The following is a 71,656-nucleotide window of genomic DNA, read 5'->3' as shown; positions in this document are numbered from 1 at the left end:
AACTGAGAGGTCAGTGGTTCAAACTCACCAGTGGCTCTGTGGGAGAAAGATGTGGCAGTCTATTCCCATAAATATTACAGTCTTGGGAACCCTATGGGGCAGTTCTACTCTGTCCTACAGGGTCGCTATGAGTCGAAATTGACTTGACAACAATGGGTTTGTTTTTTTGTTTTTAGACCTGTTTTGTATAGTCCTGTGATAGTAGATCTATGACTCCATGCATTTGTCAAAATACAAAGAAATGTACACCACCAAGAGTGACATTTTCTGAATTAAAGCTTAAAAAAAAATTAGCCATAATGTCAGAGGGACCCAGGATAGAATGCAGACTGTGACAGATGAATCTACCTGCTTTATAAATGTATGTATGACACAATGTCGCTGAAAGCGGTGGGAGGAAATGAGCTGACGTAAGTCACTTTCGAAACCAGTGTTTTGACTGGATATTATAAGGCTGAAAACATACAACCTGTACACAAATACTTCAATCTAGTTGGAAGATCTGTATCTCAAAGGAGTAGGGTTAGCAATTCTGAGACCACTTTACACATATACTAACTCATTGCTATAGAGTCAATTCCGACTCATAGCAACCCTATAGGACAGAGTAGAACCGCCCCATAGAGTTTCCAAGAAGTGGCTGGTAGATTCGAACTGCCGACCGTTTGGTTAGCAGACGAGCTCTTAACCAGTGCACCACGAGGGCTCCACACATATACTAAGGTTGAACCAATAGGTAAATATATTGTAGGTAACCGCAGCCAGGTTTCTCACTGTCAGAGAAAGAAGTTACAAATAAGCAAGTGAGAAAGGCTAGAAGGAATGCTGTGATGCTGGATTAGAGCTGGGGATACAATATGAACTCAGGTTTGTTTTAATACATATACAAATAGATCGTTACAGAAATAAATACAGATTTGTGTGCACACACATGCATATATTTTCTATCTCTGTGCACCGAGGGCACCTGGGGGCAGTGACACCCCATAGCAACAAGCACACCTAGCACTTGGATCTTGGTTTCAAAATACTATTCTTCAATAAAAGGAATCAGGGCTCCTTGGAGAAATGGCTGGTTCTAGGGCTGGGGCAGGGAAAATACAACATGAGCCTGGAGCATCTTATAGGGCCCCAAGGTAAGGAAGTACCAAAAGAAAAGAAAAAAATATGAGGGCATGTCAAAAACAGCCAGCTGAAAGAGCTTCTAATGGCAAGGTTGGAACAAGCTGAGCAATAAAAATAAATAGTTAAAATATTGATTGATTACCCAAAGAATAAAATAAATATCCATGATTCCATACCAATATAAATAAATGATTGAATAAATCAGTCAATTGGAGGAAAGGGATAAATCTTCCTTACAGATGAATTTCAAATAACAAATGTAGAAGGAATGAGGGAAGTAGAAAAATATCACCATTAGGGAATACTTCTCAGCCATAAAGAGAAATGAAGTTCTGATACATGCTATAACATGGACGAACCTTGAAAACATTATGCTAAACGAAATGTCAGACACAAAAGAACAAATATTGTATGACCCCACTTACATGAAATATCTAGAATAGACAAATGCATAGAAACAAAGTTTGTCAGTGGTTACCAGGGACGGATGGGAGAAGGAAATGGGGATTTATTGCTGAAGGCACACTGAGTTTCTGTTAAGGGCAACGAAAAAATTTGGGAACGGATATTGGTGACGGTGGCACAAAATGATGATTGTAATTAACATCACTGAATTGTACCTGTAAAAAATGTTGACATGGCAAACGTTTTGTTATACATATTTGTATCACAATTTAAAAAAAAAGAAAAAAATCACCATTAGGACACCACAGTAATAATTGCTATAGGTAAGTCCGCTGATGAAAGCTAAAATTAGTGGGTAACACTTTAAGGAGAGACAAGACAGATACATAGCCTTGAGGACGCTCCCCCTGTCACGGTTTGAATTATGTCCCCCAAAAAATGTGTATATCAGTTTGGCCGGGCCATGATTCCTGGTACTTGTGATTTTCCTATATGTTGTAAATCCTGCCTCTATGATGTTAATGAGGGAGGATGGGTGGCAGTTGTGTTAGTAAGGCAGGACCTGATCTGCAAGACTGGATTGTGTCATGAGGCAATCTCCTGAGATATAAAAGACAGAAGTGAGCAGTGAGACAGGGGGACCTCATACCATCAAGATAGCAGTGCCGGGAGCAGAGCGCGTCCTTTGGACCAGGGTCTCTGCGCCGAGAAGCTCCTAGTCCAGGGGAACACTGACGAGAAGGCTGACAGAGAGATAAAGACATCCCCTGGAGCTGACGCCCTGAATTTGGACTTTTAGCCTACTTTGCCTGTGAGGAAATAAACTTCTCTTCGTTAAAACCATCCACTTGTGGTATTTCTGTTATGGCAGCACTAGATGACTAAGACACCCCCTAAATATTTATTCACGACTGTGGTGGTTTTAACCCATGTCTATAAATTCTTTGAAACTGCCCCTCCAGGAGGTGGAGCTTAATTCCCTTTCCCCTGAGTGTGGCTGGATGTAGTGGCTCATTTTTAATGAGTAGAGTATGGAAAGGGAAAAACAGTAACTACACAGTGGAGAAACTTGGCAGACATCACCTCTACCAAGTGGTCAAGGTTAACATCACCAGTAACAAGTCAATGTTACTATCACTTCACCTCTGTGGTATTCTTCCTCAAAATCCATAGCCCAGTCTAATCATGAAAAAAAGTCAGAAAACCCACAGTAAATGACGTTCTGCAAAATACCTGACCAGAACTCTTCAAACGTGTCAAGGTCATGAAAGACAAAGACAGACTGAGAAACTATCACAGACTGGAGGAATGCTTGGACAGGATAAAGGCAGATTGTTGCAGGAGCTAGCTCTTCCATGTCTGGTAACTGTGCCATTGTATAGGCCTCTAAAGTTCACAAGTAACCAGCATTTAAATACCTGCCACACAGATGACACTGTGCCAGTTGGGCATTGATGGCCAGTCAGGGCTAGCCAGGGAAGCAGCGACAAGCAGAGAGAGGGGACAGCAGCCTCACCTAGGCAAGTAAGGAGAGATTTGTATCAACTGTGAGAATGAAGTTTACAACAGAACCAAATCTCAAAGGCTGAAATGAAAGAATTCTCACAACCAAGAGTGGCTGGAATTTCATAGAATCGGAATAAAAAGTTGTTAAAAGAACTACCACCCAGTGGGAAAGAGAGGTCCAACATTCCACAGTTGAGGGGCAGGTCCCAGAAAAAATAAAGCCAACTCATGTTCATATCCCGAGTTGGATACCTTAATAAACCAGTTATACTTACATACATTCTCTCAAACTGAGAATGATTGATAAATTGTAGATTGTCTTACATTAGATAGGTTAACTTGTTTATTTTTCATTCTAAGAATTTTTACAAACAAATTGATGCAAGACTTTTTAAAAAATAATGTAATTCTTTCTTTCTCCTTATGGTTTTATTTTCTCATTTTACTTATCAGGAAATTTTGAATTAAATGGAATACCCATTGCAGTCATTGTCTCATCTCAATTGCCTGATAACACTAAACGTGAGGAAAGTTTTTCAAGATCAGGAATGAGAAGTAGATGTAAAGATAACTAATTCATTGTGATTCTTCGATTAGTTAAATATACTCAATTAATTACTCAAACGTGTATTATAGTGATGTGTTCTCATTCAGAATTCTGTTTGGTATGAAATGCAGAGGTTTGCTAGGTCTCCTGCATCCTTCTATAAAGACCCTGTCCTCGAAGGGTAAGCAGAAGACATAACTTGATGTCTTTCTTGGATCTGCCCTCTCTGAACCTCTCTTAGTTACCTTGGGCTGGATCATCATTCCTGGGTTTCCCGTGGGCTGAGGGCCTGTACTGACTTGCAAATACTTCCAGGAACTCTGAGTCTTAAAACAGTCAATAAGTGGATGCCCTACCTCCCTGGAGTTAGGGGGAAATGGAAATAAACACTTCCTCTTGCCAACCTTTTTCTTCAGCTTTCCCATCCCCAGACTGGAAAGGTGGCTGTACATTTCTACCCTGAAGGGTTAGGACCATTTCAGAAGAATAGGACAACATAACCCGAACTTTAACCATTTCCTCCTATCTCAGACACTCTTTCGACTCGCCAGGAACAAGGCAAGGTGCCTCAAACCCTTCACAAGCAAGCAGTTTCCCAGGCAAGGCTGGCTTCATGGGCACACGTGTGCAGTTGCCCAGGGACAGCTCAGCTGTCGCCATCTTGAAATTCTTAACTTTGAAAGAAATTCTTCTTTATGAGCTTATGTTTGTAAATAAAATCTGCTGGGACAATGCAGGCTGCATGTGGGCAGAGGAGATGCACATAATATGCATATCCACCACTCCTTGTGGCTCTATTTGCATATAGCTTTGATGATGCCCCATAAGTACTGAATTCTGTTGGACCCACAATTCGCATGTCTCAAAGTAAGTACAAGAAAAGTGTGTGATGTCCACAACTGAGTAAGCAGGGGCTCTGACAGTCCTGAGAGACCACAATTTCTGTTCAAACCAGAGCTTGCTTTAAATCCAGAAAGAGGCAATAGTGTTCTAAGAAGCACAAATGACTGAGGAACCCTATTATATCCTTTCTTACTTGTATTACTTTGCTGTAATACTTAACCACTTACACTGAAAATAATGACACAGAAGGAAAGGGACAGTTAGGGCAGCTCCTCATAGTTCCTTTTCCTTTGATTTTCTACCTTTGATTTACTGATGTAGTCTTTCCTTATTCATCAGTTAATCAAAGGTAGAGAGTATTGGTAGGATGTGTGTATATCAAGAAGCAAAATAAAAACAGTTGAGTTAGTTTTGTGCAGTGTTTCCACTGTTGTGGTAAGAATTAAATAGATACATATGTACAAGCTGCAAAATAAAATTAGTATAGTTTTGGTGACTCCACAGACAAGTTAAACACTCATGTTTGCATTTAAAACAGGCATTGCACAACGTAAAGATGAATGGTAAAATTCATGCTAACAATTTAAAATTTTTATGTTTTTTATTTAAAGAATGCATTAAGAAGTATCTTAGTCTGGGTTCTCCAGAGAAGCAAAACCAGTGAAGTGTATAAATATATATATAGAGAGATTTATATCAAGGAAATGGCTCACATGGTTGTAGAGGCTGGAAAGTCCCAAGTCTGTGGGTTACGCTGGAGGCTTCTCCTGGTTCACGTAGCTGCAGGGGCTGGCGAGCCCAAGATCAGCAGGTCAGACAGCAGGCCTCTGGCTCACAGGCTGTGGAGGCCAATGAATCCCAAGATGGGCAGGTAAGATGGCAGGCCACTGGCACACAAGCTCCAGAGGCTGATGAATCCCAAGATTAGCAGGTAAGGTGCTAGTTCAAGTCTCAAGAACCAGAGGTCAGCTGAACAGGAGCCAGCTGCAGGATCCAGGGCAAGCAAAATCCAGCAAGCTTGGCCAGAAAATCCATCCATATTGGATGCAGGCCACACCCCCCAAGGAAATTCCCTTTCAACTGATTACTCATAGCAGATCTCATCATGGAAGTGATTACATTACATCAGATCTCATCATGGAGGTAATTACATCACTATACGACTGCCAAACCACATCATAACTGCCAAAGCACTGTGAATCATGGCCCAGCCAAGTTGACACACAACCTTAACCATCACAAGTAGTAAATAAAAGACACTATGACAAATCAAGAGAGAAACCATAGAAGAAAGGAAAAAGCTTTATATTTTAGCACCTTTAATGATATTTTTTCCTTTTTTTTTTTTTTTTTTTTAGCAAGAAGCCCCACAAATTATGTAGCCAGCCCTGCTCTCATGGGTCTGCCTTCCATGGTCACGTTTATGTGCTTACTTGAGTCCCTCCACAGGATTATGGAGTATTTCACTTTCCCCTTTGTTACAGACTGAATTGTCCCCAAAAAATATGTATTGCAAATCCTAACCCCTGTATCTGTGGATGTTATCCCACGAGAACAGAGTTTTCTTTGTTATGTTCATGAGGCTATATCAGTGTAGGGTATATTTTAAGACAATCACTTTTGAGATATACAAGGAGCAGATGAGGCACAAAAGCAAGCAAGCACGAATGGAGGAAAGATAGATGGAGATCTCCAAGAAATACCCGGAAGAACGCTAGAGAAGCTGAGATAAGAATTGTCCCCCCGAGTAGGCTGAAAAAGCCTTCCCCTAGAGTCAGTGCCCTGAATTCAGACTCCTAGCTTCCTATCTGTGAGAAAATAAATTTCTGTTCATTAAATCCATTCACTTGTGTTATTTCTGTTATAGCAGCACTAGATTACTAAGACACATCTCCAGCCCAAATCAAATACGATCCTTCTCACAAGAAGAGTAATTGCTCCCTCAGTCCTTCACTCTCACCCAGCATGCTATGCCTGCAGTCTTGAATTTCAGCTGGATAGACAGAAATGGCCACCCCCACCTGTGCCGGCAGATCCCTGTATGGAAAAACAGACCCCAGCCCAAGGGGTCAAATGGATAGGATTTTTCCATCTAAGTTTCCTTTTTGTGATTGCATCAAAGCAAGATGTAGACCTCTGGCTGTTTCCTTCAATTAGGAAAGCTATTAAAGTAATAAATCTTAAAACCATGGAAGTTCCATAAAGAGGCATGGGAAAAAGTTTCATAATCTCAGAGTGGGAAAGGTCTTTCTAAACATGAATGCAAACCTAGAAAGCTATAAAAAGATTGACAAATTTGACTACTGTATTGGTTTTCTATTGCTGCTGTAACAGATCACCACAAACTCAGTGGCTTTAAACAACTCAAATTATCTTACAGTCCTGGAGGTCAGAAGTTTGAAATGAATCTCACAGGGCTAAAATCAAGACGTCAGCAAGGCTGCATTCCTTTGGGAGGCTCCAGAAGAGAATCTGTTTCTTTGCCTTTTCCAGGTTTTAGAGACAGTCTGCATTCCTTGCCTTGTGGCCACTTCCTCCATCTTCAGAGCACATCATTCCAACCTATGTTTCTGCCATCATACCTTCTCTCTGACTCTGACTCTCGTCTCCCTCTTATAACAACCCTTGTGATTATATTGGGCCTACCCCAATAATCCAGGATAATCTTTCCATCCTAAGATCCTTAACTTAATCACATCTGCAAAGTTCCTTTGCCTTGAAAGTAACAAATTCACAGGTTCTGGGGAGTAGGACAGCTTTGGGGGGCTTTTTTCTAAATCGTACTGTAAATGAAGGTTTACAGAACAAACTAGTTTCTCACTAAACAGTACACATATTGTTTTGTGACACTGGTTACCAGCTCCACGACATGTTATCACTCTCCCTTCTTGATCTTGAGTTCCCTATTACCACCTTTCCTTCTCCCTCCTGCCTTCTAGTCCTTGCCTCTGGAATGGTGTGCCCCGTTAGTCTCATTTTGTTTTATGGGCCATCTCATCTAAGGCTGTAAGAGTGAACCTCAGGAGTGACTTTATTACTGAGTTAAAAGATGTCCAGGGGCCATACTCTCGGGGGTTTTCCCCTCTGTCAGGCCAGTAAGTCTGGTCTTTTTTTGTGAGTTAGAATTTTGTTCTACATCCTTCTCCAGCTCTGTCCAGAACCCTCTGTTGTGATCCTGGTCAGAGCAGTCAGTGGTGGTAGCCAGGGCACCATCTAGCTGTCCTGGACTCAGTCCGGTGGAGGCCTTGGTAGCCGTGGTCCATTAGTCCTTCGGACTAATCTTTCCCTTGTATCTTTTCTTCATTCTCCCTTGCTCCCGAAGGGGTTAGACCAGTGGAGTATCTTAGATGGCTGCTCACAGGCTTTTAAGGCCCCAGACGCTACTCACCAAGGTAGAATGTAGAACATTTTCTTTATAAACTATGCTATGCCAATAGAGCTAGATGTTCCCCGAGACCATGGTCCCCACAGCCTGGGGGGCCATTATTTTGTCTACTATAACCGTATAACAGTTTGGTATCTCTGGTGATAGGAGAATGTGATAATACTGAAGCCCTGGTGTAAGATTCAGAAAAGTAAAAAGATGCAAGCACACACAGGCACATACACATCTGGGCTTCAAAAGAAGAAATGAGAAAGTAGGAAGTAGGCTGCTAGGCCTAGCACGTTTGCTGGTTAACTGATAAACTGATTTAGATTATGTACTAGATATTAATTTAGGGGAAGTGCTTATCACAGCAAACATGAAAGAAGCAGCCACCAATGACCTGGGAGACACCAGGCAGACACACCAGGGGAGGCCTCCTGTTGGCTACATTAATGCAAGATCCGTAGGTAACTTGCACTCAGAAGATGAGAATCTCCGACAAAAACTCAGTTTTGTCTCAGGTGTGCTGGAGGACTCTCTATAAAAGAGAAAGCCCATTCTTGACAATTCCAGATCAAGCTAAGGACTCACGGCATGATTCTCTAAAAGTGTTTTAATGTTGTGGGATTTCACACACAAAAAATGTGTATTCAACTGTTATTGGGTGGAATGCTCTAAAAATGTCAATTAGGTCAAGTAGATTGATGGTGTTGTTCAGGTCATCTAAGTCCTTCCTGCTTTTCCATCTGCTTGTTCTATCAATTACTCAGAGACGAGTGAGTCTTGGAGTCTCCAAGTATTGTTGTGGATTTGTCTATTTCTTTTTTCAGTTCTACTAGCTTTGCCTTCATGGATTTTGAAGCTCTGTTGTTAGCTGCATGCCCATTTAGGATTGCTATGTCTTTTTGGTGAACTGATTCTTTTATCATTGTATAATGTCCCCCTTTGTCACTGGTAATATTCCTTGTGATGAAGTCTACTTGGTCTGACATTAATGCAGCCACTCTACTTCCTCTTTTTTCCAGTTTAATTTTTTTTTAACGTTTATTTTGAAGTGATTTTAAACTTACAGAATAGTTGCAAAAATGATATACAGAGTTCCCATAGGTCTGTCTCATATAAGAACAGCTAAGGTGCGCCCAGGACATGTACAGGTTCATACACAGGATAGATGATGCCCCCTCCAGTTCTCTCCTCCTCAGGATTCCTCCCATACTCTCTGGCCTTCAGAGCCCCTTTTTCTGGTTCCTCTCGCCAGAAAGCTGGGGTTTCAATTGGAATTTTAGTCGCCTGCACTACCACCAAAGTGCAGCTCCAGAACTAGGGTCCACCTTCAGAAACAAAAGCTGGAGAGGGAAAAAAAAAAAAAATTGAGGATTTCACAAACATACACACACGCTTAAGTCCCCTTTTCCTGGTTCTCCTTTCCAGAAAGATGGGGTTTCTATCACAGTTTTAGCCTCCTGTGCCCCTACCACACAATTCTGCAACTGGAGTCCGCTCTCAGGTCAAAGCTATAAGAGAAAAGAGGGGAAAAAACCAGGAAACTCACTCCTGTATGGATCACTTCTCCAAGTTTTGACTCCCCTCCACAATTCACCTTCTTCTGTTTGCCCTTCAAGGTCCTCATGCAGTTGTTTTTGTATTTTGTCCAGGGTCTTTAATGCTAATCCACAGGAGAGAAAAGCTGTAGTGGGCTTATTCTGTCTTATATAGAACTGGAAGCCTCACTTTTTCTGTGTTTGAAATATTTTATCCAAAAAAAAATGTTATGGCTTATTCAGCCTAATGCAGAGTCCATACTGGTAGACTATGTTGGTTAAGAGTCTTTGAAATGTGATGGTTGGAATGTTACACAGCAAGGTTGAGAACCACTGATTTGGCAAAGCTATGGTTTATCTGCAGTTAGTTCTGGCCACTCTGAGCCTTAGTCTGTCAGCCAAAGGTCAGAGGAAACTGGTTCAGCTGGCCCCTCCCTGAGACTTAGCCCATTGTTTTTTTTTTTTGTTTGTTTGTTTGTTTTAATGCTTTTCTCAACGGGCTTAGGCTCCTAATTCATTCATTTTTGCTTTCCTCTGCTTTCTAGATCTTAAGCCCTCTCAGGTTGTTTTGTCTGTGTGCTTGGGGAGACCTAAGCAGTTCTTAAAACCAGAGGACCAAATTAATCCTTAACTGCCTCCAGGAAGCCCAGGTAAGGAAGGGACTCTGCTTTATGCCTTTGTAAAGTTCTTATCCTATGGCCAGCTCTAGATTCTTTACCTGCTCAGATGTAAGAAAGGAAGGCGGACAATGGGGGAAGAGAAGATTCTCTATGTATCAGTCAGTCCATCAAATTCAATCAGCAGATGTAAAATAGTATAAACACAGTAGAAAACAGTACTACTCTTCCTTAAAAAGCTAGAAATAGAAATACCATATGATCCAGCAATCCCACTTCTAGGTATATATCCTAGAGAAATAAGAGCCGTGACACGAATAGACATATGCATACCCATGTTCTTTGCAGCATTATTCATAATAGCAAAAAATGGAAAGAACTTAAGTGCCCATAAACAGATGAATGGATAAACAAACTGGTACACACACACAAAGGAATACTATGCAATGTTAATGAATAACAATGAATCTGCAAAACATCTCACAACATGGATGAATCTGGAGGATATTATGCAGAGTAAAATGAATCAATCACAAAAGGACAAATACTGTATGATACCACTATTATAAAATTCAATAAAAGGTTTACACACAGAAAGAAACATTCTTTGATGGTTACCAGGGATAGGGAAAGGGAGGGAGGGAAAATCACTAACTAGGTAGTAGACATTTATTAACTTTGGTGAAGGGAAAGACAATATACAATGTGGAGGAAGTCAGCACAACATGACCAAAGCAAAGGAAGATGCTAAGGAGTACACAGGGGTAAAAGGCAACAAAGGTAAATACTACTGCGTATACAATCCTGAAATACCAGTAATAAAAACAATAAATTACATGTGGTTACATAGGTTAATATGTAAGCTGAACAAGTGTGACATGGTGTATGGGAGTACACCCACTAGCATACATAAGTTTGGCAGTGGATATTACTACATATATATGTACATGGTGCAAATACATCCATCTATGTAACACACAAGGGGCACAGTTATGAAAACTTCTTAGCCAAAACCAGACACCTCGTGAGACCAAGTCACTGAGCTTGAGAGCTCAGGACCATAGTCTCGGGGGACATCTAGGTCAATTGGCATAACACAGTCCGTAAAGACGTACTCTACATCCTACTTTAGTGAGCAGCAACTGGGATCTTAAAAACTTGTAAGTGGCCATCTAAGATACAACTATTGGCGTCTTCCTGTTGGAGCAAAGAAGAGTGAAGAAAAAGATCCAAGGAAATGATTAGTCCATAGGACTAATGGACCACGTGAACCACAACCTCCACTAGCCTGAGACCAGAAGAACAAGATGGTGCCCAGCTACTACTACTGACCACTCTGACCAGAATTACAACAGGAAGTCTTGGACAGAGTGGGAGAAAAATGTAGAACTACATTCAAATTCATAAAAAGATCAGACTTACTGGGCTGATAGAGACTGGTGGAACCCCCGAAACAATGGCCCTTAGATACCCTTCCAACCTGAAATTGAAACTACTGCCAGAGATCACCTGTCAGCCAAACCACAGACAGGCCTATAAAAGTGAACAATAACACCCATGAGGAACATGCTTCCCAGAACAATCAGCGATAGGAGATTAAAAGAGCAGTATTTTCTCAAAAGCAAAGTTCAGAAGGCAGGAAGGGGAGGGAAAACTGGGCTAATGGAAACACAGACCCCAGGGAGGAAGTGGGGAGAGTGTTGACACATTGAGGGAATAGCAGCCAGTATCATGAAACAAACCGTGTATAAATTGTTGAATGAGAAACTAATTTTCTCTGTAAAGTATCACCTAAATCACAATAAAATGTTAAAAAAAAAAAATTCAATCAGCAGACCCTACCAACACTGGATAAGACAACCAGTGCTCTCTCTCACATACGACTTTGGCCACTTTGGACAGATCTGAATGCTTTGGGAGCCAGCTCCTGATGGATGCCTGCTGAAGGCTTAGGGGATAACTGAGCAGTGTCAAGCTTCCTCTACATATTCATCCCCATAACACGGCCCCAAGCACTGTGGCACTTCACAAATATTATATCACTTCAAGGGGAAAGACGTGTCTGGATGCCAATCTCAGGGGCCCTGAATGCCTTGGGCTACCACGCAGTTGAAAAATCTGTTTGGTCTAAAATGAAAGTTGACCACCAGCATGTGGAGTGATCTAAGAGCATTGTTTTTAACCAGTCTTTTCACCAAATATCTTCAAATTTCTTAGTTATGAGAAAAGGCTCCACCTTCAGCTCAAGGCTCTCCAGGAAGCCCAGCCTTTGGTAGAGTCTACATTCTTCACAGCCTTTCCAGTATCCTAATGTGCTGCTCCACAACGAAGGACCTAAAATCCAAAGTCCACAGTACAGAGGACTTTTATATTTATTCCATACTGTTATCAAGTCCCATCTTCCATGCCTCAGAATAAGGCCTCCCATCACAGATGCTCAGGGCTCCTTTCCTTCTCCCCCATAGCTGATATCTTCACAACATGGGGAATTGAGGCATGAGGTTGAGGCACAGGAGTTACTTAACCTTTCCTTCATTAAGCAAATATTTACAGAGTGCCTACTCTAGATACTCTTCCAGGCTCTGGGGATAAAATTGTGAATCAGACAGAAAATAACCCTGCCCTTATAGATCATACAGTCCAGTGGGGAGGGAAATACTAACCAAACAAATAAGCAAACAAGCAGGGTAATTACAGATCGCATTCAGTGCTGTAGCGCTATAAAAGAAATGAACACAATCATGAGCCACTTTAGATGGGGGGTCAGAGAAGGTCTCTCTGAGTAGGTGAACTTTGAGCTGAGGCCTAAAGGATGAAATGGAGCTAGCCAAGTGAACTGCTGGAGAAGAACATTCCAGAAGGAATCACAAGGCTCAGAGGCAGAAAGGTTCATAATGTGTTTGAGGAAGAGAAAGGAGGCCAGTGTGCTGGAGTATAGCGAGTAGAGAAAGAGTAGTGGGAAAGGAGGATGAAGAGGGGTCCAGATCAAGCAGCACCTGTTGGCCACAAAAAGACATCTGGGTTTGGGTTTTATTCGAAATATAGTAGGAAGTCATTTAAGGATTTTAAGAAGGAGAGTGACTTCTGATTTAAAAATTATGGTACAGAGAATGGACTGAACAGTGGCAAGGGTAGAAGGAAGCAGGGAATCTAGTTTAAAGCCGTACAGGAGAGACAAGATGGTGGTTTAGACTAGGGTGGAGGCTGTGGATGTGGAGAGAAGTGGATGGATTTAAGCTATATTTTGGAGGTAGAACTGACTGGCCTTAGAGGAATCAAGGATGTCTCCTGAGTCTGAGGCCTAAGAAAGTAGATGAGTAGATGATGTGTCATTTACTGGGATAGGGAAGATTAGGGAGAAACAGATTTGGGAGTGAGGAATTAAGAGCTCTCCTTTGGATATATTGAGATACTATTATATATAGCCCAGTAGAGGTATCAAGGAGGTAGGTTAAAAGTATGGAGTTTAGGGCAGTCATGAGCTCATGTTGTTGTTGTTATTAGTTGCCATTGAGTTGATCTGACTCATGGCAACCTCACATGTACAGAGTAGAACTGTGCTCCATAGGGTTTTCTTGCTGTAATCTTAACAGAAGCAGATCGCCAGGACTTTCTTCTGCAGCACCGCTGGGTGGGTCTGAACTGCCAACCTTTAGATTAGCAGCTGACCTCAAACAGTTCGTGGCACCTATAACCTAAAGGTTGGTGGTTTAAACCCAGCCAGCAGTGCCGCAAAAGAAAGGCCTCATGACCTGCTTCTGTAAAGACTATAGCCAAGAAAATCCTATGGAGCCGTTCTACTCTGTAATACATGGGGTGGCCATGAGTCAGAATCAACTCAACGGCAATGGACATAAGCTCCTAGATGGTATTTGAAGTCATGGAACTGGAAGTGGTCCTCCAGGGAGAGAATCAGGACGGTAGAAAGAAGGCCTCAGCCCTGGGGCTCCAAAGTTTGGAAGATGGAGAGATGAACAGCTAGCAAAGGAGACTGTATGACTGATGCTGTAGGATGAAGACCAAGAGAGTATGTTGTCACAGAGATATATGAAGATGGTGTTTCAGAGGGATGGCCATCTGTGGCCAACGATGCTGGGAGGCTAAGTGAGAAAGGGCAGGAACGTGTCCTTTGGATTTAGCAACAGGAAAGTCGCGGTGATTTCAGTTTCTCCACCATGAAACTGGACTATTATGAGGATTATGAGGTATACCCTCATTAGCCTGAGTTCAAATGACTTTACTTTTGCTGATACTGTGTCAGTGGTTCTCAAACTTTCATGTGTACTACAATCATCCAGAGAACTTGTTAAAAGAGGATTTTTCTAATTCAGTAAGTCTGAGGTGGGGTCTGAGAATATACATTTCTAACAAGGTTCCAGGTACTGCTGAGCTCCCACCTGTTTGACTAACAGGAAGTTACAGTCTTTTCCAGGGGTTACTTTCTGCTCTTGTTTTTGAGATTACGCCCATTACTGCTTGCTGATTTAGCCCACTGGTGAAAAGGACGCTAAAACACCCCTAGAGGCTGGCCCTGCAATTCCTGGTCCCTAGCAGCCCCTCCGAGCCCTGGTGGTGCAGTGGTTAAGAGCTACCGCTGCTAACCAAAAGGCTGGCAGTTCGAATCCACCAGCTGCTCCTGAGAAACCCTATGGGGCAGTTCTACTCTGTCCTATAGGGTCGCTATGAGTCAGAATCGACTCTGCAGCAACAGGTTTGGTTTTGGTTTGGTTTTAGCAGTCCCTCAGAGATGCCACTCTGAGCAAGTCCCCCTTACCTGCTGGCCCCTGCTTCAGCCAGTGGGCAGCCAGGCACCTGTTGCCACTGCTAATAATGGAACCACAGATCCACCACTCAGCAGAGCCAGAAATCTGTCAACAGAACTGGTGTCTATTTCTTGGCTCAAACCCCAGAAGTCCTGAAGGAATAAAACTCTGGTTTACTCACACATAAAGGCCTTAGTGTAGGCCTCTGTAGGTTTCCCCAGACAGTAAAACTTCTGTGAAATGAAAGGCAACATATTCCATCTCCACTAAACCCAGTCAACGGTTCTCCCACAGCAAAGCTGCCTGGCCCACAAAGTGGTAGACTTTATTCAGTTCACACACATACCCTCCAGAGTTTGCCTCCTTTCATGTTCCACCTCAACTCCACTCTCTGGGCACAAGCTAACACTGTTAAAAGGGCCTTTCAGTTGAGTCTGGTTCACTGACCCAAATCCATATTCCCTTATAGGGATTTTCCTTTTTGGAATCCAGTTGTCCTTACCTAAAATCTAACTTTGGCTGGGCCTTCCCAGTGCATTGGATGTGTTTTTGTAGCCTAAAAATCTCAGTGGAGTCCGAGTTCCTGGCTGATGGGCCAGTTTCTAAATAAATTTGTGGCTACACAAAGATAGAAGGGATTCCACCAAAATCCACTAACCACAGCTACCATGCCCCAAAAGCAAACAGATGCATTGAGGGAGGGACGGGGACATTGTTCCCCCACCCCATCCCATTTCTTAATCACAATCTCCTGGTTTTTTGTTGGGTTTTTTTTTTTTTTCCTTTTTATTGTGCTCTAGGTGAAAATTTACAGAGCAAATTAGTTTCTCATTAAGCAATTAATACACATATTGTTTTGTGACATTAGTTGTCAATCCCGTGACATGTCAACACTCTCAACTTCTTGAACTTGGGTTCCCCTTTTTCATTCATCCAGCTTTCCTGTGCCCTCCTGCTTTCTTATCCTTCCCCCGGGCTGGTATGTCCATTTAGTCTCGTATATACGTGGTTGAACTACATGTGTTATTGTTTGTTTTATAGGCCTGTCTAATCTTTGGCTAAAGGTGAACCTCAGGAGTGACTTCAGTACTGAGTTAAAAGGGTGTCTGGGGGACATACTCTCGGGGTTTCTCCAGTCTCTGTAAGACGACTAAGTCTGGTCTTTTTTCGTGGGTTAGAATTTTGTTCTACATTTTTCTCCAGCTCTGTCCGGGACCCTCTGTTGTGATCTGTGTCAGAGTAGTCAGTGATGGTAGCCAGGCACCATCTAATTGTGTTGGATTCAGTCTGGGAGGTGGGGAGGGGCACTGTTAAATTTCTTTCAGCAAGGGCTCAAGGTCCTGCCCAGCCAAAACTTCCTGCTACAACTGTAAAACACTTAGCATATACACAGTGCAGAGGTTCAATAAATGATAGCTGTTATTGTTATTGCCTGCTTTTCCCCTACAAACTCATCCTTCTTCCCAAACCAGTTCTCCCTCAGGCTTTTCCTACCCATCCAGGGCCACAACCCTAATCTTAGCCCTTATCTCTTCACACTCAGATGACTTCCAACATCTGATTACCTCTCTCTCTTCCTCCAGCATCTCTCCCCTGTCCACGTTGCCATGCTGTTCCCTTGCACAAGAAACAGCGGTTCCCTATTTGTAATCACCCAAACTCCTCTCCCTGGCCTTTAAATCACGCTCCCTTATTGACCCAATCTTAGCATTTACTGTTGTGTGCCGTTGAGTCGGTTCCAAATCATAGCGACCCCACGTGACAGAGTAGAACTGCCCATAGGGTTTTCTTGGCTATAAATCTTTACAGGAGCAGATTGTCAGATCTTTTCTCCAGTGGAGCTGCTGGTGGGTTTGAACCACTGACCTTCCAGTTAGCAGCCGAGCATTTAACCACTGTGCCACCAGGGCTCCTCATTTACTACTTCCCCAAATTCACTCAAACACATATTGAATGTCTTCAAAACGCCACACACTGTTTTAGACACTGGAGATATGAAGGTGAGCAAGACATCAACACTGCTCTCAATGCTTAGATTTTAGCCTAAAGGCAATGAGCAATATCTGAAGGACTTTCAATGCGGGAATATGTTTTCATTTTAACTTGGAAGTTTGGAATTGCTTTGATTCATAGATAACTTCAAATTAAGGGACATGTCTATCATGTGTTTTAAAAATCCTGCAATACAAAGAAATCATGTGTTGGTGAACATGGCAGAAAAGCTATGAGGAGCGACCAGGATAGTTTCCTATTACACCATGTGTATCAAGGTTCTAGCCTATATAAAAGAGCCCACCAGGAAATGCAAAACTAAACCATTACTAGCGTAACCTCCCTTCATTTTGTATAACAGCAGGTTATCTGCAAAGGATCAGGACTAACTCATTCATTACAATGATAAATATGTTTGAGGAAGCAAGATAGCTTCCAGTCAACACAGGACAATCCAAGTGAACGTTGCCTTTTCTCATGAGATGGTTTATATTAACATGTGCACTGAAAACTTTGTGAATAGATACATGTATTAACACAGTACAAAATTCAAGCTCTATAAACCAATATGTAATGAAAAGTAAGCTCTCTCCCATCCCATCTACTAGCCTCCCCATACCCCACCCAACTTGTCCCTCTCCAGAAGCCACCACTGTTCAGATCTCTTATGAAACCTTCCAGAGAGCTTCTATGATATATAAATGATAACATTTTATACATACTCTTTCTCATGTTGGTACACATTAATACATAAAGGTACACAGTACAAACACATTACTCTAATGACAAAGTAGAATTTCATTGTATGACAGTACTACATTGTATTAAGCCATTATGCTATTGATTTAGGTCATTTCATATCCTTGCATATGTCAGTTTTGCTCATATTCAAGTATAACTTTAGGATAAACTTACACATATGGAATTTCTGGGTCAAAGTGTAGAGATTTTTATTTTAAAACTAGTTTTATATAATAAAAGTAACACATAGATAGGAAAATAAAAATTTGAATGAGTATAAAAAATATAAAAGGAAAAGTAAGTTTTCTTTTCATCTCAGACACCCAGCCCCACTCTCCAAAGCTAACCACTGTTAATAGATTCCTCCAGAAAATTTCCTATGCATAAGCAAGTGTATGGGTGTGGTACGTCTTTATATTACATTTGCATTTTAGAAATATCAATTCTGTAGCAGACTGAAGAGAGATTAAAGAGAGGGCAAAAGCAATTAAGAGGCTATGGTAGTAATCTGGAAAATAAGCAACAAGTGATAAAGACCTAAAAAAAAGAAGAAAAGAAAATGTAGATTCAAGAGATATTTAGGAGGTAAAGTCAATAGGATTTCATAACCATTTGGATGTGGGAGGTGAGGAAAAAGGTCCTGTACAACTGCCAGATTCCTGGCCTCAGGAACTGTGTGGATGGTGGTGCCATTCACTAAGACAAAGGCTTCAGGAGAAGGAAGACTTGATAGGGACAAAGTGATGATTTCAGTTTCTGGTATGTCGAATTTAAAGTACCTCTGAAGCATCTATCTGGAGAGTCCCGTAGGCAGTTAGTCAGAGATCTGGGTCAGAGATACAGATCCGAGCGTCAACATATATAATTAATTGATAGTTGAAACCATGGAAATGGATGAGATAACCCAGGGAGAGGATGTAGAATAAGAAAAGATGAGGGCTGAGGACTGAATCCTGGGGAACATCACCGACTGAGTGAAGGATAGAGAAAGAAGAACCTGCAAAAGAACTAGAGACTGAGTAGCCAGAGTTCTGAAGGGAACCAGAAAAGAATTTTGTCCTGTAAACCACAGGAAAACGGGTTTAAAGAAAGAGAAAATGGTGAACAAGGTCAAAGGATTGCATAATGATTTGAAATTGGACAGACCCGGATTTGAATCCTGGCTTTGCCACTTACCAGCCAGCAATGACACCTTGGAGAAGTCACTAGAACTTTATAACTATTTGTAAAAAGGGTAAATAATAGTACCTATCTTACAGAATTATTGTGAGGATTAAACTGGATAATGTACATAAAGCTGTTAGCACAGTGCCTGGCACATAATACACTATTAAAACATGCTCGCTAAAGGACCCTACGTGGTGCCAACAGTTTGCGCTTGACTGCTAACATAAAGGTTGGCAGTTTGAACCCACCCAACAGTACCATGGAAAAAAAGTCCTGACAATCTGTTTCCATTAAGATTACAGCCAAAAAAACCTAAAGCAGTTTTACTCTGTAACACATGGGGTCGCCATTGGTCAGAAATGATTCGACGGCAACTAACAAGAAGAAGAAAAAGCAGCACTGTAAAGAATTGTGAGGGCCATGAACATACAAGATGGGCCCTACCCTCAAAGGACCCTGGGAAAGAACCAGAGTACTTTACTGAGCAGTGATCTGGGCCAGGAAAAAACACACCAACACCTGACTTCATGGTAACATTAGTTGGAACCCATTAACTAGTACAAAAACAACCCCATCCATCATAGATTAGACATGTTTTTTTCCTGGTTCCCCTGTACGTAACATTGCTCGTAAGCACTAGGCGTATAACTAGGTATATAAATCCACGCCCTACACTGCCCTGCACAGACCTCTACCCAGGTGACTGTATGCTTCACTGTCTGTCACAAGAATCTTGGCTCCAACCTCTGTATGTAAGTTCCCTAATAAAGCTATAAAGCTAGATCTGATCAAGCTGGCTTTCTCTGCCTCATTTTTTTTTTTTTTTTTTTGAATTCAACCTGTGTCCCTTGGAGCCACTCCTGCCACTGGTCCAGCAGGGTGCAACAAGAATCCATTCAATTTGAAGCTAATGACTCTATCACAGCACTTTCAGAGAAGCAATGAGGACGTAAGTCCAAATGCAGTAGATTACAGTAGATATGAGACGTGAAAAAGCACCCAAGGAACTTGGCAATGAGGATAAGATGAGAAATTAGGTGAGTGCCAGAGGGAAGCAAAGAATTGAGGAGTGTGGTTCCCCAACCCCAACTTCTCCACTCCACCTTTTTTAATAGATGGGGAAGTCGTGTAGTATATGTTACTAGACTTTGGGGAACAAGTAGAGAGGGACAGATTAAAGACATGGGAGACGGAGAGGATAATGAATGGGATCAAGAGGGGACCATGAAGGTTGTAGGATCCAAAGTTCAAAGAAGAGCTCTTCTTGGACAATGAGATGGCTACTTTCCCAACCCCGATCACTTTTAGATGCTTCCAGGGACTCTCTTTACTGCAGTCACGCCTGCCGAACATCACCACTTGTTTTGCCTTTCTGAAACACATCTCTGCAAATGTCACATACTCTACCTTTTGCTCATGCTCCAAAGCCTTCAAGGAATTCCCATTATCAATGGATTATGATTCAAACACCTTCCCAACATTCAAGGCCCTCTATAATCTGGTTTCCACCTACCTTTAAATGTTGTGTCTTCCTATAACCTGTGAAGTCTTCTCCAGCTGAATTTCTCTCCTTATCCCTTGGGGTGGGGTGGGGGGGTCTCCCTAACATAGCCTCTTTCCTTTTTCTCACTTACCTCTGGCTTTTGTCCTACTTTAAGATAAAGCTCAAGTTCCACCCTCTCCATAAAGTGTTTTCTGAAATACTACACTTTCCAATGACCACTTCCTGCTTTCTAACTTTCCTAGAACTAAAGTAGAGGTTGCAGTCCAACCCATGATGTGATTTTTTGTTTTATTTGAAGTAGCTGCCCAATTTACAAATCAGAAAATCTCACATAAAAAATCTGAATTTCTAGCTTCTCTTGAAGAATCAGAAGATATGGCAACGCTAGGTCTGCATTCCCACTTGGCAAGAGCAAATACAGTTACCCCATCCCAAAGTTAAACACTAGGGAAGAAAAATTTTAAATGAGAAAACAGCGTAAGAAAACATTGGGAGTGAGAAGGGGAAAGCAGATATAGAAGGGCTGATTTCAGTGATACCAGCCCAGGTCTTGCAGCTAGAGCAAGAAGTTTGAAATTTATCAACTGTAGTTAGCAGATATTTATGAATCCTTGCTAGAAGGCTTCTTGCTGGAAGGCTCTGTTGGTCCCTATTCCACCCCCACACCCCTCATGTCATCCAGCTGAGACTCAAAGGTAGGAAGAAAAAGAGGCAGGATGATGGATAGTGGTGATGGTCCCTGGGTTGGGGAAAGCACAAGTTACCCACTTGGAAGTTACCCTCACACTCTGTTCTCTAATGTAGGGGAGTAAGAATAGAGATGGTTAAAGCTTCAGGGTGAGGGGCAGGCCAGGATTTGAATCCAGACCATATGACTCCACAGTGAACACACCTTACCACTACACAAAGAGGAGGATTTACCATGAAGCTAATGAAGCTTAACCTTCAGGTCCCTTACTTGCAAAGCCTCCTTCAAGGCTCTGGGCAGGGTCTTAATAATGTGTTCATGCGGTCGTGGTAACATTTAGAAAAGCAAGATATTTTAATAGCAATAGTTAAGAACCCAGTTGCTTTTCACTCAGACTCTCCCTCTAATACCTTCCCCTTGTTGAAAATTTTTGAGATTTAGCAAAGAGGAAGTTGACGTGGGATACAATTATTCTGGGTTATGTTTATGTGGTTTACATTATAGTTATTGATAGCCACGTGGGTTTAGAAATGGCTTCCAAGAATACCATTATTACCCATTGTGCTGAACAAAAGTTGTGGGGCCACAGGTCATATCTTGATATAAACCTGCCCTACATCATCCGGCCCCAAAAAGAATGTGGACTGTGGAGGAGACACAAGGTTTGAAATGTTGGAAACCAGAATCTAGTCTGGAAAACTCTTCCAGTCATCACACATGTAAAATATTAAGCAGAGGATTCAGTTCACTCTGGTTCAAATCCCTTCAAGAATTTGCATTTCTAACAAGTTCCCAGGAAATAATACTTAAGAATCACCTGCGGATCTTGTTAAACTGTAGATTCTGCATTAGTATTCTGGGATGGAAACAACTCTTCTCAGCAGGGGTTTGAACTGGAAGGAACTGGTTCGAAGCCCTGGTTATCACTAACACCTGATGTGGCAGTCAGCATCCAAGACAGACCCCAATGATTCCTGCCTCCTGCTATTCATGCCCTTGTTTAGTCTGCTCCCACACTGTATCAGGGTAATCTATGTGACCAATAGATCATGGATATGGTGGTGTGTCATTTCCAAGAGTACGTCATAAAAGGCATTGCAGCTTCTGCCTTGGTCTCTCTCACTCTCTCTTATCATTCACTCTGGAGGAAGTCAGCTGCCCGTGTCCTGAGCAGCCCTACAGAGTGGACCCCATGGTGAAAAACTGAGGTCTCCTGTCAACAGCTATACGAATTATGAACTTGGAAACAGATCCTCTAGCCCCAGACAAACATTCAGAGGAATGCAGACATGGCCAACAACTTGACGGCAACCTCATGTGAGATCCTGGATGGTTAGCCAGAACCACCCAGCTAAACTCCTCCCAAATTCTTGACCCACAGAAACTGTAAGATAATAACTGTTTGATGTTGTAAGCTACTAAATTTTGGACGTAATTTGTTATGCAGCAATAGATGACTAATACACCTAGTAAAAACGGTAGGTCTCTCCTGGTCAAGAATATATTCAATAATTCAATAAAGTCTTAGTGCTTATATATGTCAGAAATATGACAGGGAAAAAAAAAAAAGACTCATAGTGACCCTATAGGACAGAGGAGAACTGCCCCATGGGGTTTCCAAGGAGCAGCTGGTGGATTTGAACTGCCAACCTTTTGGTCAGCAGCCAAGCTCTTAACCACTGTGCCACCAGGACTCCAATACGATAGAAGTACTCCCAAATTTGACAACAATCCTATAATTTTCATGACATTACCAATAATAAATTGTGAAGTTGAAAGAAACTTTTCTAAACTATCATAAACAAAATTATTCTCATTAAAGATGCTGGGGAAAGACTGATTAATCTTTTTATTCTCTTTACAGATATTATAAAATTGTTGTATGAAAAGGCAATCAAAGATTATGCAGTCAGATTTCCTTCCTTAGTCTAAATAATTATTCACTTTTGTACCTAATTTTATCTCAAAAATCTTGCATTCTTTCTCTTAAAGGGCTCTATAAAACTTCTGCTTTCAAAGCCAAAACACACTTGACATCCTAAAAGGTTCTGGCAATTATTTACTAGAGACTGAAAATCATTTAGAATTCAAGCTGGAGTGTGGGTAAGGGGAATCTGGCATTGTGCCTCGGTCTAGATACTTTAACCAGTTGCTGTCAAGTCGATTCCAACTCATGGCAACCTCATGTGTGTCAGAACAGAACTGTACTCCATAGGGTTTTTAATGGCCGATTTTTTCGAAGTAGATCGCCAGGCCTTTCTTCTGAGATGCCTCTGGGTGGACTCGAACTGCAACCTTTTGGTTAGCAACAGAGCATGTTAATCATTTGCACCACCCAGGGACTCCTTCTAGATACTTTATCTCCTTGTAACAAAGAACGGACAAGATTCCCCCCTCCCACCCCCCACACAGAATTCTGTGTATATGTGAGGAAGGGGATCCCAATGCGGACTCTTGCCTGGCTTTCACAGGGTATTCTAATTAGTTGTCCCTCCTTTCAAAGCCCTAGGCTTTTAACTTCTGCCCTCCTCAATGTCCCTATCACCTTGTTACTTTTCTCTTCTCCCTTGGGAGAGACTAATGGAAACTGAGATATGATTATTTCTATCAATAACAGACTAGTTGAACAAATGGGAAAACAGCTTTGCAATGGGATGGGAGCTGCTAAAAAGAATTTGTAGGCCTATAAGCACCGTAAGGAGCCCTGGTGGTGCAGTGGTTAAGCACTCAGCTGCTAACCAAAAGGTCAGCAGTTCCAACCCACTAGCCACTCCTCAACAGAAAGACATGGCTGTCTGCTTCCATAGACATTACAGCCTTGGAAACCCTGTAGGGGGCAGTTCTACTCTGTCCTGTAGGGTCACTATGGGTCAGAATTGACTCAACTGTAATAGGTTTACAAGCATTGTATTTCAAAGATTCACATCTGTCTTAATTATCTAGTGCTGCTATAACAAAAATACCACAAGTAGGTGGCCTTAACAAACAAATTGATTTTCTCACAGTTTAGGAGGCTAGAAGTCTGAATTCAGGGTGCCAGCTCTAGGAGAAGGCTTTCTCTCTGTGTCCGCTCTGGAGGAAGGTCCTTGTCTGAGCTTCTTCTGCTCCTGAGCAATCTTCATGTGGCTTGGCATCTCTCTTTCCCCACCTCTGCTTCTCTTAGGTTTGTTTAATCTCTTTTATATCTCAAAAGAGATTGACTCAAGACACACCCTACACTAATCCTGTCTCATTCACATAGCAAAGGCAACCCATTCCCAAATGAGATTATAACCACAGGCATAAACGTTAGAATTTACAACTCATATTTTGGGGGGCCACAATTCAATCCATAACGTCCTTTCAAATTTTAACAATTCTGATCAATGACCTGTCAGTGTTTAACTGGCAGCTTTTTTTCTCTTTTAAGAGCCATAAAATAATAGTGCATCTTACAGTCAATGATAACTTAGATTTGATGAAATACAATGTAAGTATAAACTACATATAGCATGACTGTCACACCAGGACTGCAGTTTAGAAAACCCTAGGCTGGAAACTTCTTAAGCTATCTGGAAAGCCCTCTGTTAAAGTGGAAAACCTTAGGTGTTGTGGCACAGACAGAAACTGGTTGCCAGGAGCCTACTTGTTAGCTCTGGTTGACATGGCAATCACAGGGTATTGTCATGTAAGTCAGGAATGGGACAAGGATTCTAATGTTGTGGCTTCTCACACTGAAAGGAGATTAAAAGCCGAAGTGTGAGGTAGGACCGTTCTGACTTGATAGATCCCCAGTCATGCCCTGGCTGGGACTCCCACACCTAGGTGACAGCTGGCTGCACAAGCCCAAGAGGGAATAAAAGGTGCCTGGAGTCCTATAGGCTCGCTATGAGTCGGAATCCTCTCATAGCAATGAGTTTGGTTTGTCTGGTTTATCGTCAAGGGTGTCCTTTCTTAGTAGCTGAACTGTATCCTTTATCTAAGTTAGGCAAAATGTTGCCACCTAAGCAAGTCCTGGGAGCCACTAACCCAAGGGGATCTTGGGCTTCTACTGTATCAGCATAATATGCTTATTTGCATACAACAAAATTAGGATATATGCTAAATTAATAAGAGATTATTTCTTAGGGGTGGGATTAATGGAAATTGTAACTTTCTACTCTACATATTTCTGTATTACTTTAATTTTTAAAGAAACCACTTACATGTATTATTTCCATAATCATAAAAAAAGGTAAAAAAAATTTTAATTAAACAATACAGGACAATGTTAAAAATAAAGTGAGGAGGCGACTGCTGATTTTTTTTTACTCCCCCTCCCCACCCTTCATTAAATTTTTATTGAGCATGAATTACTATTCCAGTACAAATATTTGTCTTAAGAAATAAAAGAAACTATCCAAAGTCCAATTTTATTTCCTCAAATAAAAGTAAACGTACAAATCCTTCAAAATCGTGTGGGAAAAGTACAGTTTGTTTCTAAATTAAATTGATAGACGGTTTGGACATTTTATTCATTAAGCAAACACTTTGGTATAAATAAACTCAGCACCTACCGTTTGGTAGATACAATTCTGGCGGCTTTCAGGTTTGTTACCTCGTTTGATTCAAGACTATCAAAAGATGGTTTCAAGAAACCGGTAACGTTCTAAAAACGCATTCCCTGCGCAGGAAGGAACCCCACACCTTAGCGTCTCCTTTATCACGTGACCCTGTGATTGGAGGAAACCATCTTAAGCGCTTCTTAGAGAGAAAACTACATCTCCCAGAATTCTTGCGCTTTGCGTCGTGCTGGCACTTTTACTGGCCGGGTCTTAGGGCTGAGCCTGTAGCCGGGCGCCATCTTTGAGGCTGGCAGTCTTGGATTTCTGCTGGTGTTGCTGCTGCGAGGACGGCGGGTGGCAGCGGCTAAGAAAGAAGAAAGACGTGGCAGCAAGCGGGAGTCGGGGGTAGTGTCGCCGGTTCGGTAAAGTTCTGTTCTCTGGTAACTAGACCCGTTTTTTAATTCCCGAGTGGCTTGGGGCCGGGGAGGTGGGGAGAGGGCGAGGGGAGTGGCAGCGGCCTCCCCTCGCCCCTGGGTCGGGGCCTAGCCCGGGAAGTCAGAGTGGGTCTTTCGGCCCCGCAGTAACGACCCCATCTCCCCACCTCCCGGCTGCTGCCCTCGCCGGGGCAGGCTGAGAACCCCGGGCTCCCGCTCACTTTTCTCACCTACCCTGCCCCCACCCACACTACCCCACTTCCACCCCACCCCAGTCCCACGGCGCCTGCTCTTTTCCCAACCAACCAACCTCCCTCCCCTCCCCCACATCCGGCCGCTGTTAGCGAAACTTGTAGGAGACCCGAGCAGCGCCAGAAGACAGACTGCTCCCCTGACTCCCGGAGAGATAACTGACATTAGGTTGCTTTGTTCGGGATAACAGTTTCTCTAGTTTAGCAGACCCCCACTGCCTAAGTCAGACTGAGTGCCAGGAGCTGAATTTACTTACTCTCATTCCTCTCCAGGATCCCACTACTTTGGAGGTTTTTCTCAAACTCCACATACAGAAAGCCACCGACCTTACTCCGGTATTCTACACCCCTTCCCTACCCTAATTACACTCCCACCCCCAGCCCTCACCATCGGAGTCAAGAGCAACAGGGACACTTCCGTTCTCCTTGTAGGATTGATGAAACCGTAATGAAGAACACCCCCCAAACTCCCATAATCGGTGCGGAATCCTATGGGGGAAGGCTTGTATTGTTCGCATTTTCCAGGTTTTGGTTCAGGACCTTGAGAAGGAGGCTGTGGAACTAGTGATAGCGATGCTTTTTAGGGTAAATGTATGTAGGTATTGGGGGAAAGGGAGGGATCAATCAAGAAGGAATGAAAGTGGTTTAAAACTCATTTCAGTTTTTGCTGCACGTATAGAGTTCAACTTGAGTTACTGATATACAGCTTGTAAAGCTTCTCCAGTCTAAAAATGTCTGAAAGCTAAATTTGGATTAACTCTTGATGCAAACAGTAAAATTAAAAATGCAGTTTGTAACCTTATTTCATAATTTTACTTTCAAGGCTTTTTTTTTTTTTTTTAAAGCCATCCAGATTTTTTAAAATTGTATTGCTTTTAATTAGAGCTGAAAGAGCTCAGTTAACATTTGCTGTTAGTGACCAGTATGTGGAGTCTGATTTAACTTTCCAGAATTGACTTACTGGATTGTATTCACAAATCACAATCCTAAATGATGAATGTTAAATGATGCACTATGTTTTTGTTTAAATGAAGTTTCCTAAAAATATTTAATTTCAGAATTAAGGGGAAATCAATGTTGCTATCATAAGGCATCGTAAGATATGTATTTAAAGAGCTGAAGGCAGATTAGTTCTTAATGAAGCAGAAAGAACATAGACCTGGAATTTGGAAGACCTGGCTTCTAGCTGCTACCGACCAACTCTATGACTCTGGGGAAGTGGGCCTCAGTTCTTTTTTCTATAACATGAGGAGATTGGACTGTTTGAGTTCAGAACTCAGAGAGTTGGAAGGGATCCTAAAGCCCTCTAAGAAAAAGTTTGGGAATGTTCTCCATTGCTGTCACTTTTCCTCCAAAAATAACCTGGCTTGGAAGTTGTTGGTCCAGAGGGAACTTGACTCCCCATAGAAATTGGAGAAAAGGCAATGCAAGTAGAGAGGAACAGCTGTATTTCTGCTTGAGTAGTAAACCCACTCCCAGATTCTGGTACAAGTTTTGGAGACATAAAGAGAATGAGTATATGTACCTTAAATGTGCCAGTTTCCTCGCTCTCTCCTGGCAGAAGATGCAGCACTTTGACCGGTACTGGGATTCTGGGATGTGTTCCTACTAATTCTAATACTGATGAAGAAGATGTGGTAGAGGCAAAGATGGTGGCTGAAGGAGTAGATAAAGAAGCAAAATTGCCTGCTAGAAAGAAAAGAAAGAAGGGTTTGCGAATTAAAGGAAAAAGGCGCCGAAAAAAATTGCTCCTTGCCAAAAAGTTCAGTAAGGATTTGGTAGCTGGGAGGCCCATTGCAGATGCCCCTGCTTTGTTAGCTTCCAGTGCCACTGAGCAGGATGAAGAAAATCTTTTTGAGAGTAATATAGAAAAACAGATCTACCTACCTAGTACCAGAGCCAAGACTTCCATTGTGTGGCACTTCTTTCACGTTGACCCCCAGTACACCTGGCGAGCAATTTGTAATCTCTGTGAAAAAAGCGTCAGCAGAGGTAAACCTGGCAGCCATCTTGGTACGTCTACTCTTCAGCGACATTTGCAGGCAAGGCATTCACCTCACTGGACCAGGGCCAACAAGTTTGGAGTCACTAGTGGGGAGGAGGATTTTACCTTGGATGTGCCTTTATCTCCCTCTTCTCCTGGAAGCAATGGAAGTTTTGAATATATCCCTACTGATCCTTTAGATGGTAATAGAATGGGCAAGAAACTACATAAATCAGCATCTTATGCCCTGAGGGCAGAAAGAGGGAGATTTCTCATCAAAAGTAACATTGTCAAACATGCCTTAATTCCTGGAACAAGAGCCAAGACATCTGCAGTTTGGAATTTTTTTTACACTGATCCTCAGCACATCTCAAGAGCTGTGTGTAATATATGTAAAAGAAGTGTGAGCCGGGGTAGGCCAGGATCCCACTTAGGAACTTCAACACTTCAACGACACCTACAGGCCACGCATCCCATCCATTGGGCTGTTGCCAACAAAGATAATGGTGCTGTTGGAAATGGATTAGATGAGGCCGAGACTGAGAGAAATGATGTCTTGAGCGATCCTCTGCGTGGAGAGAAGTCTACAGGTAGCCAAGATTTAACAGCTGAGGATCTCAGTGACTCTGATTCAGATGAACCTCCTGTGTTAGAAGTTGAAAATAGAAGATCTGAGAGTCCCGCTCCTATTGCAGAGCAAGACAGTGTGATGAATGCACAGGAAGGAGAAAGAACATATTGTGAAAATTCAGTCTCAAGTCAAATTAGTCAAGCAATTATTCAGATGATTGTAGAGGATATGCATCCTTACAACTACTTCGCAACCCCAGCCTTTCAGAGATTCATGCAGATTGTGGCCCCTAACTATAGGTTGCCGTCAGAGACTTACTTTTTCACTAAGGCTGTACCTCAGTTATATGATTGGGTCAGAGAAAAAATTTTCTTAACTTTGGAGAATGTACAAAGCCAAAAGATCCATCTGACTGTTGACATATGGACCAATGACCCATTCACCAACTATTTCATTGTGACTGTACACTGGGTCTCTTTGGAAACTGTACCTTCTAATAATGGCAGGATCCCAAATTTTAGAAAATGGGCAGTGCTTTGTGTAACAGGTTTGGCCAAAGACTGTTTGATAACCAACATTTTACAAGAATTAAACGACCAGATTGGTCTGTGGCTTTCTCCAAATTTTCTTATCCCTAGCTTCATTGTTTCTGACAATTCCTCTAGCGTGGTACATGCAATCAAAGATGGCGGTTTTACCCATGTGCCATGCTTTCTGCATTGTTTAAATATAGTCATTCAAGACTTTTTCTGTGAGCACAAAAGCATTGAGAATATGTTAGTGGCTGCTAGAAAAACCTGTCATCATTTTAGTCATTCGGTCAAGGCTCGTCAGATACTGCAAGAGTTCCAAAATGATCGCCAACTTCCATGGAAGAATTTGAAGCAGGATGAAACTGGCCATTGGATTTCTACATTTTATATGTTAAGATGGCTCTTAGAGCATTGCTACTCAGTTCACCATAGTCTTGGCAGAGCCAGTGGAGTTGTGCTCACGTCCCTTCAGTGGACTCTAATGACTCACGTTTGTGATATTCTTAAGCCATTTGAGGAGACCACCCAGAAAGTGAGTGTGAAAACCACAGGATTGAATCAGGTGCTACCCCTAATACGTCATCTACTCCTTTCCCTGCAGAAACTTAGAGAAGATTTTCAAGTCAGAGGTATTACTCAGGCCCTCAATCTGGTGGACAGTTTATCTCTGAAACTTGAAACTGACAGCCTTCTAAGTGCCATGCTCAAATCCAAGCCCTGTATCTTGGCTACTTTGTTAGATCCTTGCTTTAAAAACAGTTTGGAAGACTTTTTTCCTCAAGGTGCTGATTTAGAAACTTATAAGCAGATTCTTGCAGAAGAGGTTTGTAATTATATGGAATCTTCACCAGAGGTCTGCCGTGTTGCAACTTCAGAAGCTGCTGGTCCCTCAGCTACAGGAGGAGCTGATTCATTTACCTCATCTATAAAAGAAGGCACCTCCAGTTCAGGCCCCATTGATAGCTCAGCTGCAGATAATATTGCCATTGGAAGCAAAAGCTTCATGTTTCCTTCTGCTATAGCAGTAGTGGATGAATACTTCAAAGAGAAGTATTCAGAAATCTCAGGAGGTGATGACCCTTTGATTTACTGGCAGAGGAAGGTGAGCATATGGCCAGCTTTGACCCAAGTTGCCATTCAGTATCTAAGCTGCCCCATGTGTAGTTGGCAGTCTGAGTGTATCTTTACTACAAATAGCCACTTTCATCCAAAGCAGATCATGAGCCTGGACTTTGACAATATAGAACAGCTGATGTTCTTGAAAATGAACTTGAAAAATGTTAACTATGATTATTCTACGTTGGTTCTGAGTTGGGATCCTGAGAATGAAGTTGTTCAAAGCAGTGAAAAAGAAATATTATCTTGATTTCTTTTTCCTTTCTCCATTTAAAATGAGCAACTTTTTGCTATATTACTGTATCCTAATTGCTATAATTGTTACATGTAGTCCTACTAATTACTTAATCTATAAAAACAAATCTGGGGAAACATTAAAAAAGGCAGAAAATTCCTCAGAGGCAATATAATTTTGCTAAAATGAAGATTACAGATTTCACAGTAGTAATTTGATGTAGCAAGCACTTGAAATTTTGTTTCTATCAATTGAGAGAGAAGAAATTTTTTTTTTAACTGAAAAAAAAAAAAATAGTGCAGCATTGAAAGGCTTTAGGCTATTTCTGGCTGGTAGATTTAACTAGTAATTGGTTTTAAGTAAAACTTTTCCCCAGTATGGGAAGTGTGATTTCTCTAAACTAATGGAATGAGAATAAAGCATACTAAGGTGGTCTTCCTTACCCTCGCCCCCATTTTTTTTATTTCTTTAAAAACCCTGATGCTTACCTACAACTTGGCAAAAACAAAACCCATAAAATTGTTTTATATTTGGAAATTTCTAAATGCCTCCTCATACTGGTCAGCTTTATAATTTCAACTTACTGTGATAGAGTTTACCCATTATATTTAGGATTGGAGCTGTATGAAATTTGGGAATTTTAGAAAATAATTAAGCAATTTACTTTTATTCTTCGAATTGCTTTTTTTTAACCTTTATGTAATAGTGTAAAAACAATAAAATTGTATAGGTACAGCTGCATAATTTAAGGGTAAATGACATAGTAAAAAGGTTATGAAAGATGGAAAAGATTGAATGGGAATTGGAATGAAAGCCCCATGACTGTACTTTGACGAACCCGGTATGCATTTCCCAGAGAATATTTCCCTAATTTCAAATGATTTAAAGTGTCTTTTCTTTCTCTTTTCTTTTTTTTTTAATATACTGAGTGACCCATAATACTGTATTCTTAACTATCTATGAGAGTGTTTTGGCCACTGTATTCTTAACTAAAAATAAGCAGTCAATATTTTCATGTGTTAGGAGTCATTGTCTCACTGGTAAAAGAAGGAAATTGATCTCAATGACCTTTAAGGTCTCTTTCCACTCTGTTTCAGTGAGTGAGTGAGAAGCCAGAAAGTGATGACCTTTTAGTAAAAGTCTATTAGAAGTTTCAGACTGAATAACTAATGTAAGATCCCAATTTTTCCTTTTTTTCATTTTAGATTTGGGGATATTCCCTGCCCAAAAAATTCCTGGAAAATTGACTAGTATTAAGTGTGAGTAAAAGGTGTCCACTTTTTTTTAAGTTTTGATTTTAGTTTTGTCTTGGATAGTATTTGGCAAGATTTAGCCTAGAAATTATGTAGTATTTATTACATGAGAATCAAAATTGCTTTGTTACTGGGCTGGTTTCAAAATTTAGAACTCATTTCTGTGTATCAAAATAGGTTTTTTTTTTTTGTTTTTTTTTTTTTAATTTTAAAATGGTAAACGTACCATTGTAAAGTGAAATTTCAGCTCCTTTGCTAATTGGAGTAAATGGATGATTACAACGTTGTAGCCATTAGCAATAAAAAGTTTGGAACTAGGCTGCATAAGCAAGCCTTTGTAGGGCCAATGTTGAATGTCATGTCAGTGACATTGGTGTTCATATAAAAGAAGACAAAATATTCCCTTAGATAAAAATTTTCTGTGTTTGACAGTGCCAGTTCAGGATGGCTATAATGCTGCTCTGCCTTTTACAACTTGCTGCACCGCTCTGTAGTTACTCTGTAACTGTACGTTTCTATCTTTTTTGGTTAAACACTCCCTGAGAATGATGATGATATACATACATCCGTATTATACACATTCACATGTGTGTAAGGATTTCCCTTCATCTTTGTTTTATGGGCTGGGCAAATTTAGTGTAACATTAATTTTGTGATACTTTGATATAAGAGTAAGTTCACTATTTTTATAATGAACTCAAATCTAAAGTCTTTTATAGTGTATTTTAAAAGGGAAAACTTACCTAAATGTTTTATTTCTACACGTGTATGTATATGTGTGTGTGTGTGTGTGTGTGTGTATAAGCCAGTTAGTATCTATGTACATTTATATACATAAAACACTTTATATTTTTACATATAAGTATGCTTTTATTATACAGATAATAAAGATGGGGGAAGGTTTCTGTTTTTTTCTTAATAGGTGAAGAAATCTTGAAGACCAGAAATTGGATCTTATTGAATTTTGGTGTTTTTTTTAACTTTTTCTTTTATTCTTTTCTTTTTAAATTACATTGTTCGGCTATGGAAGATGGATCTTTTTTTTCTTTTTTTTTTTTTAAAATAACCCGTTGAATCTCAAGTTCATTTTTAAATGAACTTTTTTTGTTGTTTTTTTGTTTTTTGTTTTTGAGGAGATAACTAACCCTAGCTGTCTCCAGTCTGACAAAGGTTATTCGAATGGACTTAATCTTCCAGTAGTTGGGAGATATTTTAAAAGCACATCCTGTGTTTGAATTGTGGCTGAGAGGTTTCCTTGGCAATGTGAGGAGGAAAATTCTTTCTGCCTCATTATTATTAATTCATGGATTGAGTGTTGGTTCGACCTACAGGAGTAATAGATTGGAACTCAGTGAAGACCCAGATGTTCCTGTTGAGATCAGCCAGCTAATGTAAGTGTGGAAGTGGGTTCCTTTTTTTCCCCCTCATTAAAGGGGACAACATTTTTGTGATTTAAGGCATAATTTTCCTGGATTAGTAAGAAATTAAAAGGCCATTGTCAAGATATTTTTACCAGCTTTTAGTTTTTGGACAGAAACATCTTTTGCGTATGTGTGTCATGATGGATGTACATTGCAAAAAAAAGGTAAAAACAATATAGCCAAGGTGAAAATCCCCCTGTAATTCCATCTCCCCCGAGAAAAGCACTGTTAACAGTTTTATCAGGACATAGTTCTATGTCCATACATACAGCTGTGCCTCATCTTTTTTTAATCACTACGTGGTGTACCGTTATATGAATGTTCTGTAATGTAATGTATTCCTCATCATTCCCCCATCCACTTTAATTTTAATGGCAAAAACTATGAGTTATTAAAATAGCCCTGCACTCAATAACAGCCCTGTACACATCTGTCTAAACTTACTTCTTTAGAACCAGCTCTTAGATGTGAATTTGTGGAATTGTCATATATTACTCTCTAAAAAGGTTGTGCCAATTTAGTAAACAACTAACAAGTTGTTTTTTTTTTAATTTGTAAAAAAAAAAAAAAAAAAAATTCTTTTTAATAAAAACACTGATATTTGGCCATGTTGCTGATAAGTCTTTTGCTATATAAATGTTTTTCATTTTATGTAGTCAAATTATCTGTTTTTTATTGTTGAGGTTTGGTATCAGTTTATTGTTAACTTTGGTATCATGCTAAAGAAGATTTTTTTCACCCTAAACTGATTTTAAAAGTACCTTGCATTTTCTGCTAGTACTTGGATGATTATGTTTTTCATATTTAAAATTTTATTTAGGTCTCATAGTTATGTGGTATGACCACTCTTCCTCCCACAAGCATGGTAGACATTGTCACATATGACTTGCCTGTTTGCTGAGCCCAGTTACAAGTTCAGAATTCATCTTAGTATCGTTGTTGGGTGCTGTCAAGTTGATTTTGACTCATAGTGACCTCGTGATAGAGTAGAACTGCACCATAGGGTTTTCTAGGCTGTAATCTTTACGGGAGCAGATTGTCAGGTCTTTTTCTGTGGAGCCACTGGGTGCGTGGGTTTGAACCGTCAACCTTTTGATCAGCAACCAAGCACTTAACCGTTGCACCACCAGGGCTCCTTTTCTTAGTATGTTGTTAGGTGCTATCTAGTCAATTTTCAACTCATAGCGACCCCATGTGACAAGAGTAGAACTGCCCCATACGGTTTCCTAGGCTGTAATCTTCACGGAAGCAGATTGCCAGGTCTTTGTCCCATGGAGCAGCTGGGTGGGTTTGAACTGTACTTAACCGTTATGCCACCAGGGCTCCTCTTTCTTAGTATAGTGCTCTAATAGAGTTGTTATGTGAGCTGAAACTAAAACCTCTTTGCCATACCTGCATTTATTCACCTGGAATATTTTTTTTAATGAAGTAGAAAAAATTTTTTTTAATGGCTGGCCTTTTTTGTTGTTGTTGTTAATTTCAAAAGCCACTCTTTTCATAAATCACATTTATTCATGGACTTAAGTTAAATTGATCTGTGTACTCATTTATTTGCCAGTATTTAAATGTTACGTTTCACACCTATTATATCAGGTAGAGCTGGACCCTCCTATTCTTTTTTAAATTATCCTTTTCTCAAACAGTTATTCTTCTAGATGATTTTACAGTCCTGTCACATTTCAATAATAAACTCAAATTGGGATTTTGACTTGAATTATGTTCAGTGTATGGATTATCTGGGGGAGAAGTAACATCTTTAAGCCTTCTAGTCCATTTATGTCTCCATTTATCCAGGTCTCTTGTGCCTTAATTTCAGAGTTTTTTGCTTTTTAATTTAATGTAGGTCGTGCATACTTCTTAAATTTCTTCCTCTACATATATTAATAGTTTTGTTTTGAATGGGACTCTTATTATCTTCTGAATGATTGTTGCTGACGCATAGGAAGTTTACCGATTTTTGTATATCTTAAATCTAGCTGCTTTTATTATTCTCATTATTTTTTTAGTTGATCATTAGATTGTCTAGTTTTCAAGCATATAATCTGCAGATATTGAATTTGTCACATCTTTTCTAGACTTTTACCTTTTTTTCTTCTTCTTGCATTTGCTAGAACCTCTGGAACAGTGTTCATAATGGAGATGGTGGCCATTCCTTTTTGTTTGTTTGCCTTTAAGTGTTCTTACTTCTAGTATTTTACTGTATTGCACATGCTGATGGTTCCTTAGGTTCCTTATGATTAAGTGCTCTTACGTTAAAGAAGTTCTTCTAATTTACTACAAGTTTTTTACCTTTTTAAAAATAACATTTAAATCCCCTCCTTTTTTTTCTTGTTTATCATTTTATCTTTTGGGAATCTTAAGATAACCACAAGGTCTCCCCCCACCCACTTTAATCTATTAATGTAATGAATTACATAATAGATGTCCTAATGCTAAACCATTCTTAGTGCTGGAGTAAACCTTTTTTTTTGATTATGTGATGTTACTCTTTTAATATACTGTTGGTTCAGTTTGCTAATGTTTTATTTAGGCTTTTTCATCTGTACCATAAATCACATGTCCATAGCAGTTTTAGAGCTTTTTACAAAGCAGTGAAATATTGTCTGATGTGGTTTGTTTTGTTCTTTTTCTACTTGTATTGAGTTCTATTTTCTAAATCCTTTTTCTCAAGCGTGCTTCCTTGAGTAATTATTTTCAAGACTACATTGAGTATGTAGATGATATACTTTTTTGAGACTTTTTGTGTCTGATAATTTCTTCCTTGTCCTGAGCTGTCCTTGAAATGTCATTTGAAAGGCTAAATCTAAGGTCATAATGTCTCCTTCAGAATTCTGAAAACATGACATTATTGTCTTTTGACATACAGAGATTCAGATGGGAAGTCTAATGCCAAGTCTGACTTACTTTCCATTTAGTCATCTGCTTTTTCCTGGAAGTTTGTACAATTATGTCTTTACTATTGGAATTCAGAAAATTTCACTGTGTCTATGTATAGTAGAGGAAAATTTCTGCCTAGTATTTGATGAACCCCTTTAATCTAAAGGCTCAAGTCTGTCCTGTAGGGAAATTTTCTTGTATTGCTTCTTTTGATATTATCTCTATTAGTGCCTTTCCTTCCTTTTTCCATTGTACAGAAATTGAGCCTGCTGGCTCCACATCATATGCCTTTTCTCTCATATCTGTCTGCATTTTTTGCTTTGCATCCTGGGAGATGTCCTGCTAGTGATACGTTATAGTTCAGTTATGGTATCTGTTTTTCATCAGTGTTTATTTTGCTGTTGATTCCCTCTACTGAAATCTCTTGGAGGGGAGGAGGCTGGAAAATTGAGTTTTCTTTTTGTTTTAAGCTTTTTATTGTTCATACTCTTTTTTTTCATGGTGGTATGTTCGTTTGTATCAATGCTACGTCCTTCTGAGAGTATGTATTAAATTTTTTTTAAAAGAATTTCTCCTTTCCATACATTAACTTAGGGTTGGGATGGGAGAGGGCTGCAAGGTTTGTTTGTTTTTTCCCTCTTTCTACTTTCAAATAGCTGTTTTCCATTGAAAGTAATCAGGTTTTTCTTGACGACCTGGATACTTTTCTTTTTTCTTTTAAAATTTAAGAAACTTAGTAGGATTTCTTGGGTTTCTGTTTGGGGTAGTAGTGATTCCTGAAAAGGTGTAAATTTTGATTTCTATAAAGATTTCTTTTTGCTATTTTCTTGAATAGCAATTCTGCTTTTCCCCTTAGTGAAAGTTATAAAAGCTCAATATGTAATAAGGAACTGTTTTTTGAAGCATTGTTAGAAAGGGGGTGCCCATCTACTCAGGGTTCAGTCTCCCTATACCCCTGCTTACCTCTGAGGGAGCTTTATAGAAATTAATTTGAAAATAATTGCCATAGTGCAGTTCATGCTATTTTGTTGCCGTTTCAGAGCTGTCATTTGCTGTTTGATTAGTATATTGGGGGTCTCCCTGAAAACCAGCACAGTTTCATAGATGCTCTTCAGGATATTGATTTCAGGTGTGAAATTGACTTCTACTCTCTCTCTTCTCCTTCAAAAAATTTTATTGTGAAAGTTTTCATTCTCGTCAGATTAGTACATTTCCTTTTAGCTTACGTGTCACTAATTATTTGAATATCCCTTAAATACTTGGCCACATCTGACACAGTTTTTAAAATTTCTTTTTAGTGTACGCTAGAATGCAGAATTCACTCTTCAGATGTGGGTCGGGGAGCCCTGCTGATGGATCAGTGAGATGCTTTTAAAGGTCCAACCCATGTCCCATTCTGCAGCAGTTCAGTATGGTCCAGCCAGCTAGGGCATATTTAAATTTTTTATTATGTCTGTGTTGTATTATATTAGAAAATACTATATTACGATGAGCAGATAAAATAATCATAATCACCTAAACTTCTACCACCCTGGCAGTAACTACTGCTAACATTTTGGTGTCTATTCTTCCAGACTTTATTTTTTATGTATATTTATACGTGAGTGTAAACAAGTGAGATCATATTATTTTTGTAACTTTCTAAAACAAATATATTATCCATACTTCCACAGTACAAATATAATTATTTTTAATAGCTGTGTATTGTCACGTTATATGTATGTACCACATTTTTTTTTAAACAGTCTCCAATTTTTAACATTTAAGTTTCTATGTGTTTTCTTCATTATTAGAAACAAGATGGTGGTGAACTTTGTGCATTATTATCTTGTATATTTGTCCTGTATTTACCTCAGGACAAATTCTGGAAATGGAGAGGTTGGGTCAGAGTGTGTGCAAATTTTAAAGCTTTCGAGGCATGTTGAATGGCAGATAATTTCTCATAACCTAGGTTATTGACTTCAAGGGTAGTTTCATTTTGGCACACTATGCTTAGATTAGGAATTAACAGTGGAAGGTATGCTTGAATTTGGATTAATTGATTTCGGATTGTATATTGTGTTTCTGAAACCTGACCTTCTGGTATAGCGGTTTGTAGAAACCTCTCCCATATCGAGATGTGTGTTCTTGTAACATATTTTTACTTTTGTAGAAGTGTTTATGGACACTGTAGTGAACCAGGGTATGGCAGGGACTGGGGAGAAAGGGTGTTGGTTATTTTGTTGATTAACTGTTTTATGGGAAGAACTCCGAGGAATTTTTTTATGCCTTGTTTTTAATTGCCCTCATACTGTTCTTAGCATCCCATCTCAGCTGTTTTCTACCTTGCCTGTCTTTCCTTACTCCTTTGTGCTTATCTAGATTCTAGGTATGCAGCTCTGTAGCCATCTTCATTATATAAACTAGCTCTGTAGATGTTTTCAGAGACAATTATTTCTCCAGTTATTCCCGCCAAATGGTTTTCCCCACCTAGTTACAATTACTGTATGTTTGAAATAACAAAAATGCTTGTGAAAATATTGGAACTTTTGTCAGTTAGATGAAAAAATGGTATTTGTCAGAAACGTGGATTTAGCAAGTATTCTGTGTAAAAAAAAGGAGCCCTGGTGGCATAGTGGTTAAGCACTTTGCTGCTAACTGAAAGGTTAGCAGTTGAAACCAACCAACCGCTCTGGAGAAAGATGTGGCATTCAGCTTCTGTAAAGGTTACAGCCTTAGAATCCCTAGGGGGCAGTTCTACTCTGTCCTTCAGGGTTGCTGTGAGTCTGAATTAGTACAAAGGCAGTGGGTTTGGTTTCGGTTTTCTGTGTAAAAAATTTAAGTTCCATTAATAATCTAAAATGTAGATCATTTGTGGAATTAGCAATGCTAATTTAATTTTATTTGAGCAGTTTAGCACCATAAAGAATGTATAAGAAGGAAGGACATGGCTATTCCTTAACAAAACAAAAATAAAATATGAACTAGAGTGTTTACAAAGCTATGTATAGGCAAATATAGGTTAAGATTTGGTTTTAACAATGTGATCTTGTTAGTCAGAATGATTTGGAGGAGAAAGTTGGAAGAATTTACCTGAAATGATTTATTTAAATCATTGTCTATCTCCTCATTTTAGGATTGCGTTTTAAAAGACCATTTCTGAGATTGAGTGTTCTTGTGGAAGGTTAAACCCATTTCAAGAAGACTTGGAGCTGGTCCTTGCCTTGAGGAAGCAGTGGCTTGTGTCCAAGAAGCCACTTCTGATCCAAGGATCTACCCAGCATGCCTAATCAAGGAGAAGACTGCTATTTTTTTTTCTATTCTACATGTACCAAAGTAAGAATTGGTATCTCTAAATTAGCCCTTTCCTGCTTTCCTGGATAAGATAATCTTAACATCCTGAATTGATTTTATGTTTTGTTTTGCTCAACTGCTATCAGTTTTTAGTAAAGAATAGCATACTTGGGAAAATTCATCGTTCATTCATTTTTTTCTCTCTTCCTTTTATGTATAACTGATTTTTCCACGTTCTCTAAAAGTGAAAAGGACCGTGACATATCATCATTGAGTGTTTAATCTGTTCCAAGGGCCTTTGGAATTAGGTACACTTTGGCCTGTGGGTTGCAAGCCTTGATTTTATTTACTTTGTATTAAATGAGTGAGTGGGTTGGATTATACATCTAGAAACTGTCATGGATTGAATTTGACTTAATTCTCCACCCAGATTTCCTACTGTCTAGTAAAGAATACTTTCAGTATAAGACAACAAAACCATCTTTCTGAATATGCTTTTGCAACTTCTTTGCTTTATCTTTGTCAAAACTTCCTGTTTTTGTGCTTGATTCTTTTGCAGCATTGTTTAGATGTGTGTGCTTTTTTATGTTGCTTCTTTGTGACTAATTCTGTAAATTTATATGTTGTTATAAGAACTTTTCCTATCTTAAATATAGCGGTTTGTCCAACAGTAGTATTTTGTATCAGGTGTCACCATTGTACAGAGTATGTAGTGAAGCAGGTAGTTATACTTAAGTCCTAATCTATTAACTTACTTTCTGATTTTCTATCAAAAGCTAGAGTTACAGAAATCAGGGTGTATGAAACAATTTTGCAGATAAACTGTAAGCTATATTTAAAGAGTACCTAATACTCCCACTTGTCTTTTTCCCCCATCTCTCAGCTTGTATGACTCATGTCATCAAATCAGATGAAGGGTGCTGTCAGGAAACAGACCATAGGGAATTATACATTTTTCACTCGTTATGTTCTTAATCATCCCATCTCAGTTGTTTTCTCTATCTTGCCTGTCTTTCCTTCTTTGTGCTTATCTGGATTCCAGGAAATTTTTATTATAGACATTTTGCCAGGGCTGTATTTTGGGGCCACAGTTCTTTCCTTTGTTCTTCCGTTTTGTCACAGGGCGACAGCTGTCCGTTCCGTCACTGTGAAGCTGCACTGGGAAATGAAACCGTCTGCACCTTATGGCAGGAAGGGCGCTGCTTCCGACAGGTGTGCAGGTTTCGGCACATGGAGATCGATGTAAGTTTGGAGTTTGCGTTATCATCATAGAATAGTCTGGGGTGATGGGGGGGCAATAAAAAATACAGGAAAAAAATCACATTTTATACATTTTAATATATGGGTTATATTTTATTTTTTAATGATCCAGTGAAATTTCTGATTGTTATAATGCTCACTTAATGTTTAAATGTTAAGGAGCATGAACTGGTATAATCTTTCTGCAAGGCAGTTTGGTAATATATCTAAAGCCTGAAATACGTGTGTGCGTGTGTGTGCGTGTGTGTGTGTCCAACTGCCGTATAAAACTTCTTTCTGAAGCATCTGAGAGTTCCTGACATTCCCTATTACCAGATACTTTCGTATTTCCTACAAACAAGGACATAACCATAATACAGCCATCAAAATTAGAAAATTAACATGGATACATTACCTCCATTTAATCCTTAGGTCCCATTTACGTTTTGCCAGTTGCCCCAGTTATGTCCTTTATAAACAGCACAGGGAGCGAGTCCAGATTCAGATGTTGCATTTAGTTGTCATGACTCTTCAGTCTCCTTCAGTCTGCAACAGCTGCTCAGTCTTTCCTTGCCCTTTATTAGCCTTGACACTTTCAGTAATTACAGACCGTTTATTTTGTAGAATGTCCCTCAATTTGGGGTTGTCTGCTGTTTCTGCATGGTTAAATTCAGGTGGTATGTTTTTGGCAGGAATATCACAGAAGCGATATTCTTCTCATTGCATGACATCAGGTGCATATGATTTTATTTTTCCTGTTGCTGGTGTTGCTAACTTTGATCACTTGATTAAGGTGATATTGGCCAGACTTCTTCACTGTAAAGTTCTTCTTTTTATAATTAGTATTTTGTGGAGCGGTAGAAACCCTGGTGGCATAGCGGTTAAGAGTTCGGCCGCTAACGAGAAGGTCGGCCTTTCAAATCCACCAGGTCCTCCGTGGAAACCTTACAGGGGCAGTTCTACTCTGTCCTGTAGGGTCGCTATGAGTTGGCATCGACTCAACAGCAGCGGGGTTGTTTTTTGTAGAGAGGACTTGGAGACCCTGGAAATCTTCCATTTCTCATCAGACTTTCCCGTTTTATCCAGTTGTTTATTTGTGTTAGTGTGAACTCATGATTTCTTTCAGGGCTTATAACTGGTTTGTTCTGTTCCAGCCTCCTGCGAATTTACATTTCTAACAAGTTCCCTGGAAGTTATACATAAAAATCACCTAGGGATCTTGTTAAAATGTAGATTCTGACTCAGTATATCTGGGGTAGAAATGAAAATTCTCTGCAGGGAACTTGTTAAAAATGCAAATTCTCAGCAGGGGTTCCAGCAAGAAGAAAGGAACCAGTTCGAAGCACTGGTTTCTTCTTTTTTCATTACATTATAATTCCTGTGTCATTCTTTTTTTATGCTCAAATTGACCCAGATTTGGCCAGTAGGGGTCCTTCAAACTGGTTTTTGTGTACTTTCACATGTTTCCATCATTCTTTAAGCACCTCTTTGCTTTCTGAACTAATAAGATTTTTCAGGCTCATCTTGTACTTTTCCTATTCCAGCCTTGGAATCAACCATTTCTCCAAGGATCCCTGGTTCCTTTCAGTGAAGAATGGTATATAGAAATTAAGATCTGGCTGCTCCTGCCGTGTCACTGCTTCCAGGTCCTCTCAGTGGACAGAGCTAGGGGATATATAAATGTATATACGTACATACGTTTACGTCATTATTACCGTATGTCTTCTTGTTGTTGTTAGTTGCCATCAAGTTGATTCCAACTCATGTGTGCAAACCCCGTGTGTTCAGAGTAGAACTGCTCCATAGGGTTTTCAAGGCTGTGACCTTTTGGAAGCAGATCACCAGGCCTGTCTTCCAAGGCGCCACTGGGTAGGTTCGAACCATGAGCCTTTCAGATAGTAGTGGAATGTTTAACCACTTGTGCCACCGAGGGACTCCTTACTATATGTCTATGTAGTGAAAATTGTGAGTTCACGTAGATGCCCCCAATTCCAGTGTAAGCCACAAGGTTCATATTAGACTTCTCCTTTTCCATACTTGTAATTCTCTTCTCCAAAAGTGAGAAACTTAGTTCGCATTGCCCTTAATATTTTCACTTATTTGATCAGTTACTTATTATGTAAACCAGTATTGTATCACAGCCTCTTCCTTCCTCTTGGGCTCTGACATCACACATGAAGCTTCCCCTACACAGGAATACCCTTCTCACCTTGTGTCACCTCCAGCTCCCTATGCCAGACCTTATGGGGACCACTTCCTCACCCTTCTTGGACGCCTCCCCCACCCCAGTCCCACTTTGGATGCCCCTCATGGATTTCTTTTTCATACCCTTGGGCTTGATACTGCCATGTGGGATGCTCTCCTCACCCTGCTCACACTCTGACTCTGTGCCAGGTCTCCACTCGGGGCCACCCTGCCTTCCTCACTTTGCTTGGTCTTTGATGCCCCATTCCAGGCTGCACCTCTGTGGAGATACCTTCCTTACCCTATATTGAGCTGCCCTTATGCACAGAAGTCTTGCTTACCCTGCTCAGGCATAACACTGTGTCGGCCACCTTCCTATGCAGATGCCCTCCTAACCCCTCCTGGGTTCTGACACCCAGTGCCAGGCTTCCACTTTGTCACATGGGCATCTTCCTCATCCTGTCAGGCGCTAGTACCCTGATTTGGGCCTTCTTCCCCGCCGTGTGAGTGCCTAATGACTTTGAACTGAATTGTTTGGGAGGGGATGGGGAAAAAGGAAGAGACTACGTATGCATTTTGTATGCCAGGGGTCACATAGTCTGGTTTCACATTTCTCTTCTTCCAAATAGTAAGAAATTCATTAAATAAACTCAGAGCAAGGAATACTTTGCACTTAATGAAAATATCATGTTGTAACATTGAGGGCGAAGTGTAATTGACACAGCTCCTATGGAAGGTGTGCCTGGGTCTCCAAGTATGCCCCTACATTTAGGAATTTGCTGGAAATCATGGGACACAGCATATAGTTTTATTCATGGTTAAGATTTATTACAGCTAGGGTGCACAGCTGGATCATAAGAGAAGAAGACACAGGAAGAGTCTGGAGGAACGTGCGTCCAGGCATCCTCGTGCTCTCTCCCTCCCGTGAGAGGTCACATGGAACACACTCTTCTCCCAGCAACAAAAATGCAGCAACATACGTGTCATGTTTCTGTCCAGGGAAGCCCGTTAGAGACTCAGAGCCCAAGGTACATAGGCACCCTCTGTCTAGCACCTTCCAAAATTCCAAACTCCCAGAAAGAAGGCAGGTGTTCAACATAAACCATATTGTTTGCACAAACAGTCTAGGCATAGCGAACTACTCTTATCAGTTAACTGTTGACTGGGAACATTCTAAGAGCCAAGTTCCCAGATGCCAGCCAAGGGCCTATCTTGCAGACAGGTCTTTCTAAGGATAGCAGTCTCAGGCCTGCTATTTTAATTTTTTTCTGCACAGAGGCTAATTTGGCTGTATTTCTCAGAACTCTCCAAAAATGCTTATACCTTTGTCCCATATGTTCTCATCTATGTGCAAAATGAGCTGTATACAGAATTACTCATTGTAGCATAATTTGTAATGGTAGAATGCTGGAAATAACCTAACTATCCTTCAGTTAAAATAAATTGCTATATTCGTATGTTCATATAATGGTGTTCTGGGCAGCTGCTAACAAAAATTTTTTAAAGGGAAACTCATTTATTGATATGGAAAGATCAAAACATTTTGAGTGAAAGAGGCAGAGCAAAGTGTTTAATATGCTACCATTTATGGAAAAAAAAGAGGGAAAAGAATTTGTATCTGTTTTCACTTACCATATGCATCTAAGAAAAATCTGAAAGTATAAAGGAGAAACAACAGTGGCTTTGGGGGAGGAGGGACAAGGATAGGAAGGAGTCTTTTTACTGGGTACCTTTTTTGTATATGTCTTTGAAACGTGCTGTATTAGCTATGAAAAGTTCAGAGAAATAATTAAGTAGGAGGAGGATGTTACTATGGAGGATATGTTGCTAAATCAAAAATCTACAGAATTATGTGGAATTCCTTTCTTTTAAGTGTACATATGTGTATTTATGATTAAAAAATAAAAGAGTCCTATACCAAAATAAGTGGTTCTTTTTGGGTAATAGTATAACAAGCATTTATTTCAGTTTTCTAAGTCGTCTTCATGTTTGTGTTACTTTTCAATTAAAAGCACAATCCAGTGAATATGTTAAACAGATCAAATAAATGTCAGGTGACCCCAATATTAGAGGATACTATTATAGAAGTCATCTTATAATTTAAAAATTGCTTCTAGGAAAGAAATAACTTAAGCAAAAACTGATCCAGGAGCAAGGAAGATTGGCATTAGGTCCTGCCTTGAGGAAAGAGGAGTTGAATAATTGTTATTATTCCTATCTAAAAGAACAGTGGCAGCTATTACACCTATTTTTTGAGTGTGACAGGAGACTAATTCTATCTTTAAAAGGTAAAGATATTTGCTGTACTTTTTAATAATAATTAATCATGCATGTGGCAGAAATGGGAACATACGTTTTTAAAATTGTTTTTTCCAAATTGCCTTTCAGAAATGTTGAACTAATTTACATTTTCATTAGCACTGTGAAGGGCTGCCTGCTTTTGCACACCCCCACCAACATCATGTATTATGAAATTTATCAATCTCAAATGTACTAGGTTTTGATCTCCGCCCTTTTTGATGCTTTTAACAGTCTTTTTGTTTCTCTGTTTCTCCACATTTCAAATTTCTGAATTAATATTGTTCTTTCCTGGAATTTTAAACCTTAGGCTGCTTATTGTGATGACAGAACCAAATATAAGGCAGGCTGTTAATCAGAGGGTATTTACTTTTCCGAAGTGCTTGGTGGGTCTTTTTTCTTTATTGAGTTATTTAAGTATATATAGAGAAAATTACACAAATCACAATAATACAGCTCAAAGAAGTTTCACAGAGTGAGTATCTTATTTGGCCAGCACCCAGATCAAGAAATAGAACTTTATCAGCACCCTATTTGCTCCCTTCATACCTTCATTGTCACTAATGACACCCCCAGAGGTAATTCCTACCCTGACTGCTGTACCATAGAGAAGTGTTGCCTGTTTTGGTCTTTATATAAATGGAACCTTTTGTGGCTGGCTTCTTTCAGTCTGCATCTGTGGCACTGAGTGTAGCAGTGGTTCCTTCCTTTTCATTACTGGGTAGCATTATTGTATGAATATACTACAATGTATTTATCCATTCTAGTGTTGATGTACATGTGGGTTGTTTGTGTTTTGGAGCTATTCCAAATAGCATTGCTTTGAACATCCTTTGTTTTGAACGTTCTTTTATGGGTCATTTGGAGAACTAATGTATGTATGATCCAGCAGCTTATTCCTAGGTGTGCAAGTATTCTTTCTGTTCTCGTTCTCCTTCATAAGATGGAGGTGGCCTTGGTAAGGATAAATGCCATCCCTTAGTATATTAAACATATGCCTTACTTTGAAGAGCACTGATGGGGAAAATTTACTTAAAGCCTTGAACTCCCAGCTTCAAATAATGCCTGCAATTTATTGAGTCCTTTCTATATGCTGAGTGCTTCGTGTGCATTATTTAATTTAATCATCATAAGAAACCAGTTAGATAGCTATTTTTCCCATTTTATAGCTGAGATACGTGAGGCTTTGAGGCATTAAGTTATTTGTCCGAGGTCAGATGGCCAATAAATAGCATAATAAAGAGTTTCAAACCTTGTTCCTTTCTTTTTTTGCATAATTTTAACTGCTGTATCATCCTGCTTCTCTGAGTGTAGACATTTAGGTGTTCTCGGATGCGGGCAAGGAGAAAAGAATAGTAGAGAATCTACCACCCCTACTCCCTTCATCTCTTCACAACGCTTAAAAGTATATCGCATTGAGCAACTGCTTCCTGCTCAAAATCATCTCACGTGCCTCACGTTTCTGAACCAGTTAGGAACTTTATCCAAAAGACAAGTTTTCCAAATGAATACTTGTCTTACTTTGTTTTTTATTTGAAAAAATGTTCTTCTTTCCTACAGAAAAAACGCAGTGAGATTCCTTGTTACTGGGAAAATCAGCCAATGGGATGTCAAAAACTTAACTGTGCTTTCCATCACAACAGAGGACGCTATGTTGATGGCCTTTTCCTACCTCCGAGCAAAAGTGAGATCTATTTGCAATTTTAAAAGAATAGTTACTGTTTAACAAACACCTGTTATGCATACTGTACAAAGTATTTTATTGCCTTCTTCGTATTTTATAGTCTATTATTTCCACTTTCCAGATGAGGGAACTGAATTTTATTAAGATTAAATGAGTTGTATGTGGTCGTAAAACCAGTAAGTGGCAGAGCCACGATTCAGACTTTATGTTGCCAAAAGCCATACTGCCTCACAGGTGGTTCTGGGTGTGACAGCTTAGATTGTTATAGTTTAATTCGTTTTCCATTTTCTTATGAGACCTACAGAGGTTTTTAAGAAAACTTGATTCGCCAGGCCAAAGGTTGACAAATCTGATCCTCCTCCTGTTTTGTAAAATAAAGTTTTGTTGGAATGTAGCCACAATCATTTACATTTTTTCTGTGGCTGATGTTGTGCTACAACCGCTGAGTTGAGTAGTTGAGACAGAGACCATGTGTGGCCTGCAAAGCCTAAAATATTTACTATCTAGCTATTTACAGAAAAAGTTTGCCAACCCTGCTCTAGGCTATAATCTAAAATAAGATTTAACGCTACAAAAAGCTAATATTTTTTGGAAATCTAAATTGCAAATAAATGTTAATGAGGTAAAGAGAGGGGATGGCCCACATTAAGCTATACAAGCTTTACATAGTTGTTTCCAAAGCCCGTTTTTAAAGTAGTTTCTTAATGGAATTATCAGCCATTTAAAGTCAAATCTGGTGTGATTAAATTTGATGGTTACACCTTTTCACCTCTATTTAAGGGAAAAAAGTAGGCTCTTTATGGTTTGGTTCAAGTAAATGTTATCTGCTGTCTTAAAGCTACTACTTTGCTGAGCAAAAATCCTGTGATTTCAATATTTAAACAAAATGTTTAGAATTTACAGTTACTGTGCACCTAGCAAGGAGCCCTGGTGGTACAGTGGTTAAGCACTCGCCTGCTAACCAGAAGGTCTGCAGTTTGAACCCACCAGCTGCTCCTCGGGAGAAAGACCTGGCAGTCTGCTCCTCTAAAGATTGTAGACTTGGAAACCCTATGGGGCCGTTCTACCCTGTCCTATAGTGTTGCTATGAGTCAGAATCGACTCAAGGGCAGTGGGTTGGTTTTTGTTTTTTTTTTTTTTTTTTGTGGTGCATCTAGCCTCTTATTCATTTTATCAGCAGTATTTTGTTGGGTCCCCATTTTGAGTGTATTTATATACAGTGAAAAATTACTAGCTAAAGTCTTATTTTCCTCCTTGGGAGTTTAGAATCTAATTGGGAAAATTAGGTAAAAAGACCTAAATGTTCATAAGGAAGATACACCAAACTTACCATAGGTGGACAAGGATCTTCAATGTTTTGGGATTGTATCTTCTGATTTTTTTTTTTTTTTTTTAAATTTACTACTGATTTTGTATGTTTTAGCTGTGTTACCCACTGTGCCTGAGTCACAAGAAGAGGAAGTGAAGGCTAGCCAGCTCACAGTTCAACAGAACAAATTGTCTGTCCAGTCTAATCCCTCCCCCCAGCTGCGGAGTGTTATGAAAGTAGAAAGTTCAGAAAATGTTCCTAGCCCCACACATCCACCAGTTGTAATCAATGCTGCAGATGATGATGAAGATGATGATGGTAAGTCTTTGCTCTTTTTTTAAGGCGAATAAATAGCCAGTGTCACTTAGTGAATTGGAACGAATTAGGATTAAAGCTCTAGGCCTGTTTAAATTGTGAATTTGTCTTTAATGTTGATATTTAGATCAGTTTTCTGAGGAAGGTGATGAAACCAAAACACCTACCCTGCAAGCACCTCCTGAAGTTCATAACGGATTACGAGTGGCTTCTGCCCGGAAACCTGGGGTCACTGTAAAGCAAGGTAAGATAAGGTCGTTGGTGCTTGGCCCGCTCATCAATCTGACAGCGCTCCTAATCGTGTCTGAACTATTGTAATCACCTTTGGGATTTAGTTCATGATCACCATCACCTCCCTCTTCCCTCTCCTATCACATCCCTCCCCCATATAGTTTTTCATCCATTTAGAGAACATTTGAATGCCTGCTATGTATAGATAAATGCATACGTGAAAAGGCGCTAGTTCCTCATGTGATTCTTATATGGGTTTCTCAGGTGAATGTTTGAATTTTGGAATAAAAACTCTTGAAGAAATCAAATCAAAGAAAATGAAGGAAAAATCCAAGAAGCAAGGTGGTAAGTCATTGTGCGTTTTGGCAGAAATGGTTGGTTGTTGCTAGAGAAGAAGAATAAGAACACTCTGGAAGCAGCAGCCAAAATAATCAAATAGATGTTACTTCCGTAGCTTGTTTTCAAGTAAAACACAGACTTCCTTCAAATCACGGTTGCTTTTTGAATTCTTTATAGCTACATTTCAGTCCCTAACTACTCAGAGCTAGGCATATATAATAACGTGTTTATCTTGAGAAATACAACGCTGAAAAATAGCATTGTTGTGGGGTGCCGTTGAGTCAATTTTGACTTACAGCGACCCCATGTGACAGTAGAACTGACCCGTGGGGTTTTCTTGGCTGTCATCTTCACGGGAGCAGATCACCAGGTCTTTCTCCTACAGAGCCACTTGGTGGGTTCAAACCACCAACTGTTTGGTTAGCAGCCAGATGCTTAACCATTGTACCACAAGGGCTTCTTAAAGAATAGCATACAAGAACTATATTAAGAGAGGGAAGACTTCATTTTGCAGTAGATGAGTTCTTTCTCAAGGGCTGCTGGAATTTTCTTCTGGAGATTGCCTTGGCTTGGTTGATCTGTATTTCCAACACTAAAAATTATAGTTACGGTGTGAAATGTAATATTTAGAAAGAAGCAAAAGGTGCTAAGGTTCCTCTTACTAAGCTTATTCTATAGGAAACTTGGAGTTTGTGTTCTGCAGATGATTAAATTTAGAAGGAAAGGTTCAGTTGACACACCTGATGGCTGATGTACCTTTGAGGTTAACTTTACAGTGTTAGCCTTGTTGGTAAGTAAAAGTGGGTTGAATGCTTAAGTCACTCAGAGCCGTTTGTATATTTTATTTTCACATTGTGCCCCAGGCAGATAAGAAATAGGGATCATCTCCCCTCCCGCAGACAGGCTCAGAAAGACTGATTGGCTTGTGGTCATCGGTCTGTATTTGACTTGACTGGTCACAAAAACAGAATTTCTTGACTTGTGATAGCTTTGGTATTTTCTATAAATCATTTGCTTTTCTTTGGCTTGCTTTATTCAGAAGGTTCTTCTGGAGTTTCCAGCCTTTTACTCCAACCCCAGCCTGTTCCAGGTCCTGAAAAAGAAAATGTCCGGACTGTGGTGAGGACAGTAACTCTGTCTAGTAAACAAGGTGAGGTATGGGTAGGTTTTTGAGTTGTCAAACTACAACCTTTACATAAGTGGGAGAGTGCAATCCTTGGGGCTTTCTACTTTGATGAATTTGCGGGCAGACTTTAGTATGTTGATTTGATGCAAGTATGAAGAGACAAGTCAGCACATTTGATTCTTTACGATTTAAGAGGTTGAAATTCTTATTCAAGCACTCCTTGCATTTATGTGTATTTAATTTTTACATTTACTGTTTATCTGTATCCATGCAACAAACTTATTGACTCCTCATTGTGAGTAAAGAACTCTAATAAACCTTTTAAGTTATATAAAAATGTAAAAGCCTTTCCCTTCGATAGTTTTAAACCTAGTAAGGAATGTGAACAAGTATTTGCAGTATATAGATACATTTAAATATTTGTGCCATTCAGACAACAGTGAATCAGAGGAAGGACCTTACTTATGCTGAGACGATCAAGGGAAGTGGTCTAGTAGTGTTAGCACTGGAGTGGAGTGGGATTTCGTTGAACATATCAGAGCACACCAGCCAAAGTAGAACTTGTGTTTTATGACTAATTGATTTGAACACAAACTGTCGTCTTATACCTGTCTCCTGTTACTCAGAAGGACTGTGCTGCTGCTTCCTTCTAAGCTGTGCATTTGGCTGTTTAAATTATTATTAGGTTAAATTTTTTTTTAATTTGTTCTGATTTTCAGGAGGCTTTCTAGGTAGGTTCATTAATATCAGAACATATTGTGCACCCATTAGTTGTTACTGAAAGCAGAAAATTGGCTACTGGTAGAGAAACTCTGTTCTTGCTCTTTCAGGAGACGAACCGTTGGTTAAATTGAGTCTCACCGAGAGACTGGGGAAACGAAAAGTTTCAGTAGGTACGATGAGTTTTGTGTATATCTTTTATTTTCTGCTTGTTTATGCATGAACATGATACTTTCTGTAAACTGTCTTTACACAAATCCACTGTCAGTACTGGTCTGTCAGTCCTGCTGTCTTCTTGGCTGAAAGGACTTCTTTTAAAATTTCTTGATGTTTTAATGTGCAGGTTACCCCTTTTGTTGAAGTTATGGAAATTTAAATCGTTACAATTTATTTAGATTATGATCAACTTTTCAGAGGCACTGTGTTTTAAAAGCAGTAAACAGTACCTCTATTTCTTTGGACAAATCGAAATTTGTATTTTTTAGAGGGAAAAGGCATCCATTTAAAACCTAATTTGTGTCCCTGAATTTATTGGTACTATTTTATATTAGGGAGGTACTTTACCATGTTATTACTGAATTTTGTATACCTACCCTAGTGTTTCTGTCTCAACAGAATTATTTTGAAAATCTTCTAACTTAGGGACGTTCCTTCATATTTTTTTTAAAATGTGCGTGCAGATATGAAACCTTATCTCCATTTCGTGTTGTCTTTGACATCATTTTCACTGCCTGATCTTTGAAATTTTTCTGAACTTGCATTTCAGGTTTTCAGACAGTAAGAAAATACGAATGTATCAGTTACACAGTTATGAAGTTATTGCCTTTAGTAGTAAAAACTACTTATAAAAAAAACTCTCTACAGTCACTCCGTGCCTGTCAGTGAAATAAGGTCCCTGGATGGCACAAACAGTTTGCACTTGACTACTAACCTAAGGGTTGACTATTTGAACACACCGCTGGCACCACGGAAGAAAGACCTGGTGATCTGCTTCCCTAAAGATTACAGCCTAGAAAACCCTATAGGACAGTTCTGCTTAGTAACACACGGGTTCCCTGTGAGTCAGAACCGACTGGACAGCAACAGATTTGGTTTTTTGTTTTCTTCTTAGTAAATTAAATGAACATTTACTGTGAATCTGCTGTTTGTCAAAGTGCTTTTTGTTTAATCCTTAACCATGAGAAAACTGAGGCACAGTGCTTGGCTCTTAATAAATCGTCAGTGAATATTTTCTGCTCTGAGCTCAGACTCAAGAAAGGTTTAAGTGATTACCCAGGGTTGTAGTCACAGGAACATGTTATAGACTACATAGTCATTTCCAAAGAGAGCTTAGGAGAGGCAGTCTATAGAAACCCCTTCTATCTATATTTCAGGAAACAGCCTTACTTAATCTTTTACCAGTTGTAGATTTTAAGAGCAGTATTTAATGATCTAAGCATGTGTTTATAGCACAAGCCAAGCCAGCACTCCTGAAAATGGACTTTCGGCTTTGATAAAACTAATCGAGAGGTTTTAATTAAAACTTAAAGAAATGAGCTATCTTAATGTCAGCATACATGTAAACTTTATGATTCTTTTTTGTTTGTTTCATATTTAAGTTATAAATGAGGAGAGAGGGACAATTACAAGTGTGTAGGGTCTTTCAAGGTTTTAATCTGACCCTACAAAAGAAATAGATCTTCAGTCAAGCAATCTGAAAAACAAATTTTTAAAAATGTATGACATTTAAACAGTTTGTATTGAACAATGTAATATCATAAAGCAGAAATGAGGAAACTTGGATTTATATCTTGGCTCTATCAGTGCTTGGTGTTCTGAGTAAGATACAGACTTTCAGAACTTTAGATTTCTTATCTGGAATTGAAGAGAGGCCGTTTGGCCTTCAGAGTCTTCATATTATCGGAAGAATTAAAAGTTTATGACTCTTGCTATCTTCTTTAATCATCCCAGATGCATTTGATATGAATTTTCTTAGAGTTTAGCAATTGGCCAGTTTAGATATTTTTGTACATGAAGATTTTTCACATTTTCCTGATTTTGAATTTCAACTTTAACCAGAGCTTAGGATCCTCCATTCCTAGTTTAGTCTATCATTTGGGAAGTGGTGATTTGTGCGTTCTAATCCTTTGTGTCCCTTTCCTTACTTCTTCCTTCTGGGATGTTTTTATTTCTTCTCTGACATTGATTCTAAGGAATCTGGTTAACAAACACACCATGTAAATGCAGAAAATTTATAGAATTATTCTATGTTGTCTGGTTTTGCTTGTATTCTTTGACCTTGCTGAAGATTGATTTGAACTCTTAAAACTAAGGTCTTCCTGTTTGTAGGTGGTGACAGTGATCCTCCATTAAAGCGTAGCCTTGCCCAGAGGCTAGGAAAGAAGGTTGAAGCTCCAGAGACTAACATTGACAAAACATCAAAGAAAGGTACCTTTGTTCTAATGTACTTTGTGTGTACACATCAGGACACTTGTTTCTTATAATATTAACAGCTATAGTTTGCCATTCTTCTGCTTAGATAAGTTAAGAGTATTATCTTCTGGTATCTGTTTTATTATTCATTCAACAAACATTTGAGCACTTACTTTGTTAGATTCTAGGTATAAACCATTGAGCAGAATAAACACCATCACACTCCTCAGGAGCTTATTGTATAACGGGAGATAGAAATACTTACAAACATATACATACACAGACACACACACAGACACACACACACACACACACACGTGTATATATATGTTATTTAGGTGAAAGTTCACAAAGCAAATTAGTTTCTCATTAAGCAGTAAATACACAAATTATTTTCGTGACATTAGTTGCTATAACCTTGCAACACGTCAACACTCTCCTCTTCTCCACCCCAGGTTCCCTGTGTCCATTTGTCCAGTTTTCCTGTCCTTTCCTGCCTTCTTATCTTTGCTTTTGGACTGGTGTACCCATTAGTCTCGTAGGTATGATTGAACTAGGAAGCACGACCCTCACGTGTTATTGTTGGCCCTCTAGACCTGTCTAATCTTTGCCTGAAGGGTGAACCTCAGGAGTGACTTTAGTACTGAGTTAAAAGGGTATCCAAGGGCCATACTCTTGGGGTTTCTTCAGTCTTTGTCAGACTAGAAAGCCTGGTCTTTTGTGTGTGTGTGTGTGAATTTGAATTTTGTTCTACATTTTTTTCTCCCACTCTGTCCAGGACCCTCTGTTGTGATCCCTGCCAGAGCAGTCAGTGGTGGCAGTTGGGCACCATCTAGTTCTGGGCTCAGTCTGGGGGAGGTTGTGGTAGTTGTGGTTCATTAGTCCTTTGGACTAATGTTTCTTCTGTATCTTTGGTCTTTTTCATTCTCCTTTGCTCTAGCCAGGAGGAGACCAGTAAATGTATCTTAGACGGCCACTCACTGGCTTTTAAGACCCCAGTCACTATTCACCACAGTCGGACGTAGAACATTTTCTTTATTAGACTATGTTCTGCCAACTGAGCTATATGTTCCCCGAAACCATGGTCCTGAGTCCTCAGCCCAGTAGCTCAGTCTCTCAGGGCGTTTGGATGTGTCTGTGAACTTCTATGTGAAATACTTAGAAATATTGTGATAAATTCTGTGATGAAAGAAGTATTTGGTGCTATGGGAGCACATAGGAAGGGCATCTAGTCTTGCCATCTACCAGGGAAAGATTCCCAGAGGAGGTGATGTTGAAGCTTAGACCTGAAATATGAGTTAAGAGTTAGTCAGGTGAAGTTGAAGGGCCAGGGGCTGTGTTCCAGGTGGAAACAGTACCGTGTAAAGGCTCAGATATAAGAAAGTGTGATGTGCTCAAGGAATTCAGTATGGCTTAAACATAGAATTGGGGTAAAGAGATGGTGACTGGAGAGGGAAGGAGGGGTTGGATCATGTAGAGCCTTTTAAGCCATGTTAAGAGAGTTTGGGCTTATCCTAACATACTAGCAAACTAGTGAAAGGTTATAAACAGGGATCAAAGGCTCAGGTTCGCATTTTGGAACCATAACCCTATTCTTCCTGGAATATTAGGAAAGATTAGAAGGGGACAAGAACGATGGCCAGGATATGAGTTAAGAGCCTGTTAAAGTAATCCAGACAAGAATTAGTGGCATAGATTTAGTGTTCTAAAAGTAGGTATGGAGCCCCAGTGGTGCAGTGGTTAAGAGTTTACCTGCTAACCAAAAGGTCAGCCGTTCAAATCCACCAGCCACTTCTTGGAAACCCTGTGGGGGTGGTTCTGCTCTGTCCTGTAGGGTCACTATTATTCGGAATCAACTCCATGGCAATGGGTTTGGTTTTTTTTTTTTGTTTGTTTTTTTGTTTTAGAAGTAGGTATGGAGAGATGTGGACTAAATCAGGAGATATATGGGAGTTAGAATGATTTGCAGTTGAAGAAGAGAAAGGAGTAAAGGGTTGGACTTTTTTTCTCTTTGTATGACTTGCAGTTAAACATTGGAGCTAATTACTCTTAAAAAAATAGGGTCCCGTCCCCCCCCCACCCCTTACTGTGTTTAGCTTTAGTTTTTCTTGAAGATAAGTGATTAGGTATTGTCTTCCACTTTTTGTCTAGCCCAAGAGGATATTCTTGTTTGGGGCTTTCTGGTGTTCTCTGAGCAAGCAGAAGTTACTTTTTTCTTTGCAGCCGAATTCCCTTCCTCCCTGCCTCCTTTCTTCTTTGCCTGCCAGTCACATTGGAGATTCTCATAACTAATTTAAAAGCATATTTGAAGTAGATTTATGAGTAAAAAACCTTTTGATGCCAATAAGATTTTAGGAAGTTGTACAGTAAACAGAATTATTTCCCGGAATCCAGTAGTTTTTCTTTTCAGATCTAAAGAAAGATGATTTCTTTTTTTAGTTTTCCAAGATGCTGTAGGGAATCCATGATGCATGTAGATCTGTTCTGTGGAGAAGAAGAGTTGAAGACCATGAGAGTTTTTTTTTTTTAAAAACCATTTGCATTAGAAGAAAAGTATAAGCCTAATTTGTGAACTTTGAAATAAAAAGTCTCTGTTTAACTTTTGTTTGGTTGGTTTTTTAATTGTTTCTTTTTACAGTTCAAGTTTCCAAATCTCTGAAGGAGCGATTGGGCATGTCCACTGATCCAAACAGTGAGGCAGCAACAGGTGAGTGAATCCTAAGACCAGGTCCTGATGTTTTTTTCTTGCCATAAGAATCGTTGGTTTCCCCCAATTTACCTATTGTAGTTAGATTAAAAACCCGTTGCTGTTGAGTCGATTCTGACTCACAGTGACCCTATAGGACAGCGAAGAACTGCCCCATAGGGTTTCCAAGGAGCGGCTGGTGGATTCAAACTGCTCACCTTTTGGTTAGCACCCGAGTTCTTAACCACTGCGCCAGGAGGGCCCCGTAGTTAGAGCTTGTGTTTTGTTTTTTGTGGTTTTGTTTGTTTTTTAAATAATTTACTTAGTGTCTTAATTTCCTTTTTGTACTTAAAGATAGCAAAATGGTTGTTATTACAGTATTAATAGTGGGAAATTAGAAACAACTTAACTATCCAACAAAAGGGAATTAGATTAAATTATGGTAATTGTGTGTGAAAATAATCACTGTCATTAAAAATCTTGTTCTGAACAATAATGACATGGGAAAATGCATTATGTGAAATGAAGAAAGATCACAAAAGAACACATACCACTTTTGACCTAGAGCAACAGAAGAATCTTTAAAAAGAAAAAAAGGAAGTGTATTTTCTTATTATGGAAACTTATTCTTAAGAAAAATACCCACGTGTGTGGGATGATTCCAGTTTTGTAAACATATAAATATATGTTTAGGAAAAACTCTGCCAAAGAAACCCACCAAAATATTAACATTGGTTTTATCTCAATATTGAGGTTTTAGGTAATTTTAGTTTTCTTCTTTATATTCTTTCTGTACTCTAATTTTTAAATTTTCTAAATTGTGAGATATAACTGCTTAAGTATATGTATCTATTCATACATACATACACACGTATACATCCACATACATATATAGGTACAATTTGAAGAATAATAAAGTGAACATCCATGTACTCAGCTATCTGGCTTTTGTCTGCATTGCTGGATTCAGTTTGATGCATTTCGTCTCAGATTTTTAATTTTTACATCTCTGTTTGTAAATGATGTTAGCCTGTACTTTTTCTTTCTCATCCTATCCTTAATCTGATTTTGGTATTAAGATTATACTAGCATCATAAAAAGAGAGTCTCATGTCAGACGTTCTTGTTCTTTTGTAGGCATCTGATTTTATCCTCCAGAAACTTTTTAGGATTTTCTCTTTATCTCTCCCTAGTATGCTGTACCTTCACTCTGGTAGATCTCAATGTAGATGTTTTTTATTCATTCTACTCAGTATTCAGTTGGCACTTTGAATCTAAGGACTTATCTCCTCTAGTTCTAGAAAGCATTCCTCTAACTTCTTTGAACATATCCTCCCCTCCTTTCTTTTTGTTTTCTCTTTATGGAATTCTTACTTACACACATCTTGCAACTTTTGGACATATGCTCTTCTTGTTTCTTGGCTTTGCCTTTGTACTTCCCATTTCTTTTGTTTTTTTGCCTCACCTTCTATAAGGTTTTCTCAGCTTTATTTTCTAGATCCGGGTCAGCAAACTTTTTCTGTAAAGGGCCAGATAGTTAAATATTTTAGGCTTTATGGTCCACAGTCTCTGTCGCAACTAATCAACTTGCCATTATAGTGAGAAAGCAGTGCACAAAATGCGTACATGAATATGTTCCAATAAAGCTTTATTTGCAAAACTAGATGGTAGCCAGATTTGGCCCATGGTTCTGTGGTTTGCTGATCCTGTCCTAGATGGCTGATTTTGAGCCAGTTTTGCTGGTTTTATTATTTAGTCCTTCTATTGGACATTTAAGGAGCCCTGGTTGCACAGTGGTTAAAGAGACCAGCTGCTAACCGAAAGGTCAGCAGTTCAAAACCACCAGCAGCTCCACGGGAGAAAGATGTGGCAGTCCATTTCCGTAGAGATTTACAGCCTTGGAAATCCTGTGGGGTCACTATGAGTCGTAATCAGCTTGATGGCAGTGGGTTTTTATTGGACATTCACTTTGACACTTGTGTTTTTATTTTCCAAAACTTTTTTTTTCCTGATTTTGCCTTTTTCATAGTCTGATTTGGCTGCTCTGGGGTTTCTAATTTTAAATTTTGAAAAATTTTTTGGTTTTTTTTGTGTGTGTGTGTGTGTGTGTGTGTGTGTGTGTTATGGCTTCTTAATCACTTCACTTTGTTTATTTTGGCTCATTTTTAATGTTGTTTTTCAGTAGTTGTAAGTCTATGGCTTAGGTTTCTTCTCTGGTTGTAAAAGTCTTTTCCCCACATAGCTCTTTATCCTTATTGGAATATCTGACTGATAACTACCTATGTGGAGAGGTGTACTTAAAGGCAGCTTGTGTGAGTTGCAAGTTGGAAGTTACAGTTGCCACAGTAAGAAAGGCTTTCTTTGCTTTCAGAGTAGAACTTTTTTCTACCTTTGCTTTTTCCTTTCCCCCTCCCCTCCTTTTCCTGCTTGGCATTTGTGAAAGCCTGGAATTTTCAGCTTCTCTCCAGCCCCAACACCCTTATGATACACTCCCTTCCCAGGCAAGCTGTTCTCTTTTTAAGGACCAGTTCTCAGGAGAAGGTCATGACTGGCCCAACTGATGGATACACAGCCATTTAATTTCCATCCCTGTGGTTATCCCAGAGCCCAGTGTTACTTTTCAGACTAGGTGACCCAAGTTTGTGTTTTTCTTTGTGAAATTTCCTCTGTTGAAAAGATTAGCTCTCAACTCTACAGTCCTACTTTTTTTTTTTTTTGTAAATCCACACATCTGTTACCTACTTTCAGGAATTCCTCAAGATTTATGCTCTTCCAGTGCAACCTTGCTTTCCACTGCTGTTGTGCCTGTGTTTCATTTTTAATATATTCTCTATCATTTTGATGGAATTTTGGTAGGGTGGGGAAACCATTCATATTAATTTTCCTAGAGTGGTGACTCTTGAGGTCAGTCTACCATCTTGAAATGGAAGAATTTATAATTTTTACAACAAACCTAAAGAAATAATTCAGTGTTTGAGTGCTTCCTATGTAACAGGAGCTATGCTAAAATATTTCAGATAATGAAATACAGTCATTGCTCTCATGAAGTGTCTGGTATGGTTGGAGATAGGCAATTACAGTACTGTGTGATCAGTGCTATGACTGGAGAACAAACTAGATTTGAGGATGTCAGGTTCTAAGGTAAATCCTGAACTCAGTTAAAACCAAGCAGCAAGGGCCTTGAGCATTATGCTCTTTTCAGAACTATCTATATGGGATCAAATTGACAACAGCAAGTCAAAAGATTAGATAGGAACCTTAGCGGGCAGAGAGTTTATGCTAATGAGAGAGGAACAACTCAGAAAAGGAGGGTGAGAATGGTTACACAACTCCAAGAATGTAATTGATATCACTAAATTGTACATGTGGAAACTGTTGAATTGGTATATGTTTTGCTGTGTATATTCTTAACAACAACAACAAAATAAAATTTAGGGGGAAGAAAAGGCACCAAGGGAAGTGAGACTGGTAGGAAATACTTCATGTAGGGAGGACAGCATATTCAAAGGTTCAGGAGACAGAAAAATGTGTTTAAGGTTGTGAAAGGGTTTTGTTTGTTTTGTTGAATAATTTCTAAGAGTCAAAACAAAGTTGAAACAGTCCTGGAGATTTATTGGTTGATCATACAATTCACAAATTGGACAACACACAGTATGAGACGGCGTGTTGCACCTGAGATGAGGCAGTATTGAGTTTTTACAGTCCAAGGAACAGAGAAAGTCAGGGAAGTCCAAACGGTTTCAGTGACTCTTTCGGATATTCATCAAAATGTCTCTTGAAATCCTTTCTTCCTCAGAATTGTGTTTGGCTAAGAAGACAAACGAGGCAGGTCTTGAGGGGTCAGTGCCTGCCTGCGCCAGCTTGTCTGGAATGTAGGGTTGTCCTAAGAGTGTTAAAAAACCAAACCCATTGCCTTTGAGTCGATTCTGACTCATAACGACCCTGTAGGACAGAGTAGAACTGCTCCATAGAGTTTCCAAGGAGCAATGGATTCAAGCTAGTTATTATCTCTAAATTTTAAGTTACTTAGTATCTGAATCTGAAACATTTGCCCTGTGAAATCAGGTAACATCCATGCTCTTCCAGGCTTGGCACAAGTGACTCCATCTTGTTGTAGCTTCCACAGCCACTGTTTTTATTTTATTTTTCTTTAAAAGTTATTATTCAGTGATTACGTGTGTGTGTGTGTGTGTGTATAATCTCCAAATTATTCCTATTTATCCAACATCACTTCATTATTTCTTTTCCTAGCCCTTTAGTCATGAGGATGGTTATATATATCAAGTGTGAAATTTGCTCTTCAGTTTAAACAGATGTAGAATGATTAACATGTCGTTAAAAATAGCTGTTCATTTGGTTTCGTGGCACACCAATCTCTGGGCCTTCCATTTTTCTTCTGCCTTGTCACTTATTTTACCTTCTTTTCATCAGTAAGTATCTCTTACATATCACTTCCTCTCAAAAGTTTCCCTTAGCCGATTCTAGACAAGGGTTAGTGTTCTTGCTATAGCATTATACTGCCTTTATCAAAACAGTTACTACCACACTTTTTCATTGCTGGTTTAATTGTTCATCTGTCTGTTAGAGATCAGATTTTGCTCACCATTATATTTCTAGCATAGTGTCCAGCACATGTCTATATGTATGAATGAATGGAAGAATTAATTTATTGCCATTTTTAATGGTAAGACTTGAATGGTAAGAAATCACAAATTTCTGCAAGTAGTACATGGCTTTCAGGTCCCTCAAAAATCGCCTCTGAGTAGAAATACAAATCAGCAATTTTTGCCTTCTAAGAGTTTTCCTTGAGAGTCACACTACCGGAAACATGCAATAATCTAAAATTGAGATTGAAACTAATATAGGATTCTTGATCGTTTTCATTGCCTGCCTAAGTGATACCTCTCTGTTGGACATACAATGACATACTTTTCCCTCATGAAAACAGAGAAAGTTACTAAAGTTGGGGAGATCCATGTGAAGACACTAGAAGAAATTCTTCTTGAAAGAGCCAATCAAAAACGTGGAGAATTGCAAACTAAACTCAAGACGGAAGGACCTTCAAAAGCCGATGACTCCACTTCAGGAACGAGAAACTCCTCCAGTATCCGAATCAAAACCTTTTCTGAGGTGCTGGCTGAAAAGAAACATCGGCAGCAGGAAGCAGAGAGACAAAAAAGCAAAAAAGATGTAACTTGCATCAAGTTAAAGACTGATAGCGAAATTAAGAAACCGGTGGTTTTGCCACCCATAGTTGCCAGCAAAGGACTGTCAGAGGAGCCTGCAGGTAAAACAAAGTCAATGCAGGAGGTGCGCATCAAAACGCTGGAGGAAATTAAACTGGAGAAGGCACTGAGGGTGCAGCAGAACTCTGAGGGCAGCAGCGGCGCCCAGCCCCAGCCTGAGGGCATGCCAGGGGCAAGGCGGCTCCTGCGCATCCCCAAAAGGACAGGTAACCAAAGAGCTCCTCTGTAGTGTTGCTTGCCCAAGATAGTCATAGAGTTCTGAGAACTTTTATTTGTTCAGATAACTTTAAAAAGCACTGGATTCAATAAAGTTAAGCTATTTTTTATAGCAGCACCATACAGACCTTTGATATCCTAATGTACATTTTGAGACTTTAAGAGGACTGATTGGTTTTATCTGTAATTTATTTTGTCCTGTCTTATCATTATTTGCATTAAGAAACATTTTGCTTAACTTCAGCCATCATGAAGTCACAACCTACATGAAATAATTAATGACGTGTTTAATATGAATATAGGTATAAAAGAAGAGAAGAAACTTCAGGAAGGAAGTGAAGTTGCATCTCAGAGCAGTGTTACTACAGCAGAGGCTAAAGAGGTGAGTTTATTTGAGATCACTGTGTAGTAGTTTTTGTCTGTGGCAAGCAAGGGCTAGATAAATGGTAAAATGTGCGTTTTAGTATTGGTTTACAATAAATTTCTGTGAAACGCTGGTAATATTATTATTCACTATGCTTATAGTTTTCTATGAGAGTTTTCTCTACTTCTATGTATATGTCCTCTGCCCTTATAAAAGTTGTTTTTAATTGGCCATTGATGTTCTTAAAATTTATTTCCTGCCTTTCAGAGTAATAGCGTTTTATGGATTAAATTGTGTCCCCCAAAAATATGTGTTGTAAATCCTGTGGTTATAACCCCATTTGGGAATGGGCTGTTTGTTATGTTAATGAGGTAGTTAGTCTAGGGTGTATCTTGAGTTAATCTCTTTTGAGATGTGAAAGATATTAAACAAGCCTGCAGAGACCAGAGACAGGGGAAGAGAGATGCCAAATCACATGAAGATTGCCAAGAAGCAGAAGCTCAGAAGACATAAGGACCTTACTCCAGAGCCAGCAAAGAGAGAAAGCCTCCCCCCTGGAGCCGGCATCCTGAATTCGGACTTCTCGCCTCCTAAACTGAGAAAATAAATTTGTTAAAGCCACCCACTTGTGGTAGTTCTTGTTACAGCAGCACTAGATAACTGAGACATAGTTCTATAAAACTTGGGAATTTCTACTTGATAAAAGAATGGGAAAACCCTCATAATTCCACAGCCCAGATGTAAGCACTATTAATTTTTTCATGAATTTCCTTTCTGCCTTTAGTTTATATATGTATGCATGTGAACTTGTTTAATATTTAATTCATGTTTACAACATAACTGAGAACTCTACAGTGTATCTTTTGCAGACTGCTTTTTTTAAAAATAACTACGATATTAATAATTCTTCAAAACATTTGTTTTTACTGGCCACGTAATATTCTATTATACAGATATAATCTTTCTGGGCATTTAGATTTTGGTTTACATAATTATAAATAATAGAATAATGAACATCTTTGTACATAAATCTTAGTGCAGCTGTCTGATTATTTAGATGTCATTAGTATTTGACTTAAAGTCATGCTTGTTCAACCTATAGAAACTGAGATTTTATTGTCCACACATCTTTAAGCTTTCATTTTAGCTTGGTAATGTCTGTTTAACATCAAATAAAGAGCTTTTCTCTTGGATTCTGGGTCATATCAAATTGTGCTTGACTTAGATGTTAACCCAGTGTCTTAGTTATCTTAGTGCTGCTATAACAGAAATACCACAAATGGTTGGCTTTAACAAACAAATTTATTTTCTCACAGTTTAGTAGGCTGAAGTCTAGGGTGCCAGCTCTAGGGGAAGGCTTTCTCTCTCTGGCAGCTCTGGAGGAAGGTCCTTGTCTCTGAGCTTCTGCTCCTGGTCAGTCCTCATGTGGCTTGGCATCTCTCCTCCCCCATCTCCGCTTTGCTTGCTTGGTTAATCTCTTTTATATCTCAAAAGAGATTAACTCAAGATACACCCTACACTAATCTTCCTCATTAACATAACAAAGACAGCCCATTCCCACATGGGATTATAACCACAGGCAAAGAGGTTAGAATTTATAGCACATTTTTAGGGGACATAATTCAATCCATAACATTCTACCCTTTGACCCCCGAAAATTCATGTTCTTGCCTCTTGCAAAACACATTCACCCCATCATATCAATCCACTCCAAGTCCCAATCTCATCTTCTGAAGCATCTAAATCAAATATGGGTGAGATTTTAGGCTTATTCCATCCTGAGGCAAAATTCATCTTCCTCTGTGAACCAGTGAAATCCAGAATACAGGTTATCTACGTCCAAAGCACAATGGTAGAACAGGCAGAAGGTAGACATTTTGATTACAAATGGGAGAAATTGCAGGGAAAGAAGGGATAATTGGCACCAAGCAAGTCTAAAACCCAGCAGAACTAATTATATTAGCTCTCAAGGCTTGAAAATGATCCTCTGTTCTCTGAGACCAGCTGGGCAGTTGACCCACCCTCCAGACTCTTGAGTGTTGGCCTCGCCCCCTGGATTCTTGGTGGAGGCCACTTGGCCCTGGATTTCAGCTCTGCCTTCAAGGCCCACTGGGATAGCAGTGGCTTTGGGTGGCCCCATTCTCCTAGTCCATCTGAGTGGCAACTCTACCCCCTCAGCTCTGGCAGGCCCCTTTCTTCTGCCCTTTGGGCATGGCAGCCCCAACCCCTCAGCTTTTGCAGGCAGCCGCATCCCCCAGCGCACTGTAATGGCAGCCCCACACTCGGGAACTGAGTTGTCAAAGATCCAACTCGCAGAAACCTAGGAGGCTGTAGCCCTACCCTTTGAGATCCAGGAGACCTTGGCCCCACCCTTTGAAACGAGAAGCCCCTGCTTCCCGTGCTCCTTTCAACAGTTCTGCTGATCTCCGTGCTATTCCAGGGAATGGTCCTTTTCTTTTCTTGGAGGATAATAGGTGTAGCTACTTTGGCTTGTTTCCACCTGTAGAATTCCAAGAGGCAGTCAGCGTTCTTTCCATGACCAGATTAAGGCATGTAAGTGTCCTAAGCCTTGATAATCTGTAGTGCCCCTTCCTCTGCTTGCTCACTCATTCAATTGGGATATGAGAATTAGATACATATACATGTGGAAACCCTGGTGGCATAGTGGTTAAGAGTTTGACTTCTACCAAAAGGTCAGCAGTTCAAATCTGCCAGACGCTCCTTGGAAACCCTATGGGGCTGTTCTACTCTGTCCTCTAGGGTCGCTATGAGTCAGAATTGACTCAGTGGCAACGAGTTTGGTTTTTTTTCTTTTTTTATATATAGGTGTGTGTGTGTCTGTCTGTCTGTCTGTGTCTTAGCTATCCTTGATGTAACTTCTTTTTAAACACGACTATAATATTAGCTATTGCACACAAAGGTTGCATATGCCATTTTAGGGAATGAGATAAACTAGATTATAAATTTTTTAGTGGGTATGGGGTACTAACTTTTTCTATATACCCTATTTTCTACAAAAAGAATATCCCACATATTCCACAACAAAGAAAATGAGTCAGTGAACTTGGTTGTTTCAAAAATCAGTGTAAAATTCTGTTGATCTGTCCTGTCTGCTTGGCGTCTGTGGGCCTTCGTGTTGGACATCTGGTGCCCCTGTTTTGTTGATGCCGTAAGCATGTGCTTACCTTACTTACTAGGTTTTCTGTCCCTGGTTCTTTCCTTTCGTTCTTTGTCTTTCCCCTTCACTCTAAGCTGGTGGGTTTTCTACTGTGGTAGTTGGTTAGATCCATCAGTCATGGACTTAATCTCTTTAACAAAAGATTATGTAGCCACATCCTTGGTGAACATTCTAGGACGTGTTTGTATAGGAGAGTTTTCCAAATCTTTAAGTTCTGTTTCATTTTGCACAGTTCATTTTTAAGTCCATCTCTTTCCTCTCGCATTTTACTATAAGCAGCAGGGAGAAACCACACAGCCCCTTTAAGATCTTTCTTAGAAATCTCATCAGCCAGATGTTCAAGTTCATCACTTACTAAGTTCTGCCTTCCACCAAACCATGGAACATAATTCAGACAAATTCTTTGCCACTGCATAAAAAGCATTACTCTTCCTCCATTGTCCAGTCACATGTTCATCGTGTTCTTTTAAAGTCTCACCAGAAGCACATTTAACATCCACGTTTCTAGCAACATTCTGGCACCATAGGTATTCTCTAAGACAATAGAGACTTTCGTATCTCTCTCCTCACATCCTTCTGGGCCGTCATCAGATTCACCTTTGACGTCTTTAATTCTACCAACAGTCTCTTCAAGGCAGTCTAGGCTTTTACTGTTAAACACCTTAAAACTCTTCCAGCCCCCACCTATTATCCAGTTCCAAAATTGCTTCCACATTTTAGGTATGTGTTAGAGCAGCACCCCACTCTCCCAGTACCAAATGTCTTAGTTATCTAGTGTTGCTGTAACAGAAACACCACGAATGAGTGGCTTTAACAAATAAATTTATTGTCTCACAGTTTGGGAGGCTAGAAGTCTGAATTCAGGGTGTCGGCTCTAGGGGAAGGCTTTCTCTCTGGGCTCTGAAGGAAGGTTCTTGTCTCTTCGAGCTTCTCTTGGGCATTCATCAGGTGGCTTGGCATCACTCTTCCCCGGTCTCTGCTTTGCTTGTTGAATCTCTTTCATCTCTCAGAAGAGATTGACTCAAGATACACCCTACACTAATCCTGCCTCGTTAACATAACAATGACAACCCATTCCCAGATGATTAACACCACAGGCATAGAGGTTAGGATTTACAGCACATATTTTTGAGGGACATAGTTTAATCCATAACACCCAGTGTCTGTTAAATAATGTTTATCATGTAGATTGAGGTACTAAATTTTAATGTCTTTGAAACTTACCAATAGGTTTCTGATGACACCACAGGAGGTGACATTATTAAAATTCAAGTTAAGAGATGTGAGACAACGAGAGAGAAACACATGCAGAAACAGCAGGAGAGGGGAACCCCACAGAAGGAAAAATCTGTGTTAACGCCCCTTCAGGGAGACGTAGCTTCTTGTAATACCCAGGTGCTGGAGAAACCAGTGCTCACTACTGTACCGGCTGTCGCTTGGCACCCGACAAAGCGGCCACCCACAAAGTCATCCCAGAAAGTGGAAGTAGAAACCTCAGGGATTGGGGATTCAATATTGAACGTGAAATGTGCAACACAGCCCTTGGAAAAAAGGGGTAAAGGTGAGTGCTTCTTATAGTGTATCTTGCTTTAGGATTTCAGAATTACCAAGGCTAATTTACTCCCTGGAAACAACTGGGTTGAATTTAATTTGCCTTATATACTGATCAAAGGAGCCCTGGTGGCACAGATGGTTAAGCACTCGGCTGCTAACCAGAAGGTTGGTGGTTCAAACCCACCCAGTGGCTCCGAGGGAAAAAGACCTGGTAATCTGCTCCTGTAAAGATTACAGTCCAGAAAACCCTGAGGCACTTCCACTCTTATCATGTGGGGTTGCCATGACTTGAAGGCACCTGTCTTAGTTATCTAGCGCTGCTGTAACAGAAATTCACAAATGGATGGCTTTAACAAACAGAAGTTTATTCTCTCATAGTCTAGTAGGCTAGAAGTCTAAATTCAGGGCGTCAGCTCCAGGGGACGACTTCCTATGTCGGCTCTGGAGGAAGGTCCTTGTCATCAACCTTCCCCTGGACTAGGAGCTTCTCTGCAAAGGAACCCCAGGTCCAAAGGGTGCGTTCTGCTCCCATTGCTGCTTTCTTGGTGGTATGAGGTCCCTCTCCTTAGGCCCCAGGATTCGGCCAGTGCTGCTGCTGGGGGGCTGTAACCCTTCGAGGGGGTAGGGTCCCCTGCCCATGTGACCCCCGAGTGGCATGCAGGATTGGGGTCCCCCCAAGCCACCTTTCCCCCCAAGTGCTACAGCCCCCCAGCAGCAGTGCTTGCCCAATCCTGGGGCTGAGGGAGGGGACCTCATACCACCAAGAAAGCAGCGCTGGGAGCGGAATGCGTCCTTTGGACCTGGGGTTCCTTTGCAGAGAAGTTGCTAGTCCAGGGGAAGGTTGATGACAAGGACCTTCCTCCAGAGCCGACAGAGAAAGCCATCCCCTGGAGCTGACGCTCTGATTTCAGACTTGTAGCCTACTAGACTGTGAGAGAATAAATTTCTCTTTGTTCAAGCCATCCACTTGTGGTATTTCTGTTATAGCAGCACTAGATGACTTAAGACAGCATCTGAGAACAACAATATATACTGGTTAGACAGGTAGAAAGTAATATCTCTGACAGTTTATTAAAAAGGACAAAAACTAGATGAATCCCTTTCTTAGAACTTAAAATTGCTGCCTAAAAAGCTGTATCTAAAAGTTCCCATGGTACATCTTCCCTCTGGTTTTAAAGAAGAAAAACACCAGGGAATAGAAGAACAGTGGAGAATTCAAGAGCCACTGAAAGAGGGGTCGTTTGAGTATGTAAATGTACATCGTGGGTGTTTGTTGTGGTACAGATTGCCTGTGGATCATTTTCAGGCTTTTGTTCTGTGCTATTCCTAGTATTGGAGGAATTTTTGGTATTTTATTCTGAATCATTCTCCATGTAAAAGAGAAATTATTCTAACTATTAATCAAATATTTTCTGTCGTTTGTAGCTAAACCCAAAGTGAATGTGAAGCCATCTGTGGTTAAAGTTGTTTCAGCCCCTAAATTGGTCCCAAAACGCAAGGCAGTAGAGGTCCACCCTGCTGTCATTGCAGCTGTGAAGCCGCTCAGTTCCAGCGGCATCCTGCAGGAAAGCCCAGCCAAAAGAGCAGCTGTGGTAAGAAGTGGATCTAACTCCTGGTGCTTTATTCCGTGTGGTGGGAAAGCAGGGCAGATCAGCACTCGTACAGCTCTCTGTATCTGTGCACACTGCTTCCTGCTATTTCCTACGCATTTTGGTTGTTTAGGTTGCTACTGTATTTTACATTTACAGTTAGACATCTATGGAGTGGCAGGATGGGATGTTTTTAACTAATTTTGGGGTGGCAAGGTATCTTACGTATATGTACACACAACCTATGGATTATTGATTCTTGAATTCCCAGGCTTAAAGAAAGCTAACATGGATCTAAGAGGACAGCAAAAGAAAATGAATTTGCTGAAACCAAAAAGCTTGACTTACCCTTACTCTTAACTTTTGTAGGCTGTTGTCCCACTCCTCTCTGAGGACAAATCAGTCACTGTGCCTGAGACAGAAAAAACCAGGGACAGGTAATACCACACAATCCTTTTTAACCAAACTTTAGACCTCTAATATTACTATTTATGCTCTCGAGAGACTAATACTGCTAGATAACTTTAACATTTATAATTTAGCCTTATCTAAGTACATCTTCTGAACTTCAGATTAATTGCAAGAAAACGTGAAATTCAGTGTTGCTGTTCTCCTTTGGTGCCATTGTTTATGTTTTGCCTGTATTGTTTAAAAGATGCTTTTAACACCTGGCTGAATTCTGTGTTAAATTATGAAAATGCTTAGTTCTAAATCAGTAAAAATGTTTATGTGTGCTGAGACACAATTCTTTCAGCCAACCGTTGAAAAGTGGCACTTTTCTAACATATATTTTTTCTTTACAGTCTTGTGCTGTCTCCAACTCATTCCTCCTCAGATCCCTCACCACCAGAAGTATCTGGCCCTTCCTCATCCCAGACGGCTACAAAAACTCGCCGACTCAGCTCTGCTTCAACAGGAAAGCCCCCGCTCTCTATGGAGGATGATTTTGAGAAACTAATATGGGAGATTTCAGGAGGCAAATTAGAAGCTGAGATCGACCTGGATCCTGGGAAGGATGAAGATGACCTTCTGCTTGAGCTTTCAGAAATGATTGATAGCTGAAGGTGGTAGTGCAAAAACTTTAAAAAAAAAAAAAAAAAAAAACCACACCAAAAAATTGGACTTAGTTTCATCTATTATAACATTTACCTGAGGCGATTATTTCATTAGTCTAGAATTTGCCCCAAATCAGAAGTATACCTCTGAATTACCTGTATGTGTCCCAGATTTCTTGGGGTCAGATTTTTAAAGTCACTCATTTCGTTTTGTTCATTTGATGCCATTGTTTAGCATCTTTGAGAATAAGTCTTTTATTTTTCTCCCCACAAAAGGAGACTGAGAGGAGGATCCACATGAAAAGGTGCAAGAGAACTAGTGACTCCTTGAGGTGTTTGTCAGTTTTGGCTCCCCCCTGCCCCCGACCCTTTGTTGTATTATTTCTTTTATGTATTGTCTTAATGTGCTTAATATTACCGGAATTTGAAAAGGATGAAGATAGCTGCTACCATTAAGGACCAAATTCATGCTACCACTAAACAAAAAAAATTCACTTCGTCTGTGTTAAATTGTATGTTTTTTTAAATGTGTTTAGAGATTCAACTAAGCTTTAGAAAGGGCTGAGTAGCTCCGGAAGCCAGTAATCTGGATGTAACCTTGGACCTGATTGTGATGCTTCTGCTGCTCTGGAAGCCTCTGAAGAGCAATAGCTAATTTATTATTACTGTAATTTCTTAAGGCTTTAAAGTGCCTCAGGGGTCCCCTGAAACTAATTTTCTATTTCTGGAATTCCCTGGATTCTCTATAAGAGATGGTGACATGATTAGAGGAATTCCTTTTTAGTATGAAAGTTGTCCCTTCTTCAGTACTTGCCTCCTATTGGATTATCAAAGGGACAAAAATTGGTTAATTTTTTATTTTTAACTCTCCCAGCAAACTCCTCTTGCCCAGTATTTATTTGGGTCCCTATATCTAACTGAGGGGCAAAAATGAACTCATTTAAGCTGCCAATATTTATCTCTGGACTGTAGCAGTACACTGACTTGTACTGCAACAGGGATATTGAGACACTCGGGGGGTGTATTGTATACCTTCCAGTTCTGCAGTTTTCTTCATTTCTGAATTGAATTTTCTTTTCTTGTGTTGGTCTCCTTCATATCACCTCAAGGGTTTAGACTTGCGAAGGAACAAGAGTGATGGGGATAGTAGTCTTGAAAGGAGACATACTGTACATAACCAGAAGGAAAAGGAAAGGACTTAGTCATCTGGTATTTTGCTGTAGGTGGCCAGTTTTGTTTCTGTAGGGAAATCTGCCCCACCTGTCATGCTGCCTCCTGAGGAACTGCTGTAGTAAGCGGCTCATCAGGAGTCGAACCTTATGTCGCCTTGTTGGGAATATGGAGAAGGAAGAAAGCCACAGCACTGCCCGTTCAGTCTTGGGAAGATCTGGATGATTCTGCGCAAGCAAAAATGACTTGAAGTTTATATATAGACACCTCTCTACCAATCCATCTTCAGTGACTGAATGTTGTAAGATAGCCCTCCAAAGCAGGGGTGGAATGTTCTGATTTCACCACAGATTTTCTACTCATTGCATTTTTGGAATTACAGATTCCAGATCCCTTTTGTATATAACCTTTATTCTTTTGTTTTTTAAAAATAACTTGGTTTCATATTTAAATCCCTGTATTAGTCAATGATTCATGTTCAGCATTATTTCAACCATTTGCCATTACAAAAAAAGAAATACTTATTTGTGTTTTAAATAAAACTGGTGTAGGAAAGTCTTGACGTCGTAAGTAGTCTAACATTATTTAAGCTTAGACCCTGCCTCGACAGAGGCCCGGGTCAGAATTTTGTTACCCTTTTTGTAAATGGTCCAATTTTGCAGAGACTATTTGGCTTTAGAGCGCTTTCATAAGGACATGTGCCAAATACATTCACATGTGTGCTTCAGTTTTAACTGCATATGCATTAGGTAAGAATGCATATGATTATTGTATGTCCCTTCTATCACCTAAGAATTTTTTCTGACACTGATAGTCGTTATTAGTGTGATTCAAGTAATGCCATTAAATTTTTAAAAGGAGGGGGAAGGTTGGAAGTGATTTTAAATTCAGTGATATAGAATTTCAAGCATGAAGGTATAGTGTGTAAAAAATCCTTTAATTCAGGAGAGTCCAGATGTTTTCAATAGTGTGCCAGTTTTTTAATTGTTACAGGGGTAAATATATATTCGTTAGCTACCAAAGAACATAGATCTTTTAATAGTCTAAAAGTCTCAAGTTGAATCAACCTTTCATAAAACACGAAACAGATTGTATATGTAATTTTGAGTGATGATGGCCTTCAATTTTAACAGTAGGAGGAGGGCCCAAATGTTGCAGAGTTTGGCCATAGCGAGAAATTTCAAGGTAGTTTTGAACTCATATTTGCCTCAAGATAAATGATCCCCAAAATTCTGACCTTAACCCAAATTCCAGTGGAACCTCTCATACGTCCAAAACAGCTTATTTTTCATCTCAGTCAGTCTGAAACCACCATAGAGATAAGACTGATGTTTAATAATTTCAATTTCAGGAACAAAATTTGATCGCTATTGATCAAAGTTCTGTGATCCTTTTCTAAAATTGTGACTCCATTTCACCAGAATCATTCTGCAGTGATTAACTGATTTGAATTTGGCAGTTTAGC

At 39.7% G+C, this 71,656-nt stretch overlaps 3 protein-coding genes across 8 annotated transcripts in view; all 3 read left to right on the top strand.

The window, feature by feature from the left end:
• Positions 1–7,269, top strand: part of LAX1 (lymphocyte transmembrane adaptor 1) — a 19,678-nt gene extending 12,409 nt beyond the window's left edge. The window contains exon 7 of one of the 2 annotated variants that reach the window (XR_002823924.1): positions 5,785–7,269. The gene's annotated coding sequence lies outside the window, so the exon portion shown is untranslated. Of the gene's footprint in view, positions 1–3,489; positions 5,068–5,784 lie in introns of those variants that run through there. The other variant, XR_002823925.1, reaches the window with a different exon arrangement.
• An 18,374-nt stretch (positions 7,270–25,643) lies between these two features.
• On the top strand, positions 25,644–69,085 carry ZC3H11A (zinc finger CCCH-type containing 11A). Of its 5 annotated transcripts, none has more exons than XM_004375259.2 (18): positions 25,644–25,769; positions 31,659–33,097; positions 39,120–39,319; positions 40,400–40,519; positions 46,559–46,682; positions 48,106–48,309; positions 48,434–48,550; positions 48,802–48,882; positions 49,916–50,026; positions 50,833–50,895; positions 53,051–53,149; positions 55,773–55,841; positions 60,768–61,271; positions 61,584–61,663; positions 66,054–66,384; positions 67,803–67,969; positions 68,336–68,403; positions 68,770–69,085. In XM_004375259.2, exons 3-18 carry the CDS (start codon positions 39,266–39,268, stop codon positions 69,026–69,028), a joined length of 2,451 nt encoding a protein of 816 aa, XP_004375316.1. In that variant the 5' UTR covers positions 25,644–25,769; positions 31,659–33,097; positions 39,120–39,265; the 3' UTR covers positions 69,029–69,085. The 5 variants fall into 5 exon arrangements, with proteins under 5 accessions (XP_004375316.1, XP_023586090.1, XP_023586091.1 ...); XM_023730322.1 differs by lacking the exon at positions 25,644–25,769 and adding an exon at positions 39,523–39,585 and having other exon boundaries at positions 32,863–33,097; positions 68,770–69,083; XM_023730323.1 differs by lacking the exon at positions 25,644–25,769 and adding an exon at positions 44,818–44,988 and having other exon boundaries at positions 32,863–33,097; positions 39,523–40,519; positions 68,770–69,083.
• Positions 26,488–32,724, top strand: ZBED6 (zinc finger BED-type containing 6). The gene has a single exon (XM_004375350.2). It carries the CDS (start codon positions 27,526–27,528, stop codon positions 30,466–30,468), a length of 2,943 nt encoding a protein of 980 aa, XP_004375407.1. The 5' UTR covers positions 26,488–27,525; the 3' UTR covers positions 30,469–32,724.
• Positions 69,086–71,656: the final 2,571 nt, after the last annotated feature.

This window comes from Trichechus manatus, unplaced genomic scaffold, assembly GCF_000243295.1.
Source record: "Trichechus manatus latirostris isolate Lorelei unplaced genomic scaffold, TriManLat1.0 scaffold00035, whole genome shotgun sequence".
In the NCBI taxonomy this organism is placed as follows: domain Eukaryota; kingdom Metazoa; phylum Chordata; class Mammalia; order Sirenia; family Trichechidae; genus Trichechus; species Trichechus manatus.
Note: the sequence above shows the minus strand (reverse complement) of the source record. Positions and strands in the feature narration are given on the sequence as shown.

Excerpts from the sequence above, each read along its gene's own strand:
- ZC3H11A (XM_004375259.2), top strand. The coding sequence starts at position 39,266 with ATGCCTAATCAAGGAGAAGACTGCTATTTTTTTTTCTATTCTACATGT. Across the intron at positions 48,310-48,433 it reads TGATGATGAAGATGATGATG|ATCAGTTTTCTGAGGAAGGT; the intron begins GTAAGTCTTTGC and ends GTTGATATTTAG. Across the intron at positions 67,970-68,335 it reads CAGCCAAAAGAGCAGCTGTG|GCTGTTGTCCCACTCCTCTC; the intron begins GTAAGAAGTGGA and ends TAACTTTTGTAG.
- ZBED6 (XM_004375350.2), top strand. The coding sequence starts at position 27,526 with ATGAGTATATGTACCTTAAATGTGCCAGTTTCCTCGCTCTCTCCTGGC.